The sequence below is a fragment of the Streptopelia decaocto genome, assembly GCF_964273445.1.
Source record: "Streptopelia decaocto genome assembly, chromosome: 5".
Lineage (NCBI taxonomy): Eukaryota > Metazoa > Chordata > Aves > Columbiformes > Columbidae > Streptopelia > Streptopelia decaocto.
The window spans coordinates 67,094,526-67,166,614 of record NC_138659.1 but is presented as its reverse complement, the minus strand read 5'-3'; the positions used below and the strand labels follow the sequence as shown (position 1 = coordinate 67,166,614).

The following is a 72,089-nucleotide window of genomic DNA, read 5'->3' as shown; positions in this document are numbered from 1 at the left end:
AAGCTTTGTGGCCAGCTACTCACTTGGTACTCAGATGTTCACAGGTAGGTGTAACCTCGGGCTGATGATGGTTCTGCTGTCCTCATTTGACCAAGTTCCATCCCGGCCATGACAATCTCAGCCATAAGCAATTTGCTGCCTCATACAAGGGGAGCAATAAAGGTTGCCTGTTTCTGAACATCATGCTAGGAGACTGTGCAGAAATGAAGAGCAAAATTATAGACATGAATTAAGCTTTTGTTTTAACCACTGATCCCCCTAATCAAAGAAAGAAAGAAAGAAAGGGAGGAAGGGAAGAAGGAAAGGAAAAGGGAAAGGAAGGGAGGGAAAGGAAGGGAGGGAAAGGAAGGGAGGGAGGGAGGGAGGAAAGGGAAGGGAGGGGAAGGGAGGGGAAGGGAGGGGAAGGGAGGGGAAGGGAGGGGAAGGGAGGGAGGGAGGGAGGAAAGAAGGGAGGAAGGAAAGGAGGGAGGAAGGAAAGGAGGGAGGAAGGAAAGGAGGAAAGAAGAAAAGGAGGGAGGGAAGGAGGGAAGGAGGGAAGGAGGGAAGGAGGGAAGGAGGGAAGGAGGGAAGGAGGGAAGGAGGGAAGGAGGGAAGGAGGGAAGGAAGGAAGGAAAAGGAGGAATCAAGCTATTATTTAAGCATAGAATTGTCACCAGAATGTGTCACTGAGGATGCACTAGACCAACCACTTTCTGTCAGTTAGCAGCATGGGAAATATTTTTTGTGTATCCATGTCTGGAATTTTCTGCTTTGGGTAGGTAACTTGCCTGATATTACAAAAGGCTGCTTGATGAAAGTCTTTGCTGAAGGAATCACTACTGCTGGGAGGTTCGGAACTGATTTTCAGAAACTGAAATCTGATCGCAATAAAATCTGCATTCAGCTCTCAGACAGACAGTGGTAAAATGATGCCTTCGTGAAAGCGCCACTAAGTGGGAAGGAGCTCAGCGAGCCATTTGGCAAAACTCACATGCAGTGTTTCAGCAGGGGTCTTAAAAAAAAAATAGAATAACTCCATTACACAAAGGCACCAGAAATGCTGAATTTCAGTGCGTGCATTGTCTTAGAAAACAGCCCTTTGTGCTTTGAAAAGAACTGTAGAAGACAATGATTAAACTGTGTAACCAGGGGGAGAGAGCAGTGAAAACCCTGGGGTGCGTCTACATCCCGCTGTGCCCCAAAATACAAGTGGGGACCTGGGTGACCCCAATGGTCCAACCCCACGTCTGGAGCCACCAGCCTTGTCAAGGGGGTCAGACCAGCTGCATCCAGCAGCTCTGCAGCTTTGACATACAGAAACATTCTCTGCTTGGCTTTGTGATGAACAGTTAAAAGCTGAAGCTGGACTAATTCAACCTGGAAATACAGTACACAGAAGCTTCAATTTTAAATGAGACATGAATCTAGAGTGGGCATCTGAGATGACCTCCTGCCTAACCAGTGACCGTGGGGAAGATGCAGAATTACGTGGCATCTTGGGAAACAAGCCGGCTCTTCTACCTTAAGAAGTCGTCTTTCTATTCATGCCTTTCAAATATGAACTTCATTTTTATCCTTTCCCACTGTCCAGAGATGTCAGAAATCAGTTTAATTGCATAAGCTGTCAAGACTCCCTGGGAATTATATGCATTTTCTGTTTCTCTTTCTGTCATACAGAATAGATCTTTGCTCTGAATAATTACTGCCAGAGCTGTATTGGAACCTGCCAAAGCTGCAGAAAAGAATCCAACCCTTTTCTACAAACTTTGAAAGCAAATATTCATTTGCTTTGCTCATATTTCTATTTTTTACGTGCACTGTCATTTCATTCTCTTTGAATATTTGAGCATGAATGAATTTAGTGAAGACGTGGTACATAAGAAATCTGTGGGCAGATCCTCAGCTGGTGCACAATTGGTTTCAGAAAAGCTACACTCAGTTACATCCTGAAGATGCATCGCAGGGAATTTGTAAAGCCCTCTTGGAGATTATTCACCTCATGCGAATACAACTGTTCCCATCACCTATCTCATTTTAAGGATTTTTAGCTATTGAGTCAGAGGGCAAACAATAGTATGGGACAGAGCCCAAGCAATTAATTCTTCACTTGGTTTTATTACTGAATCCTGAACTGGACTCCCACAGAGAAACTGTAACACTGTTAGTCAAAGAAAACAGAAAAAAATAATAAATTATTAAAAGTTTGGAAGACAAAATTTAACAGCAGCCCATGATTTGCACATAGAAAATAAAAAAAAACAAACAAACAAACAAAAAAACCAAGCACCATTAATTGAAACCTTTAACCCTAACAAATTATCCTTTCTGACATTACTGTCATAAAATCCTCTGCCACAGAGACACTGACAAGAAAACCATCTTCAAAAGTTACATATGTCAGCAGCATGGAACTCGAGACAAGATTTGTTGAGGATGAAACCCTACAGAGACGTGAAAAGAAGGAAAGACTCTGAAGGGAATCGAGCCTTTCAGCTTATGTCATTTCTCTGTGAAAACATGTTCTCATTTAGAAGAGTCTGCAGCAGGAAAAGGATGGTTAAGATTTACTAGCAGAAAGCCAGTTCCTCTTATAAATAAGAAATCAGTGGCTTAAAAGAAAAAAAGGAAAAAAGAAAAGAATAGTGAATAGCAATAAACTGGATCTTGAGAAACAGCTGAGTCAATAGTCAGCAAACTGAAATTATATCGTTGCTTGCTCGTGGTGAATGAAGTGCTATAATCTAAGGAAAAAGGAAAGGTCTTCTGCTAATGGGATTCCTCCGTTCTTCCCAGCCACAATAGTTTCTGAGACGCACGGTGTTAAAGCTGTCACTGTCCTTTGCTCCAGTCGTGCTTACTTTGGCACGTACCCAAGGATGACAGCAGCTCTTGGAGCAGAGCGATGTTCAGTCCCTGCCACAGTCGTGCTTCATAAATGTTGAGATTGGTTTGTATTAGTGGGAGAATGACACGTGCTTTTTAATATACACAAGGCCAGCCAAAATCTTAAGTCACTTGCTCAGTCTATATACCGGCTAAGGAGCTTTAGTCTGACCAATAAATACACTTGCAAAGTGCTTTTTTCCTCAACAGCAATATTGCTCCAAGCCTCTGGTACTCTATGCTGTGCCAACAGCTGCCCCAGGAAAATGCTCCAGTCCATTCTCTCTATTTCTTTCCTACTGATGACTTATTCCTATATAGATTCAGATAAAGATGGCTTTGCGATAAGTTTTTACTGAAAATTCCATATGCCAAAGGGCTATATTCATCATGGATAATTTTGTTAACAATTTAAAAAATGTTTTTAACAGTTGCATACCTAGTCAAACATCTCTATAAATGAACATCATTGATGAATTTTTTCCCTTTCTTGTCTAATTTCATACTTTGGAAGACAAATATTTACTTGACAGACAGACAGGTAACCCTCTGAAAGTTACGTTTAGTGACTAAGAAAAATATTCTTACCCTAGTAAGGCCAAAAATACATGCAATATATAAAATATTAGCAGATTATTGTGTTTTGTTGTTGTTTGGTAGGTTGGGGTGGTTTTTTTTGTTTGCTTGATTTTTCTGACTTTCTGTATTCTGAATATTCTGCCAGTTTATGTGGGTGGGTCCAGAATTTGGTAGCCCTTCCCATGAATTCAATGCAAAGCATCACATAGTTGCACTGCTAATTATAACAAAAAATTGCATGTACCTTACCTACGTAGACCCTTTCAGAAGCCCACCGAAAGAGACGAGATGTTCACCTACCAGCATTGCTCTGAATAACCATCATGATCAGAGCGGGAGAACAAAGACAAAAGCTACTTCAAGCCCTAGAGAAAATTGCTTCAGCCTCTTCTACCACAGGCTTAAAGACGCAGAGACTGAGCTGGTGAAATCAGGAAGCAAAACCATCCCCTAACTTGCATTTTTTCCTCCTACTGACGCTGGGAACTGCCCTGATTCCCACTCATGGGCAGTTCTGCTTCTGCTCCCCACAGTCCCCCAAGTGTTTCACTGTCCGGGATGTTCTGCAGAGACACAAGTCACAGCCCCGTCCAACGTGTGCGTGTATCAGACACAGTGTTCAAGCCACGCTCAAGTGTCCGTGTACCAAGCACTAGATATGGTGTTCAAGCTTGGTTTAATTAGCTTTGTGGAAGTCTCAGCAAACTGTTTTTTAAACAGGCTGCTTGCCTTCATCAGCCTACTGGCCTTTCCAGCAGTCAAGGATGAATGGTGGCATTTTACTTTTATACTATGAATTAATCTGCTGAAAGGCCTCTTTGGAAGACTTCACCAACAGAGCAAGAAGCCATTGGAATTATATATTTTTAAGAGAAACAAATATATATATTTAAGAGAAAATGAAACAGACCCTTTCAGAGCAGATATTCTTATTCATATAAGGCTAAATGACAAAACCCCAGAAAGAACCAAACCTGTACACAGAGATCAGGGGAACTGATGTCACCCTGATGGCAGAGCCCCAACTTTGCTGCTGGGCTGAGAGAGGGAAATCCATTTCTCAGATCCCTATAAGCAGGAGAGCTGAGCACAGGCTGCATCAGTGAACCCAGAAGTGCTTTTGGGAGGCAGTTCCCCTTACATCACCAGTGTTCACATCATCTTTATTTATGTGAGCAATTTATCACCTTCCTGGGGTGCAACTGCTGTCAGTCTGAGCTGGCTTCCAACTAGACCTGCAAGACTTGGTAACACTCATTATTGAGAGCATCTTACTACCTCCTCAAGCTCCTGGGTTAGCACAGCTCCAAAGAGCCAAGGTGAAGCAGCCCCCAAACTCAGAGGACAAGGGGACATCTTTCCCCCCTCCCCACACTGCGATGGGGCAGCTCCAGCCCAGATACCAGCCTCTCATTGACAATTGATGCTCTAACACGTTGCCGGCCCCTGCTCCCTCAAGCAGACACCAAACAGGACCCCAGAGTGAATTAAAAGCTGGGAGGAGGCCAATTCAATAATGACTATGAGCTCCGTATATATAATCATGTCTTAAATCCCTCAGTTCAGGGTGTGAGCATGAGCAGGTCTGTGCTTTAAAATAGAATTGCTTGCTTCATAAAATAAATTAACTCTATGCAAAGAAAGCATTAGCCAGTACTTACCTTCACGCTCATCACAAACCCTTCTTCTGTAAAGACATCACACAGTTCATGTCTTCAGGCTTTTGGGTGTGTTTTCTTCCTGGTAAGTTATACCTTTTTTTCCTGAGAAAATGTGTGTGAATGACATGCAAGGTACAAATATACCTTCCTTGGTTCCCAGCCCATATAATTAATGAGCCTGCAACACAACAATGGCAAGGAAATGAAGAGGTTCTGGAGAGGACAGGGGATGGGACAAGCTCCTCAAAGATGCTCTCAGACAAGGGTGAGAGTCCTTTCAACACCAAATTCATCCCTACCCTTGTTTTCCTACCACTTGTGACTGTGTTAACTGAAAAACCATATCCAGTAAGTGAGATGAAGCACAAGAGCAACCTCCCCATACCTGCGATCCACCAAAAGCTCCATGGGGATACACACAGTTCAAAAGAGACCATATCCTTTGTGGAGATGGGCCTTAATAATCAGCACCACCATGGACTCTCATCACTAGTTACAAATATTAGATACTTCTATCAAATAATAAACCTGTTCCTGTGTTGGTTTCCCAGCTGGGAATGCAGGGATTGCTTCCTGCTGAACTGAAACTGCTCTGGGCTCAGCATCATCTCATGCAGGGCTTTAAGCACCATAATAAACCTTCAGGATGAAAGATAAATATTTCAGTTTGGTTTCCCTTCAACAGGGATGCATGAAGCTGATAGGAGTGTTGGATATGTGATGCAAGAGTTAAAAATCTTTAATAACAATAATAAAAGATTATTTCAGCATATCTGTTGTCCAAAACACACTGGTGCCCCTGGTCAGTTACGCACCCACTACTTTCTAGTTTACTTAAAAATGCTAAAATCATACTAAAATTCACAGATAACAATTTGTTGCTCAGCCAAAGCACCCATACGAGCAAGTGCTGAGGTATATGTCTTTGAAAACCATCAGAAAGAACTTTTCCTGTCATAAATCATCTCTGATCCTTTCTTCTTCCTACACATACACACAAAAAATAAGCAATTGGGATCTCTGCTTGGTACACGGCAATGCTGCCAGCAATTTACAGTGGATTATTGGCACAAGCATCTTCTCATCCTCCAGGTGAATGCAGAAAGAGTTTCCTTTTGTCACTTGAGCACAGGATACACTTGCTGCAATTTCTGTGTGCATCAGATCTACTCTCAGTATTTTCTAGAAAGCGAATCTCCCCTTTATTGTAAATAATGAAGATGCAAGACTTCAACAGGGAAATAAACTGGACTAGACTTGGCCACAACCAAGTTTTAAAGCAAACCCTACCCTGCCTGCATTAGATGCCAAATAATGTTTTAAATTGTACTTATTAATGTATTTTCTTACTTGCCAAATCAAAACAGATTTCAAGTGAGGTCTGGCCTTGGGTTTAAAAACAACCCGAGCTCCTACTTCTTACTCTTTTATAAGAAAACTTCATACTCTTGATGTCCTTCTTTCCCTTCCAAACAGTCTGCAGTGATTTCTGAATGGCAATAAAATCCATAACTGAGATTGCTCCTCTTGGCTGGCGCCTTGGAGCTGCCACTCTTCGGGGACCGAATATAAGGAAAGGAAAATCCCAGCCCTTTGGACCAGTTATTTCACTGTGCAATTGCCGGTCCCCAGCCCCTCCATTTGCTGATCTCTGCTGCCCTCTCCTGCAGGAGCTGGAAACTCTCCTTGGAGGATTTTAATGAAATAACACGTTACTGAGTCTATTAATGTTGGGTGTTTAAAACTCGAGGGGATGGGGCAGGAGTTTTAGGATTAGGGAAAACTGAAGGTGAAAAGGGAAACTGCTCATGAATGGAGTAAGAAGCAAAACAAAGAAAAAACCCGTAAAATAATAATACTACTAATAATAAATGAGCAACTGCTCAGAAATTAAGCAGCCCAGCCTTCAGGTTGTCTTCAAGCAGTAAAAAGGAGCTCTGTCCATTTTATTCTGTATACAGAATCTGCATACAACTCTCTTCTCTCCCACAGGGTCTGATCTTTATTTCTCCCCCCAGTCTCAGCATTTCACCATTCACTGACTTTTACTCTATGTACTGGATGTGGTTTCTTTTTTAATTCTGTCTCTCTTTGCTGTTATTATTTAACACAATTTCTTCGAATAAAAGCTGAGGAATACTAAGAATTAGATTGCTTGGGATAGCAATTTTTAAGAACCTGATTTCGCACGACATCTTAGGTTTCAAAGCTGAAGTCGCGTAAGGTATCACAAAGCACCGGAATTCCACAGAAACACAAACATTTTTAAAAGTTCATCAAAAACGAAAATGCGGTAGAACGGGGAAAAGAAATATGTACTTTGCAAATAATTTTGCAGCTGAGGAATTTGCCTGCAAAGCAGTCAGAAAGGACAAACAGATGATTTCAGTTCAGTTCAAAGAACACGGCTTGGCTTTTTGATGATGGTTGTGGTATAAAATAATACTAAAACCCCTACACATTGGCTTATTCCTACTGGGAGAAAAAGCTGCTACCAGAAAACATCACATCCAGGACCAGGCGACCACTGACAAATTACCTGCCCGCTCTCCTTTCATATTAGTGAGGCTGCTTTTTCTTGCAATGCATTAATCTGCTTTTCGGCTTTTAATCTAAAACAGGCTTAACTTCGGAGAGTGGAAAAGAAAGCAGATGCTGAGGTAAACCACAGAATAGAACTGGAAGAAAGAGTCAGAAAGAAAAACCTCTTTGGCTTGATAAGTATTTCAGAACTGTTTTTCTAGAGAGAAGAGAAAAAAAAATACTCAATTTTGTTCCAGTTTGGAAAAAATTAGTTCTGCCTGCCTTCTTTTCACAAATGTAGCAAGAACGAGCTGGTTTGTACTGTATTGTGCATGTGGCAACTGCTATTTAGTTGTGTAACATACAAACAGCAAAATAACAACATGGATAATTTGCAAAACAGTCCTGTCAGGTTGTGGAAATAAAATTAACAATCAAGCAAACAAGTACTCCAAAATAATTAGTTGTTCTGTGTGCCAAAGAGGGATTGTATGCCAGCAACCTGAAGTCCAGACACAATACTTCAGTTACTATAGATAGCAGTTAAAACTTTAGATTCAATAAATGACTGAAATAACAACATGGTAAGGTAAAAGAAGGTAAAAGAGACTCAAATATTTGCAACTTTATACCTTTTTTTTTCTTTCTGTTTTTATTTGTTTGTTTTTCCTTTTAGTGATTTCCAGCTACTGATGGTAAACACCATAACATCTGATGTATGCTCTCTCTAGTGCGAATTGTTGTGGTGGTATCTTCAGATACAGATATTGTAAGTCAAATTTTGTAACTCACAATTAAAAAACAACAAAACCTCTCTCACGTATTTCTCTCTCCCCAGAGGTTTCAATCAAGAGCGTGGTTTTATGTCTGACCAGGGAACCTGAAGCCCAGCTACCCCAAACCCTCACATCTGCATTTGCCTCTCTGGGCCTCAGTGTTCTGTAAGCATCTACTGAACCAGGCCAGGGAACTGATCCAGCAAAATGTTAGTCTAAAATAAACCCATGAAGACCTTAAAACAAACAAACCCCATGATTTTCCAGCCAGTTCAACCTCAAGACATCTCTTGTGACTCTGCCACACAACATAAGCAAGAACACATGGAGTGTGGGTGTGAGGGATGTGAACACGGGCATGAGAGCTCAACATCTGCTGACCCAGCTCACAGGGACTGACATGGTGGATGGACAGTCCATGCTCCTTTATTCCTGAAAAAGACACTAGACACATCCAAAGTGCTCTAAAGATATGTCAGATTACCCAAAGAACAAAGAGCAGAACAGAAGAATCATTTGGGGTAATTCAAGGGGAAAAGAGTAATTAATATTATTTATATTCAAGAGAACTGGCTTATCTCAGTTCGCTCAGGAGAAACTGCAGAGTAATGACAGGGTGTTCTTGGCTCAGCAGAGATGTGGATGCTCAGAGAAACCTTTCTTCAGCACGTGGCTCTGGCTTTAGGTTTCCGACGAGGATGGTTCTGCCAAGTCTCCTCTGTCCAGCCAAACCCATGTGCTAACAGCAGAGCTCACAGCTCAGCCCTGCTTGTCTTCAGTCCCAAACCAACCAGCAGAGCAACAGATACATAACAAGAGAAGTGTCAGAAGCCACTCACCTCTTTAATTAGAAAAAGCTTGACTCGTTGTCCTGAGAAGCCAAGAAAAGCCTTTCTGATTTCATCTTCCATCATCAAAGGCCAGAAAGATGTAAGGGTGCCTCTCATCACAGGGAAAGATGATTCTTAAAATATGAGCTTATGTTCATTTGACTCTCAACATACATAATTCTCTGGTTTCAAAGATAATTCCCCTGACAGGACAAGGAGTGGAAATCCTGCGCAAAAGGACATGTAAAGCTGCCCTATTGATAACTGCGTACCAGTGCCCAGGATGCCCTTATCACCCAGAAGGGAATTTGAAACACATTCCTCACAAGTATTTCCTCAGGCAAATGGAATTCTGTTAAAGCAGATAAATAACTTATTATTTAATAAAACATACATTCCATCCCTAGTTGTTCTCCAAATGTTCCGACCATCACTTTAATACATGTCGTCTTGTTCCCAGGGCCATTTTCTTCTGCAACAGAAAGGTGGCTGGTCACCAAACCTCTAAGTAGAACACATGGAAAAAGTTCACCTAGGAGCCACATGGGAAGAAATTTGATCGAGGTTGCATAAAATCTGTTCTGACAAACACACAAAAAAAGGATGAAAATAGCTTCTTTTAGCCAAGATTATGAGTTTTACGAAAACTTGCAAATCTACAGCACAACGGACAGTGAGGAACTTACTGATGGAGTAAGTCAATGTCTTTTGAGAAGCTTTATATTTTATAGCTGGAGTCCTGAACCACCCCCGCTTGTATGTACAAAATTAAACACTGTGATAATGGTGGAGCAGCTTTTATTGTCTGGAGCTTTTATTGTCACAGCACCGTGCCAGAGATCCAGCTTGCTTGGTTTCATTTACTGCTGCCATTTCTGTGCGTCTGTAGCAGGAAAGAAAGCAAAAATGGGAGGGTAGCACGGAAGCCGAGTTGAGACAGAACAGCCTGTTCACAGGGTCATCTTGCTGCCATTCGTCTGTTCATAAATTCATACTCTGCGCTTCATCTGAAAAACAGCTGCTTTGTAAAAAAGGGGAGAAAACAAAAAGAAAGGAAACAAAAGAAAAAAGAACGAAAAAAAGCTTTCTCCCAAACATAAGAAAATAACATCAAACCCCACAAAAATCAAAACAAGTGTTCAGAGGTGGAGTCCTGAGAACCGAGGCTGGAAGGTAAGACCAACATTTGGACATGGTGAATAAGGACGACATGAGCTCGGTGATGTGATCAAAGATGTAGTGTTGGAAAATGGCACCTGCAGGAGTTATCTGCAGAAAATGCTAGAGAAAAAGAATTACACAGTAAATCCAGACAAGAGATACAGAGCCTGGAGAAGATTACGTGGAAACCACCAACAAAACCTTCTGACATAACTTGGATATAAGCAGTAGATACTAGTCCTGCAAGTAACATACAATACCAGATGAATTTACTGCTTATATAAAGCATTACTAGAGACAGAAACCGAAAAGTGGCAGATATAGAAACTCAGAAAAAAGAACATGGGTACTTGGCAATTGCTGTTATCTGGCATACAAAAAATAAACCTGTCTCTGTAGTAGAATACTCTGAGTATTTGGAAATGTGCTGCAATGAGTTAATATTTCGTTTGTATTTAAGAAGTAGGCCTCCAAACCTGCATGTGTTGTACTGCACTTTGCAGTAAAAATATGTCTGAAAACTTAATAGCCCAGTGTACTGGAACGACTGTGAAGACAATAACAAAAATATAGTCAGAAAAGACATGCATGTAGATATATGGTAAACTTTCTATTAGTGAGCCTCTAGATCCTGCAGTCAGCAGGGATGTGAGAGCATCGCTGTGCAAATGCTGGCAGCTTCACCAAGAGGGGACTGTGAATATTACATATTATATTGTGATCTATGAAGACATACGCTGTGTTTTTTTCTTCTTATTTTTTTGAGTCAAGATCTGTGAGTGCTTGTTACAAGCTACTGTAAAATTTGATTCACAAGCAGTGCTGGAAAAATACTTTCCAAGGGTCACCAAAATCCAGTATTATTCAGTCTCGGGCTGGATTAAAAATGCAGGGTTTACAGCAACGAAAGATTGACTCACTAGGGCCATAACTATGAACAAGTGTTTGAAACGAAATGACCGCTCACAAAAAAAGCACAAAGACGACCTTCTTTTTGCAACTGAACTATGTTGCCTATAGCTTTTTATTAGTTACAGCAGGTGAAATAGGAGCCAGAGATGTCTAATATAACTCCATTATCTCCTGCTACTGTAGGGTGAAAAGTAATGACAAAACACTGCCCTTTTTTTTTAAGGCACCTGTTGGCATCTGGTTTGAACACTATATAATGCTGTCACTCACTAATCCACTGGAAAGCAGCCACTGAAACAGTTTGCCGGTGGGAACCGCACTGAATGATGGTCAGTATTTGTTAAATGAAATAGTGGTGACAATGACATGGAAAAAGGTATTTTCAGCATATGGACCCGAATCCCAGGAAGAAAAACACTAGGTTGGGCCAATAAAGTTGATCTGAAGAAGTGTTATTAATATTATAATTACAATTTTGTTCTTGTTATATTTAATGTCAATAAATACATTAATATGGTGTTTGTTAATAAAATTGACATTATATTTTTAATATTATAATTATTAGTAGTATCACTCTACCCCCAGCATCTGACCATAAGCTGCTCCACAACATTGGCGATTGCAATTGGGGGAAGTTTAACCTGTGATAAGGGACCATTTCAATGAACACCGTGGAAATAAACCCAGTGTCATGCAACTGATTATCTCAGGTTTCCAAGCCTGAAATCAAACTCCAGCTTCCCTTCCTCTGGCAGGCATAGGGGGGCACCGCTTACCTTCTGTAATTGCATTTGGAATATCTTAGTTGGTTCCCTTCTCTCCGTAAATATGTTTTTCTTTTTCCTTTTCTTCCAGAATTATTGCGTCCAAGCTGGAAAGCCAACTAGCATAAACAGAGCAAATAATAACAAGTTTAACAGAAACAAATCTAGAATATGTAAAGAATTAAATATATACATATATAGAGAGAGAGATAGAGAGAGATGCTCTAATTCATATATACTTACAGGTTTTGTACTGTGATTCTGCCAGAGAAGATGAAATCAGGTGGATGAGCCATAATCCCTTACAAGGTGTACCTACAACCTACACCAACTCATGACATTTTACCCTTTTCAGTATTCCACATTCTGGCTGTCTGGTCATTCCATTCCCAATTCATTACAAGTTAATTTGTTCAGATGGACTGAGGAGACAGCAAGATAATAGAGAGCTCTGAAAAGGTCAGTGTTCTCTATTAGAGGAGGTTGGAGCTTTCTGGTAATTGATTCTTTAACACAGGCCGTATCTATGCAACTCCAGTCTCACTTCACTGTTTGTTATCATTAAAATTTACAGGAAGTAAATTAGTGTTTTCCATTTGAATTGTCAGTGTGCACTTTCACAGGATCACTTAATTCACTACACGTAATAAATACTTGTCGGAAACAAGGCGTTTTGAAAAAGGTAGACCTTGTCTTTTCATCGAAGGACAAAAGTACAATACTTTGCACATGGACGGCAAAGTTTAATTCTATGTATTGCCAACAGCTGCCCATTCTTTAGGGGAGGTTTCAGACTTGCAAAGAACATTTGTAGACTGGTTCCATGGAAAATAACTTCAGTATGTCCAAATCCACCAATGTTCAGGTCTTATAATGATCCCTCTTCTCTCATTGAATCAATACATGTGGACAAAATACATCTTGCATGTGGGATAACTTAAAACTTCTATGAGATCCCACCTATACAAAGCAACATAGGACATGCCAGCAACTTGTGCACGTAGGTATGAACTTGGAAAAGACTTTGAATTATTTTTGTAGCTTCTTTTTTGGAAATGAACACATACTGTCTTGGCTACTTACTTTTTATTACTACAATCTTTGGAGAGGTGAGAACACAGTTCTGCTGAATCTCTTCATGAATATTAGATCTGTCACTTTCAAGCAAAATTCTTATGCCTTAAGTATCTCCAAATATATCGGCAGCATCTATCCCCCGATTGTGTTTTGCCATGCTCCCACTCCTGCATTTAACAGGAGCCTTTTAAAATCCTTTTCCCCAGCCATTAACAAAAAGGATTTTCAAAAAGATCTTACCTTTCCCATTCAATTTAAGAATCGCCAAGTTCTCCTCCCTTCCCAAATTCTGTTAGTTTCTCCTCATTCGTCTTGAAAACTTCTGTTGAGCTTCGATACCTGTCACCACCTGCCTTAACTAAACAAGGAAATAGAGACTGTTCTTCCATCTCTGTGCAGTAAATTGCTGTGATATTCTCATGAACATAGGCTCCCCAGTTTAAGAAGGGTAAGGAATTACTGGAGGGAGTCCAGCAGCTACGAAGATAGAGGCCTGGAGCACATTTCTCATGAGGAGTGACTGAGAGAGCTGGGTCTGTTCAGCCTGGAGAAGAGAATCTGAGAGGGATCTCATCAGTGTTTGTAAATATCTCCAGGGTGGGTGCCAAGAGGATGGACCAGACTCCTTTCAGTGGTGCCCAATGACAGGATGAGGGGCAACGGGCACAGACTGAAGCACAGGAGGTTCCATCTGAACATGAGGAGAAACTTCTTTGCTGTGAGGTGCCAGAGCCTGGCCCAGGCTGCCCAGAGAGGCTGTGGAGTCTCCTTCTCTGAGACATTCAAACCCGCCTGGACACGACCCTGTGTGATCTGCTCTGGTGACCCTGTGTGAGCAGGTGGGTTGGACTGGGGGATCTCCAGAGGTCCCTTCAACCCCAGCCAGTCTGTGTGAAAAACTCTGATATGGCCTCAGCACAACCAATTCAAGACTATTTGTTTTCCTCCTCTCTGATTTTTCTGACTTAATACAGAAATTGTAGGAGCCAGCTTTCACTAGTCCTCCTACAGGGGAATGATGAACCAGTAAAGCTTAGCTCATTCCTTTTTAATTACGTTTAAAATTTCTGCCTTCCAGCAGAACCAGATGAGATCCTCAGAAACCATCACAGCTGTGGCTCCAGCCTTCAGCATTCAAGGAGAAACTGAACAACTATCAAGAAGTCTCAGTTCAAAACTACTGATGGGTCAGTATCAGACTCAGTAAAGAATTTATGTCATTACTTAGATCTACGGATACAAGTTTTTTACCCAGAGCTCATTAATGAATTATCTTACCAGGGTCACATTAATATCAGAGTTGTGCTGAATTCTTCTGAGAAAGTAATAAATAAAATATTAAAATAAAAAAGGCCTTGCTCTTTGCCAAGCTGTTATTATTGTACTGCTCGGCAGCAATTACATTTTTAGTTGAGCTTTTAGAATACAATTTTAGGCAGCAAGTGATCACCCAAACCAAATCCCTTTCCCATTAAAGAATCCGTGATCATCCTTGTTTTGTGTCTCCAGGGCCAACATCGTCTCTTAGATTATTTACTCAGACACCGAACGCATCAACATTCTGGAGCAGCTTTCCTTGATGTATAATACATGCCGCTATCTGGCTGCAAAGGCTCTCAATTGGCAGACTGTTTGCATTTTAATGAAAGTAAATTACAAATAATTTGCAGTATAGTACTAATCATTTTTTACGCTGCAATAAAATAATTCATTTTGTCATTTTCTGTAATTATTCCCTGAATCGAATATACGTATATGAGTGTATATGTGTGTATCTACATGCACACACACAATATATAACAATTTTTGGAGTACTTCAGAAACTGACCCAAGTTGGATATTTTTGACACTTAATCGATATGATTAATTTACAGAGACTGCCTTTATTACGAGGCACACCATGCTCCAATTAAAACTCTAATTAGGGCTTGCTTATACTGAAGCTAAGCTGCTAGACTATTTTCTAGACTTTTTAATTACAATTAGAACAAGTAAATCCATGATCCTAAAACTGAAATTATTTGGAGTTCCCTTCTTTAAGAATCACACCAGGAACTGAAAAAAAACAGCCTTGTTTTTAAAGTTAAGTACTACTGGTAGAGTCCCATGATAACATTTACCAGAAGCTTCTCTCAGGTTGTAGAACCACTCGTTGAGTGTGAACACACAGATCGAGAGAGAAAATGTCTGCAGGATGGAATGAGCTTCACACATATACATTTCAGAATATGTCACTGAGACTAAGACAACTTATGAATCCTTACAGACTCAACCATATGCCTGGTTTTCTGCTGGTCATACAAGTACAAAATGGTTCATATAATATAAAGAAAGGGGTCACCCTCACTAGTCAGGCTGTAAGGTGTTCTCCATCTACAACCAAAATAACCTTATTTATGGGGAAAGGTCCTGACCTTTTGCAATAGAATCTTAAAATAACTAGTGAATAATCTGCACTGATAATCAAACAACACACAAACAACAATCAATACAAGACTGATGGTCAAAGACGAATAATCTCTATACATTGGCTCGCAAACCCAATTCCTCTGTTGTTTCTTCCTTGCCAGGAAGGGTCAAACGCAGGTTCCAGAATTTTGGCTGCGTTAGAGACTTCGCTGTTGACAGAAGCTTCAAAGTGAAAACCTGGAAAAAGCAGATTATAAACTTCATCTGCTACTTGAATAGTTCGCAGTGGTTTGAGGAAGGAATTCTCAAATGCATTTGAAGGAGTTAAAGTCATATTTATTGGAAACTTTAAAAAAAAAAAAAATCATTCAGTTCACGTTCTTTCATGTTCCAAACTCTCAGAAAGTGCTGACAATGTCCTGCTCTAATTTAACCTGTACAAATGTCATGTTTGCTAGTTAAGTTTGTGGATTAATACTACTCAAAACCAACATTTCATTAGTACTAATATGGAAAATATGACTAATACATAGCACAGACAATCACCTCCTCTACTAAAACCAGTCCTGAGCATTGTCCCAGTCCAGAAGGCAAAATGACAACGACACAATCAACATTCAATCCCAGTACAACAGATTACTTTTTTGTATTAAATGAAGACACAAAGAGATTTTTAAAGTTTGTTTTTATTATTGTAGTGCAACCGCATTATTATCTAAATAAACTTTTCACTCACTTCTATACTCTATTTTCATCATAAAGGTTTCAGCTGGGAACATCGCGCAGTATTCCGCAACCTTCACACTTTAAAGTTTATAGAAACATTCAGAAGTTTATAGAAACATTCAGTATTTAAAGGCCTTTGCGATGTGTTGGTTTTTAAACATTACATTTTTAAATCCAAATGTATATTCAAGCAGAGACCCACTGACAAACAATTCTTCGTGATCCATGAAAGAACAAGTTTGCATGTACTCACATTAACTCTGCAGTAGCCTTGGCCATGAGTACTGCTACCAAAATCAAAGAGGAGGAACTGAGGAGTGATGTAGTAGTCAATGAGAGCCAGAAATTAGCTTTTTGTTAATTACAATTAATTATGCTCAACTCTGTTGCCCACCAAATGAAGGCAAATTTCAGTGTCCTTACTTTCCCCAAGCTAAACTAACTATATAAGCCTTGTCGAAAATACATTGAACAGAAAGTACATTGTAGCGTATGTAAGATGTCAAAAGAATAAGATACATTGCAGTTAAAACACTTTTTTGTTTAGAACAATGAAACTCACATTTTCAATTTGTATGAAAACATCATTATTGAAAAGCCCAACCATTCAAATTTTATCAGAAACGCTATTTTAGATTTGAATTAAAAGGTTTATGGAGTTAAAGAGACGTCCTGAAAGTGGTGCTCGTCTAGGAAGGCATGGAAAATACTATCCACAAATACTTGAACACAAGGAGAATCCAATACAGTATTACTTTAAGTAGACAAGCCATTAATTATAATAAAACGAGAGACCTTTTTACACAATATGATTCTTTTCATTGTTTTGTATTGAACTTTAGTATCTCCAGCAACTTGGTATAAAGAATACTTATATTTTTTAGCCAAGACCACTTTTCACATGCCACAGTCTTCAGTTTGCAAGGGCAATTTAGCATCAGCATCCACTGTAAAATTTCCTCAGTCAATCAGAAATAAATAGAAAGGATACATCTGGCACAAGAAACAATAATGAAAACGAGTACTTAAATACTGAAATACTGGCCAAAAATGAGAAAAGATGTTTTTGGTGGCATCCTTAAGTATCTGGACCATAAGAAGTGTTACCACAAAAAGCACCTAATTAGACAGCCAACATTTTGGATTTGCACAATGTGTTTTCTACCTGTTGTTAATCACGCATCGAATAACAAACACAGCAATGACTGAATATTCTGCAGGAGTCTACCTGGCTGCTTTTGAGGTAGGATCTGCGCCCATCCTTCCATCCCATGAACCAGCACAATTTAGTCCCTAAGGTGTGCAAGGAGTGCACACTTTGGAATAACATGAACTATAACAATACCTTAATTGAAAAACAGGACGTTTCACGGAGTTTTGGAATGTTAGGAGACTTTCGTAAGTAAACCTGTTAAAGGTTCCATTCAAACAGTTATCAAAATGACAAGAGAGTGAGTGAAGTGATTTAAAACAAGAGGACTTTTGAACAGAAAAATCGGATTGAGAAAACAATGTTCCAGGAAAGAATGGTGTGTTTTGTGATCTGTATTTATTCTTTAAATATATTTATATTTTTATAGTACAGATTGAATCATTTATACATACAAATACAACAGCAGTAAGGAACTATAAAGATTTGATTTTTAGAAGTAAACGGAGTAGACTTTTACACAGGTATAGAACCTGTTCAGCAAATTTTTGACTTCTGCTATAGTTCAAAAAGTTGGAAATAGTATTGTTTAATTTTATCATAGGCTTCTTTCCCCTCTCATGAAAACAATTTTAACAAAAAAACAAACATAAATCCGTTCTTAATCGTGCATCCACACACATTTAACAACATTTGCTCAAATCACAGATATCAGCTATTACAGTGATTCAAGAAGAAGTATTTTCACGCAGTGGAATCTTAGTCCGAGAGAGAACCCAAATCTCATCAACAAGAAATTCTTACTCTTGTGTCAGATCCTCTTTAGGCTGTTTGAGCTCAATGAGTAACTCTTTCCCAGCTTCTCCTGCTTTTGAGGCAAAGAGAACAGCTCCCTGCTTAAAGCCCAGGAGCTTCAAGCTTCTGGCATAATCTGCGTATACAGCATGGATCAATTTATGTAAATGAAGCATTAAGGAAAACATAAATCCATAGAAAAATGGAAAAAAATGAGAATTTTTTTTTTCCTCCTCACTCTTAGTTTTCCCAAGCTGAAATTGCTGAACGTTGCTGCCAATCGTGCTAACCCAATATTTCTCAGCACAGATAAAGGCAAAACCGTTGCTTTAAATTCTGCTACTGAATGCACATTAGCATTTACCAGGCAAAATGCAGAGTGCTATAAATGAAACCAGGTACTTATGGTTACATGAAATGTATCTACCATAATGCTATATCACAACTCGCAAAAAAAATTAAGAAATGGTAAGTATTTACACACTTATTACTGACTTTTGTACAAGTTGAAATCAGTGATGACTCCATAAAACACCATCAGGTATTATTTACATATGCATTATTATTTGTTGAATGTACCTAAACACAAAATTTAGATCAACTGTTCAGAATTTCCAGAACACCAGGTTAGATGTGCAGACTGTAGTAAGCAAAATTTTAGATACCTTTTAAAATACTTACTGCATTTTCAGCTCATCTGATCTTGACCTTTAATTTTGTTTTCACTGTCGCAGAACCGACTCCTTCATAAAAGATTTCAATCACTAAAATGCTATGTTGGTGTACAGCGGGGTTCAACATGTGGGGATTTTTTTTCCTGAGGTACAGTGTTTAGAAGATACCTGAGCCACCGATTTCACTACACAGTCGGGAATAATCATTTCCAAATTCTGCAAAGAACATAGTAACGTATTTATTTTTTTCACTTTTAGTTTGTTTTGCAGTGCCACAGGCCTCACAGAGCACAGGAGGTAACTATGGATTTATGCAAATGACACTTTTTCTCTTGTTTCCTTACACTTCCTTCAAACTAAACAACCAGGAAAATACAAACAGGAACTGCTGTTCCTGTGCAGCTTCATTCACCTAACACTGGCTCATGTATACTCACTGTGTATAAGTATACAGATGCAAAAACAGGATTGCAGAAAAAGGATATTTGTATCATCATTAACTTCAATCGCCCCATACTTCAGACAAGCTTCAACAAATAAAGCTGCTCTATCGAAGTACCTCATACTGTTAAATGGAAAAAGAATGAGAATCATTTGTTAGGGTAGGTAAGAAAAGTATTCCAGGACCTTGCATCAAAACACTTGCACACAGGCTTCCTAAAATTTTACAGCGAGTGCATGGCAGAGAACAGCGGTACCCTGCTCCTGAGCAGGACGTAGGAACAGGTCACACTGTCCCACGTCCCACCTTGTGCTCCCCTCGCACCTGTTCACCTGGCATTGCCGTCTCCCCAAGTTTCTCACACTTCCCCAGCCTCCTTGAAAGGAAGGAACTGACATTTGATGGAAAATTTTTGAGAGCTCAGATTACTCAGAAATAATCGTAGCTATTATAAACTGTTACTGCTTTGTCAATGGGTGTTATCGATCTTAAAGCGTGTAGCAAATTAAATGCCAGGACATCTACTGAAACTGCAACAGAATCATCAGTTCCAGCATACAGAAACGATGTGCTGCTGAGATTAAAGTTAGTTAAAGTAAAACAAAATCCTAGAATTGTTTGGTTGGAAAAGACCTTTCAGATCACTGAGTCCAAACATTAACCCAGCACTGCCAAGTCCACCACTACCCCATGTCCCCAAGAATCTCATCTACATGTCTTTTAAACTCCTTCAGGGATGGTGACTCCACCACTGCCCTGGGCAGCCTGTTCCAATGCTTGACAACCCTTTTCAGGAAGAACTTTTTCCTAATATCCAACCTAAACCTCCCCTGGTACAACTTGAGGCCATTTCCTCTCATCCTATCACTTGTTACTTGGGAGAAGAGACCAACACCCTCCACGCTCCAACCTCCTTTCAGGCAGTTGTAGACAGTGACAATGACAAAATAGAAACAAAAGTCAGAAATCAAACTGCAGAACCCTCCCTCCCCCTGGGCAACAAATGCTTAAATAACCATTTTAGACAAGACAAAATACAGATTGTGCTCTTTCATCTTTACCTGTGCAACATCTCTGCAACTTTTGTAAAGCACCCAAGTGACAAGAGGACCAGAATGGCTTTGGACTTCTGGTTGACTTGTGGAGAGCAAAGGTGATCCACCCAACGCTTCAACACGTCAGCACACTCCTCCGAGTTCAAACGAACCTGTGAGAGATGGGAAAACCAGTTATGAATTTGCAGCTACTAACTAAAGACAGTACTCTACTTCTGGGTTTGTGTGTGTGTTTTGCCTTTTCAGCGAAATACTTTATGCAGAAGTAAAAGCATCTGAAACTACCAGTTTTAATATAAAAAGTACACATGCCTTGAGTGAATACAACACAAAGAAAAACTAGAAATATAAGGTACAAAAATACTCCCCTCAGGTCACTCCACATTACATGTGATTAACATGATTTTTAACACAAGGCTTTTCTAAACCCTCAAATATCAAGAAATTAGAAATCTTTCTCCTTTACTGAACATCTTTATTTTTCTTAACACTTAGAAAACCTGAGTATGAAATTTTCTATACTTTTTGCATGAAACATAAATTTTAATTAGAGACACTGAAAGACGATCCTTAATGAGTCCTGTCCGTTATAATTTGGAGAATTAATTCTGTATTTAGGTACTTTTACTGTTATTGCATCTGCATAGCAAAACAGAAGTCAATGCAAATCTAATGTAGTTGATGCTAACTTTAAAATCAGCACCCATGCTACATGGAGCTCAGCACAAAGTCACAGCCTAATTACTTATCCACTTCAGGAATGTTTTTCTGTAGTTTATTATGAACTCAGTACTCTAAAGGTACATGCAACTTCACGAACCACTGCTCAAATATTAGAAAATTGAGTATTCCAAACATTTTCAGGTCCCAATCTCGTCACTCGGATGACAAGGGCAGACCTCTGCAGTCAAAAGGCTGAAGAAGAATACGTCAACACTGACTGAATACACTGGCTTGTTATAGCTTACTACATGGAAAGAACTCCTGATGATATTTCAAATCAATGCTCCAGTTTTTTAAACTCTGGAGAACTTAAGCACTGTCATCAGCCTTCATACCTACATACACTAAGTAGGTCATTTATGTTAGCAAACTGAAAATTGAGAAATTACATACCTTTGCAAGCCATGCCGCGCGATTCCATTCACCGTAAGTTTGCAAGTAGCGACAGGCATCAGCAGCCTTATCGATCAGACACAGCAACTGCACACCCTCTGGAAAATGAAAAGCACACTGTATAATACAAGTGTTAATTGTCCACCGAGTAGAAAGTATTTTTTCCAGGCAAGTACAGACATTTGCAGTTTCTCTGCATGTCTTTGAATATTTTGGTCAATCATCATACAGTGAACATCTCTTGCATTAAGCAAAACTAACCTGTACATGTCAGAAAACACATTTTGAAACAAGTTCTGAACTGGAAAGGAAACCAAGTCTGTATCTGTCTATATGACACCAGTTCTTAATTAATTCTTTAATTAGGGAAGTGAAAATATGTAGCTTAATGTGCTCAGCCTCAGCAAACAAGTGCTAAGAGAATTACTGTAGAAATATGTTTTCCAATGAAAAGAAATAAAACCAAGTTGAACTTTATAACTGAGTTACTGATAATTTTTGTGTTAACTACTTTAGGTAGTGCACACTATACCATATGCAAGACATAAGATCTATTACAATGGGACTTTCTCCTCTTCCATCTCCATCAGTAGCCTTAATAAGATCAGAATTACTAGATGATAAGCAAACAGAAAATTCAATCCTTGTTTTACCTGCAAGCTTTCCATTGGCGATCATGTTGGTTGCTACCAGTTTAATGGTACTTTGAGATGGACCTGATGAGGTGACAGTTGTGACCAAGCAAGCTTTGAGTGAATCGCAGTAATAATGTGCATTCTCTGAACTTGTTTCTAACAACAGTTGTACTGCTCTGTCAGTCTGGCATGAGAACAAAAAAATATAACTTTGACCACAACATAGTGACTTTTATTTAAAAGTCTTTATATTTGTACCCTTTTTAAACATAGAACAAATAATAATGAAAGTTACTCTAAAAGAGACTATAAAAATATCTGGCAGCATAATAATAACTAAGATTCTATTTCAATAAGGCATCTTTAATCTCGAACTAACATTTCTAGAAGAGGTCTAAGAAAAATGTAATTAAAAATATTTATTTCCTTGTTTGCATAAACTTTTGCAGAGCTATAAAAGGAACAGAAGCGTTTAAAATACACAGAGAGAAGTGAAATTGTAAAGATGCAGCAACTGGCCAGGATCTCAAGGAATGATTCAATACCTGATATTTTAAAACAGAGGTAGATTCCATCAATTTAAAATGTTAGCTACAGCTGAGCACCTAATCAGGGGGGCTCATTACACTGGCTGCAGACACCTGTCCCCAAGTGGAATGAATCACTGCAGGAACAATATCTCTGCCTATTACTAAAAATGATGTGCCTAACTTCTAGAGAGGTCGATTTGGTGAGATTAGTCAAGCTGATGGCTTAGATAACTACAGAAATAATAAAAAGCCACATTAAATCCATATTAAAATCCAGCAGAGTGATTTAATAAACTGGCATTTTAAAATTTCAAGAAATCGGCATTTTAAACAGACTATCTACAGACTAAATATTTCTGGCGTGTTTTACGGGTAACATTCGTTGACAGGCTCTAATGCACCGTGGCATAGAAATCATTAAAGTTCAAGCTAGTTGTTTCAAGGCTGTTTTTTGGAAATGGATGCAGCACAACTGCATTAGCAGGGAACAGCTCATGATATAAACTGCAACAATATTCTTATCAGGGTCTCAGTGAGCAGCTCTGTACAGTGTCTCACTGCTCACTGCAGATCTGCCAAAAGCTTAGTACATCCTTTCCTACCTAAAATGAGAGTACTGAGCGCAGGCTGAGTTATCCCAAAGATGTTAAGTTTTAGCTTTTTCTGAGAAACTCCAAATGTAATTTTTCTTTTCTAGTGACAAAATGGAAATAAAGTTTTTTACAGGGTTCCCATGAAAATGAAATAGTCTGAAGAAGATAACACCCAATGTTACCTTATACAATGTCATTACAGAGATTCTGCTGTGCAAAAACTACGTACTGGATGAATAAAGGTATGAAACAACACATATGAGTTAGACAAAACTTTACTCGAAGAGGATAAGTACATAAAATGGACAGAGAAGAAGAATAAAAAATTCAAATATTACCCACAAACCTGGCCCAAGAGAAGAAGCTGATCAGCACATTTCCTGGTATGATCATATGTCGATCTCTTCACTTCCTGGAGATTTACCCTTTCAAGTTGGAATTTCTGCACAAAGAAAGATAAATACTTCAAATGTAAGACTACCACAAGAAATAAAAATGAGCATTTAAAAGGTACAGAAGTATTTTGAGAGTTTCTGGAACACTCCCTATTTTTAAATAATAGGGAGTGACTTAATCCAGAGCAGTATGTTCCTAATAAAATTGAGATATGCATAGCGAAAAGCTGTAAGGTAAGAAGGTTAAAACGCTGAGCGTTCGTTGTGTTGATGACATTCTTATTAATTATATTTTTGAACTCCTTGAAATACCTGGAAGTAATAATTTTCACACAGTATGTCATAGCAGATATCCAAGGGATTAACCAACTGCTCTGGAAGGACACCTGTGTCCGCTGGTTTTTCCGGCTTTTCCTGGGATAAGCTGTGCAAATAGTGGGCAGCCATGGTCCAGAAATGCAGTTCTGATTCATCCCCATAGAGTCTGAGAAAACACAAATCAGGCCATGAAATATGTTTGTGTTTCTTCGTATGCCACGTAAAAATATTAGACATTTAAAATATCTTCTTACAAAGACCATGCTTTCCTGCGGGCACCACAAGTACTTTGCATTGTGAATGGGACAAACTACATGAAAAGCAGCAGCAATTACATTCAGCAAGTAGATAAGTAGGAGATTGGGCAGAAAACTCACAATAGGAATTAAGCCTAGTGAGTATTCAGCATATAAATAGGTGGATATTTATATTTTATTATAATTCTACTTATTTTATTTTTACACTTAATCACTACTATCTTCTTTCAACTACACAAAAGTTACTAAGTTTGAAAACATTTCTGAATATAGACAGACTAAAATTAGCTACAGTTTAGTCAGAAGAACAACACAGAACAAATCCATTTAAAATAAAAAACAGGCTTTCCCTGTTTGCATACAAACCATTGTGTGCTGTGAAGTTCTGAGTCACGTTTTTGGACATTGTACAACTCAATGTAATGAAGTTATCAAACTGCATTTATGAAAGTACCACCAAAACTGAAGGAAGTTCTCTGCATCCAGCAAGCAAATAAAACTGTTTCTGCAGGGTAACATTTCCATTCTCCGTCTTGAAACCACTTGAATATGTCAGTAACAAAGTACTTCAGGAATGGCACCCAGCTAAAGGAGAATTAGTTGAGTACTTAAACTTCAGCACATGCATATGCATTAACAGGATCAAGCTTTTATTAGGAAACAATCACTATAGTTATCTGAATCTCTCCTACCTGGCAACCAGGAGACATCTCTGCAAGAGAGTAAAATCCGGATCAAGCAAAAGTTTCTTTATGTCACTGCAAAAGGAGAAAGCCAGAAATAAACTGTAAAATGCCCTGCAACTTGTTTTGTTTGGTCGCTTTTGAACACAAATAGGATATATCGCCTACAAACTGAAAAACAAAACAAAACCAAAAATACACAATCTCTTTTCTGAAATGAAAAAAAGCATCTATCAAAACAACTACAACAGGAAGTTGACATAATTTGAAATATAATTGATGTCAAGGAGCACATCACTCTACCAGTTTAAATACAAACAGTGAGTTTGTCAGGAACATCTTATTCTTGTAATAAAAGGAACCACCACAAGGGTGTACACAAAGCCATAAATTAGTCTGCAGTGATTCTACCAACTACAAGATTAATTCTATTACAAATACCTTTGCAACTGTGTAGTGCCATAGCATGTGAGATCCACATGCAGAAATTTAGGTTTTCTACATATGTTTCAGACTGGACAAAGATACGCTCAGTTAAAATAAAAATACGCTCAGGAAAATGGAAAAACTTCTGCTTACTGGCTTTATGTATAATTTTCATTGTTCAAGTGGAATGACAAAATCTCTTTTCTTTGTAAGAAGAGCAACATGCATGAACATTACTCTGGAAGTGTATCTTAGAATTGTTCATCTTCCTCAGAGCTTAAATATCTCAACAAAACTTGGAGTATTTAAGTATCAGTGTCCAATACGGTCTGGACCAACATCGAAGAACCAGATATCCCTGAGAAGTACTGCCTAAAAATTCACGGGTGCTCACTGGTCAGCTACAAATCACACACTAACCCTAATCGCAACTTCAACTGTTGTTGTCAGCTACTGCTATGATAAGTCAATGTTAAAAATTCAATACTGACTTCCATCACACTTTATACATTCAGAATAGGACATCTGGACTGTTTGGTCAATAATTAACAAACCACTTTGAGATACTTTCCTAATTTGAAAAAAATATATTGGAGATTGTATTATGGTTTATTTTTAATTAGAAAAAATAGAAATGAAAATTTAAAAACTTTACTAAAGCACTACCTTTAAGATTAGATTAATAAAAATTAACCGTGTTTAAAATAAAAGCTGTCGTTACTCGAGCTTTTCTTCAGAGAGGCAATAAGCATTCTTTCTTCATTCAGTTGTGAATCGCCACAAATTTCAGGTTTTTGCGTTCTCTGAATTCCCTGACTTATTCAAATATTACTAGGGAAAATTCTTACTTGGACAATGAATTCAACTGCTCCTGAAGAAGGTTTTTAATATTTTCATTCTCTGGGTAATCACTGTATTTAAAAAAAGAAAAAAGAAACGAAAACGTCAGAATTATCCGAAATGGAAAAGTGTTACTGGTAGTAGAAAAACAGAGGAACATATATAGAAAAAATCTTTCATGTTCTTATGGTGAGCCATTCATGCAAGATTCTTTGTCTAGTTACTAGCTCCAAAATAGTAACGAGTGACTGGTTTCGCTTTCTCTCAACCTCAGAGTCAGTGCCATCAATCTTTCTTTTCCCACTTTCATTCATTAACCTTGAAATGAATGAAAATGACAATGCCTGGCCCAGTATTACGTGACAAACACAATAAAAGACACCGAGAGTTGCTCCTACTATGAGGTGAAGCGCAGCTAAGAGTAAAGACGGACCCATCAGTGAGACTTTCAATTATACTGCAAGAACCAACTCTGACTATTCTTAGTTAACTTCTTGAACAAAGAGAACACACAGTTGTTCTCTAAAGTAATATAACCTGTAAATGACATTAAAATATTGCCAGTACCCTAAAGGAGACAGCAGTTTTCAACAGCCAAGGGCTACTGAAAGTCAAAAGAAATAAAACACTTGCCCTTAAAGCCTTTTCTATTCATGACTTTTAGTAATAAATAGTGAAGCTATTATCATTTTACTGTCCCAAAGAGTGAGGAAACTTAAAGGTCTAACAGCTATTTGAACAGAAAGACTACTAAAAGATGTAGGATTTAAAACAATAATAATATTTTGTATAAAGACACATATTTCTTCTTACATATTCATAATATCTAGAGAGTACTTCTCATTCCATGGCTGATGCAACAAGAATGCTTTTAAAGCTAATGAAGCCCTTGGAACAAGCAGATAGGGACACCATGCAGGTTCTGAAACAAAAGGGAAAAGATTAATTGTTGAGTGGCTAATGTGCAATAACACCCTGTTCTGTAACCATAAAATGTACCACCTTCTTCACAAGCACCAGAAGAAAATCACAAATCACAGGCTTTTCATATACACAGCAGAGGTTACTAAACATAAAGGCTTATCTTGAAACACAGGGAAAAACATTTCATGGAAGGTACAGCATTAGCAACCACACTCAAATGAGAATTTCAGGACATTCCGTATTGACTTTAACCACAGAGTCCTGGAATATATCATATTGGCATTAATTAGAGCTGTATACGATGATTATTGCTACTTCAAGGACATACTGGAAAGTAAGTACAGCTATACCAAAATGTAACATAATACATGTTTTAGTTTTGCTTTGCAACCACAGTTTCTACAGTATAATACAAGGATTAATACCCATTATCTGAAAAGGATGGGCTAAGGTTTAATACATGTCTATATTAGCAAAGAAATATGATGAAAATTACAGTTCTAGCTCTTGTCATGCAAATCAGAAGTTAGTAAGTCTGTATTCAGTACAAGGTTTGGATGATACTCAGGAAATGTTACCCAATGACTTAGGAGAAAAACAAGTACCAAGCAGCTACATTATTAAATATTCAGTGATTCTCTGTACTTCATATGCACTGAATGATGTAGGAATCTTGTAAATGTGATTTTGTAATTAAAAGATTATCACAGCGCATAGGCAGGACGGTTAACTCACAGGGAACCTTAACCCTGGCATATCCTAATTTCAGTGTGCTTGGTTTTAGAACATTAATTTTTATAGCTTAACATTACAGAACATTCATTTGATGGTAAAAATAGCTGTGATAAATGATGTGTTTTCTCAAATATCCCATATCACAGCTCCCCACATCCCAATTTTGTTTATTACATATGTCTTAGTCAGAATCTACATGTTTTAAGGAAGTATTACGAGTAAAGGCAGGATTGACCAAAAAGACCAAAACAAAAGCAGTTATTTGGAGCACCAATAGCAAAAAATAGGAAAATGTAGCTTAGTTAACTATTTAAATAGTTAAATATTTTCATTCCGTTCTTAAACATGTGGCAAAAAAGTCAAACAGCACTGGTTTTGCTAGTCTAGAGTTCAGTGGGAACATCTATTCTGAAAAGCCACAATTCAGTCTACAAACTGGAAATATCAGAAAAGACATTTTCACACTTTAACAAATGTTTCAAAATCATGCAAAGAATATCAATTACATCGGTAGTGATACCCAGTTGACGTACTGAGGCTTTTTTAGTCATCTTGCTAGACACCTGTACAAAACGCTCTTATTTTGTTAATTTATGTTCCAATTAAGATATTTTAAAATGTTGTTTATTTAGGAGATTAAACGTGCACCAAAAAAATACCATTCATCCCTAAGCCTACCAAATTTACCTGTATAAGCCTACCAAATTCATCTGTATCTATGAGAACAACTATAGGGACACCTAATCATCTACATATGACAATTCTGTGTTCTAACAGAAGCACTGAATATTTTTGTGGTCCACCTTCAAAATGAAATATCCAGCAGTCACAGAGTCACAGAACCACAGAATCGACGGGGTTGGAAAAGACCTCAGAGATCACCAGGTCCAACCCTTGGTCCAACTCCAGTCCATTTACTAGATCATGGCACTAAGTGCCATGTCCAACCTCAGTTTAAAAACCTCCAGGGCTGGTGATTCCAGCACCTCCCTGGGCAGCCATTCCAATGCCTGACCCCTCTCACTGGAAAGAATTTCTTTCTAATATCCAGCCTAAATTTCCCCTAGCAGAGCTTAAGCCCATGCCCCCTTGTCCTATTGCTGACTGCCTGGGAGAAGAGACCAATCCCCACCTGGCTATAACTTCCCTTCAGGTAGTTCTAGAGAGTGCTGAGCTCACCTCTAAGCCTCCTCTTCTCCAGACTAAACAAGCCCAGCTCCCTCAGCCTGTCCCCATAGGTCTTGTGTTCAAGTCCCTTCCCCAGTCTTGTTGCTCTGCTCTGGACCTGCTCCAGCACTTCAATCTCTTTCCTGAACTGAGGGGCCCAGAACTGAACACAATACTCCAGGTGTGGCCTCATCAATGCAGAGTACAGGGGAAGGATCACTGCCCTTGTCCTGCTGACCACGCTATTTTTGATACAGGACAGGATACCATTGGACTTCTTGGCCACCTGGGCACATTGTTGTCAATAGCAAAAAAGAAAATCAACATACCTATTAAGTCCTGCTCATCCATTCTAAAAGACGATGGTTTCATGGACAAGTCTAGAACTCGGATGCACCCATCGTCGGACGCCAGGACCACTTTGTCTGAAGTGCACCAGTCCACATCCAGAATTCGGAAATTCACGTTTCTTCCACTTCTCAAACTGCTCACCATTTGTACCTGGAAAAGTTATTTTTCATTTATAGCAGGCTCTCTATCACACAGCGTAAAACTCTGTCACATGCCCACGAGGCAGAGCACCGAATTTGCAATAAAAGGTGAAGTTAGCCATAAATCATTTTAATAATGGTCTCTTCTGGAGAGTACAGAATTTAGAAACCTTGGAGCAGGGCACATCGTTGCCCTGAAACTATATTTTTTCCCTACTTGAGAGCTAAGAAAAGATCCTTTTGAGCACAGCTGTAGAGATGCCTTTTTGTCTTATTTTCTGACAAAAAATTTCCATGGTAAACAAGTGTAAATTTACACCCCTCTTGAATTCCAGTCCCTGATCTAGCACACATGCATCAGGGTGGAAGTGACCTTCTTATTAATTAACCCATGTTCTTCATAAACATATACTATCTTGATAAATACTGAACTTGTCTAGAAATTCATTTGAGCATACTATTAACATAATATTATGGGAATAGGATGATTTCTTGTCCACAAAAGTGATAAACAAAACCTTCTAAACTTCACTTAAACCATGGGTCAGTAGTTTCCCTTGTTCTAGAGCAGAGCATGGAGGTAGAGAGATACGAGGTACAACAGCTCCAGAGCACAATTACTCACAGAACTGAGAAAATTAAGAGGAAAATATGGAAATATCACACAACTGGTTGTAGGCAAAAGCGAAGTTCCAAGGAGAGGATTATATGGATAATAGGACTGAGACTGCAAAATATTTTTACAGATATTCTGAAAGATATATGGCTGAAAATGTGAATTAATTTTAAATGCTTTAATGTAGGAAACTCTTTGCCTTGTCGCAGAAAAAGAGAGGGAACAGCAACACAAGGAGTATCCCGTGACATCAAAACTATTTAAACATTATTCAAGGAGAGACTCATGGGTTAGTATTCTACTCTGCCTACATAATCCACAGTTGTTGGTCATATCTGCTGGCCAACTCTTCTCGTCAATGGAAGGTTACATGTTGTTCAAATTAAGTGTCTGAGTGAGCTGGCGATGACTACAAAGTGAACACAAAAAATTCCAATTCCCATTTCATACCCTCATACTCTGAACTTACTCCAGGGCGCTAAGTTATAACAGTACAATTATCTTTCCTTCCCCATGGTGCTCTAATCCCCTGAATGACCTTTAGAGCAAACCCCGGAAGATGTGTGAACATTACTAAATAGAATTTTTTAATAAGATGAGAAACTAGACAATGTTAATTAACAAGTGTCTAACTATCAGGCATTCTCTAACAAATTAAACCCATACTCTCGAATATGCAAAGAAGTTAAGAAACCTGCAATAAAAAAAATACCTTGTCCACAGATTAAATTTTAAGATTGAGGACTCCCCTTTATATTTTCAATGTCTGCCTCAAAAACATTACAAAAGAATAACAAAGAGTATCTCAGAGACTTTGTCAGCTTTATGCATGAAAGGTACTTTCCATTGATGACACCTTAAAAATGCTTTATAGGAACTAAAAGTCTTCCGAGAAAAGCCATAAAACTTTATTACACAACTGTCAGCAAGAAATCATGACCAAGTAAAACTTAATCCCCAACGTCCTGATTTTCAGAACGAATATGTGTATTTTGCAAAGAAGTATATATCAAAACAACAAACACCTCCTTTGAATCCCAAATTTCTGCTCCATCGTTGTACATGGCAAGAAGTTTATGATTTCCTTTCCCTGGAGCAAATCGTATCTTTTTCACCCAGCTTCGGTGTGTAGGAATGCCCCTAAGAAAATGACAAGAATAGTATCAATAATTCTATACCTAATATTGTGGGTAGTTAAATGCTTTCCACTAATGTTGCAGATCCTGACACTGTACAGACTGAGAAGGAGAACTATACATATATACATATATAAATGGCTATCCACATTATAATGAAAACTAAAAAGATTAAACACCTGAAATAAAAACTACACTACTTAATGTTTTATCAGACGCATTGCAGATTTAACATATGGATATTTAGCTGTTTGAAAAACTGGGATAAAATGTTACTCCATCTGAAAATATGGAAGATGAATGCAGAGTATTGTAACACAGTAGGCATTTTCTGAAATTTTATTTCAAAATACTTGCATTTTTCACTTCAAACAGACAGGAGACCTCCTACAGCAAACAACAAAAATGAAGGGGGAAAAAAAATTCTAACACTCATTATCTCATGTTTATCAGACTCTATCTGTATTCATACCTGGATACTCTGGCTTTCAAATCCCAGAAGTTTAAGTTCCCATCAACATCTCCAAGAACCAGGATATCCCCTTTCCAGGCGATGCATGTGATGCTGCCCATGCTTCCCTGGAAATATTTAAGAAGTAGAATAAAATCTTGAGATTAACAGAGCTAAACACAGAAACAAACATCTCAACATTAGTCTTCTTTTAATTTTTTTTTTAGTATTATATGACACGATAGATCAAATTCCACTCAGTTAAACCAGAAACAATTCTACTGAATATAAGCATTTATCAAGTCAGTCATATTTGCTTCAATCTGCTTTAAAAGACACTTTCTTGTAAGAAATGTTGGGTTCTCTGGCTCTTGTTGCAAGGGAGCACTAACACCAAAAAGACCTCATTACACACAACACTAGTGTACACTAAAGTAGGAAACAAAAATAAAATAATTCCTATCTGTAAGTTAAATTTACCAAAGCCTTCAAGAATGACCAAAAAAAGCAAGATTGTGCTTCAGAGTAACTGGAAAAAAACCCAAGTAATACATTTCAATAACACCCTCTTTGCTATTGAAGCTTTTTCTATATGCTTTACTGTGTTTCTTAAAAATATGTCACGTTATTTATTCAGAAAACAAGTCAGGGCCTATGAAGATTCCAACCTTTAAACAAAATCATTTATTTCAACAGCGTTTTCAACAGTAAAACTATAAGAATGTTAAAAGAGAATTGCTATAGTTTTTGATGTTGGAACTTTCATATTTCAAACTGCTGCATTAATGACCACTTGCCATTACAATTCATATCACAGTATCACAGTATGTTTGTTTTTCTGGCAACTGTAACGAAGAAAAAATTAAAGCCTGAACAATACAGAAAACTGGAACTCACATCAGGAGGAATTCTTGCACTGTCTTTTACTGAGTTTCCTTCCACTGTGAGATGATAAACCTGCCCATCAGCAGCTGTAAACACAAAGTGCTCTCTGGCAGAAATGTTGTGGCTTAGCTCCGATTTGCTTTCAGCTTCCTGTAACAAGCTTTAAAGAGAACACAATGAGACACAAAGTATTTCTTTCTTGAAATAAGAACTGCAAGGCAAATTCTCCCTAACTAATGCACAAAAATTAGTATTTCCTTCAAAACAATTCACCAAAGGCAACAGATAAATCATTTATACACTTGTGGAAATGTTTGGGGGCAAATAAGAGTTTTGCTTCAAGAACCAGGTCACTAGACTGCTACAGACACACATGAGCCAGGGACACTGCTGCTCTGACCCAGCAGTAAATCCAAGTTCTGCATCTAAAGGTTAAAGGGAGGCCCATAGAGTTGCTTTGCCTGGTATGTACTCAAGAATCAGTTTCCAAAATATTCTGCCCTATAGAACAATGGCACACAGTGGAAAACAATAACTGATGGAGAAGAGAATGAGAAATACCTGATAACAGAAGATTCGACGCTGCTGACTTCAGTGTCTGACGCAACCGTCTGTCGGGCCATGGCCTCTCGAGCTGCCAACTGCTTCTTCCTCAGGCTCTTTAAGTTATGAGAAGGTGACCACTCCTGGGAAAAAGCATCCAGGAAAAACAGAAAAGACAAAGGTTTACTCCCTGAATTCACTGGGGACTTTCCTGTTAATTCAAATTATTTCAATGAAGATTGCTCTCTGTGATATCTCCCCCACCATCCAAGCAGCAGACCAGATTTTTGTATCAGTACCTCCTTTCTTCTTGCCTCTATTTGATGACAGATGAAAATGCAACAGTCAAAGCACTTATCTGTATGCTACAGATACAGTAACATTTTGCTGCAAAACTGCTTATGGATTTTTATACTAACCCAACATATTTAATAAAGAGTAAGTAACATATTTTATTCCTTACCAAAGCTGTTGCTATAGGGAAGTTTTTAGACATTTCTCTGAGCAGAGTGCATGTTCTGACATCCCAGATCTCCAGTGGTTTGTCTTTAAATACTACAGCTAGGTACTGCCTAAAATAAATAAGAATTTACTACATCAAAATTAACCATTCCATTTTAATTTGAGCATTGTTCTTCACACATATTGTTCACATCAGCACTCTGAAAACCCTCAAGAACTAAGAGAAGGCAGAGTAAATTAACCTGGCTCAAAACCCTGAATCTTGTGATTTCCTTGAGCTACTGAAGTGCAATAGAGTGTGTGAAAAAGAATCTTCCTTCACAGTGACAAGAATTAGAAATTTCTGTCAGCTGATACTGCTCAATTACTGTAAAGGAGACAAAGGAAGGAATTCAGAGGAAGCAGCAGCACCTCTAATCCAGCCATATTCAGCCAGAATTGAGGACTGCACAAAAGATCAGAAAGACATATCAAGACTTCAGGCTGGATAGATGTTTTTCTTTACTCCAGGCACATGAAACTTCCCTAATCCAGTGATAAATGAAAATAGAATCCTCTTACACTAAACCACTTGTCAGTCATGTCTTCAGACCTTTTAGCTGTGGAGCCAGATAAGTAAAACACTATCAATCCACCACTTTTGACATGCAAATTGAAAATACAGAGAGGCTCTGCAGCTGTATGTATTGTCAACTGTAATAATCTCTATTCAAACGAACTATCCTTCCTTGTTCTCGCTTATAACCTCTTCATCTAAGCCCACGGCTGTTCTTAATTTTTAATGTATTAATAAAACCATTATATGGTTGAACTCTTCCAAATTCTTTGGAACACATACATCTGAAAATATTCCTATGCAAGCTACAGAATTATTTTTTTCTTCTGCTGTAAAGAAAAAAAGTCTAAAATTTAGAGACAACACCTTATTAAATTCAATACTACTTTATTTTACACAAGCAAGTAATCTCAGAGAATACTACTGTTATTATTTTTTTATGCTATAAAGACCAGGGCCTCCTGTCACAGGCCTGATCTCAAAATAAGCAGCATTTGATGGTAAATGATATAGTCATTTTCCAGCTGACCTCCAAAACAACTATACCTCACATCTGTTTTTCCAGTAAACAATTACTATAAAGGTGTGAAGTACGTACATGGAAAAATTATTAACGTGAAATATCATTCCACCTTTAATGCCAACCTTCTTAAGTGAGTTATAGAAAAGGGAATTAACTTCTAACATAATCAAAGTTGACAAAAACTGTTCAGCGCTTTTATTCTCCCTAATATTAACAAAAATGTGCATTCAGTGAACACAATTCTTAAGAGAACTAAAATATTAACAATTTATCTTGCAATGTGATGGGATCTTGAAGTGACAAAGTCAACCTCAGAAACAACGACAGCTTTCGCACTTTGAACTCATATTCTAAAATATTTTTCCCTTGATGGCTGCTGCACACTTTCCTACACTCTCTGGAATTTCTATTATTCCTGTTAATTCATGACGGTCTTCATGCAATACAGTAAAATTTATAAACTTCACAAGGTTAATCTACTTACTTCAAATGAGACACCTTTATCATTTCAATAGCTGGTTCATCATTGCCTCGCTCCCCGCGGAATGCGACGCTCCTGCCTGGATAGGGGAAACCAGAAATAGTTATGAAACTAAATATAAATACAGAAATAGTTTATAAACCATTCTGTTGTAAACAATAATAATTTACAAACCACACTAGAATATCTCCAAGTAACCTGCCATATCTAACATTACTCTTGTAACTGTCAGTTTTACTGCGTTTCAAAGGGCTAAGTATGATGTAAACTGTATTGTCTAATAAAATACCTGACTCACTCCCAGAGCACAGCTACTGAAATCGATGCATCATCAGCATTACAGCGAGTTCAAGGAGTTATTATTTTCCACTCAAAGACAATGAGATACAGACTCAGTTCCTCAAGGAGGAAATTCATGAGTAGATTACAAGTTTTGTAAGAGAAATTAACTCTGCCATAAACTAATTCTGAAAGTATTTCCAAGTACTGACTCATTCGACACTTAGCGGAACCATTCTCTCTTTCCAGCTAAAAGAATAAACCCTCAGAATTTACACTCCCATCCTTAACAAAATTTTCACCCACCTGTACAAAGTGCTGTAGAATTAAAGGTGTTACACATATCACTAAAATAAATAACGATCTACAAACACCGGAGTATCGCAGCATCTCCTGTGCAAGTTTCATCCCCTTAGCTTTCAAGGACAATGCAAGTTTTCAAACTTCAGCCACTCTTGTTGCTACTTGTAGCTAAATTATTTATCTTATGCCACTTAGTGAATAATTCTAGTTATCAACAATACTAGGTAGAGCCCTCATGACAGAGGTGCCTCCAAGAGACCTTCTAGTTCTATTTTCTTCATGAGTGATCAAACACCTTAGGAATTTTCTTCCTTAATGTTGTTCAGAAACATAAAACACGTAGAGTTTTCCTAACCCTAAAAATGGAACGTTGGGCTAATTAGTGACAAAAGAACCAGCAATCAAACAGTTAAGTAGCTAAGCCTTTCTTCTAAGTGTTAAAAAAAAGGAAATGTAACATTTTTTTAGGCAAACCATAAGCTAAGCTTTCAGATATTCAAACTTACTTGAAACTTGGTTGCCTGCAGAAATACTGAGCATTTTATCACTTGTATTCATAAATGTTTCAATACCCATTAACAAGCTGAGTGAAAAAATCAAAATCCCATTTTACATTAAATGTGTTTTACAAAGTACATACATTTTCTGGTTTGATTTTAAACAAATTCACAATCTGGAAAAAAACTCCAGTATTGTCACATGAAAAGAACAGCCTCTTTGTGCAGCTCCCTGGAAAATACAAAAACTGAGGCTTTTGCAGAAGCTTAAAAAACAATTTAAAAACATCTCTTTATACTATATAGAGCAATCCAGAGTTAGCCATGTGTAACTAGACTCAAGCTCTTCAGTTATTGTAGAAATTAAATGGCTCTAGGATTTCACATTCACAAAGAATTGGAAATTATTGAAGTGCTTCCTACTTTTGGCCATATAATCTCTCAAATTATATTGGACTCAATCGCAAATATCCTTGTCATCCATTATAAGGCCGGAGTAGTTGAAAAGCACACATAATCTGCTGTTAGTTTTGCTATCAATTGTATCTTCTAAAGAGCTTTTTAATTCTTCTGATTCTTATAAAGGCTTCCATTTTATTACTATTACATTCATAAACACAATCAAAATCTGGCGATGCACCTGGCCCACCTTGAAAAATTATCTGTTGCTGCTACAAACCACAATAAATGGTTCAACACTATTTGAGCTGCACACAAAACAATGGGTGTAGACTGTGACAAAACACATATGGAAATATATGCCTTTTTTGAACAAGATACACCACTAACACCCATGCTGTGTGCCTGCTCCTGAGTCTCCTCTATATTCATTCTTTTAGTAAGTTCAAGTCACCGACATCTTTGCAAAGGTGTTTCAAGACTGTAGAGCACCAGACAGAAAACATTATGCGGCTTCATAAAGACAGAAGAGCAGAACGAGTTAAAAATTCTCTTTATTATTTTATTTTATCATGACAAAATAATTTTTAAAAAGTAAGAACTTCTGTTTGTCACTTGACAGTAAATTTGTCGGTCTCCTGGACAGATTGTTCAGGAAATACTGACCTGTTGGCAGGTCCACCAGCTGCAGCTCATTCCTTACCAGCCCCAGATTGTTCGGTGTTGATGTGGCAAAGGAAATAAACCCAGTCAAGCTGATCCACTCAATTCCCCTGTCATCACAAGAGAGCACATGGAGCACGTTAGCCTAAATATCCAATTGACTAGAAAATAACCTGGAGTGCAGCATTTTTTAATGCATATTCTTCAATATGATAACAGCACAGAAGAAATTTTCTACATTTTATGGAAACGCTATGTTTAAGCATAAAACTACGTATTTATGACATAAATATAAAGTTACCAAATGAAAGATGTGCTTTCTTTTCGGACGACATTGCTTTTTGTGTCATTAAACAAAAATTTCAGTTGGAAACACTATGAAAATCCCTCACTGGTATTTAGCACTAGAGTGGCTAAAAGCACCACTCTTGTTAAATCAGTGATTTACCAAATGGGAAGAACTATCAAATAATTCAGATTTGCCAGTATATAGTAAGGGGAAAACATTAACATGGACAGCAGGGTGGAAGATGGGATTCCTTCAGCCCAGAGACTTAGGAGGAACAAAGATGACAGAATAAGGGAGGCCCTGAGCAGATTTCAAAGACTATCACGAAAGAACTGAAAACCTGATTTCTTATTTATTTTGTTGTTCTCTTTTAGATCATGCCAAGGTAACCACAAACTAAATTACCTTGAAATCTTGCAAGGACATAAAGTTACACTATATATAACATATTGTCAGCACATATGGATTCTAAGCAAATTCCGGAGATAAACCACATGCCACAAAAGGACAGACAGAGGCACTTGGGTGACTCTGTTCCAAACACGAGCCAGACCTCTCCAGCCCCATTTCCCACACACATTTTGTGCCAGCACAAATAGTTAGGTGCTTTATCTATAAATAAATTGAGGAACTAATCCAGAAGAAAATTGAGACTGTTCTAACACATACATATGCCCAAGTTCACTTTAACACCGATAAAAGGATTTAGGTTTTCCTCAAATCTTTCAAACATATTATTTAAGAACTGTTTCCAGGACAACTATATCTCCTGTTACATCAATTGTAAAACCATAGTCCGTTTTGCAAGAATATACATGAAATATGAGAAAGATACATAATATTTATAATTTCCTGTCAGTAAATCCAAGTCTCATTGTATCAAGTAGAAGTTTCCTAAATGCAATGGAGATGGGTGAAAACACACTGCTGTAATATTTTGCACATACAAGTTAAAATCATATTTATTTTATTATTATTTATTCAAGCTTTAAAAAAATGTGAAGATTTATTCCTAAGTCTTCAGGTAAAGTTAAAAATTTAGGAACCGGACCTTTTCCCACCAGGACTTACAAAAGTTCTACCAATAATTTCAATCAAAATGAGTAGTATTCAATTATTAATTGAACCATTACAGGAACGATTGAATAGAAATCTACAATTGCAATAATGTGTGACATCACAAGTCTCTGAAGGGTTGTAAAAATAACAGAGTGTTCTGAAATGGAAGAAATATGAATTCTGACACCTCCCTAATTTTTATGTATGATTCTACTATGTTTTTAGGGAAGAGCACAGAATACTCATTATGCATTGTTATCTCCAGTAGTTTTTGACCAGACCTGAGGCATTTTCTAAACTTCTTTCATCAGCTCAGATTTAAGAGAAGCCCTTTTTCTTTGCCGCCATCTGTCAATACTGATAAAGATCTACAGAAACCCAAGACACTCATAATCAAATAGAAACCTTAGCTTAGCTCACTGCTTGCACCTGAAACAATACGATTTTTGTTATTGTTGTACATATAAATTGAGAATCTGAAGATGGTGGTTCAAGTTTTAATGAAGGAAACAAATAATGACTCTGCTATTGAAATATTTCCATTGCAAGAGACATCTTTGTCTACTAGAATTAAGGGTTACATTCAGCTATCAACTATTTCTCACTCTTAATATATGAAATTCAGGGATTCTATACATTCAAATTGTTTCAGTTACTACAGTTACTGAAAGATTCAGTTGTTTTGATTAACGTTTCCAACACAAACAAATGACAGAGTGTACTGAAGTGGCTAAAATCACAAATGACTTTTCTAGTTGGGAATGGACTGTTGTGATTTGATGGCAAGGCAGCTGCTACTCAAATGAAGAGTTACACAAAAAAGGCAAAATTGGAAGTAAACCCGTATCTTAAAGAAAACTATTAAAATCTCAAGCACATTATCAGAAAACACTCTTAGACCCAAATTTTATTATTTAAAGAGAATTTTCCTTGTATTTCAGGGTATTTGCATGGTCGACATGTCCAAAAGTGAACATCAGCAATGGAAGAAGTTTTTTCATTTTAAGAAGAGGAAGGTTAAGAAATTCCCACTAAGTGCTGAACATTGTACATCTGAGATAATTGTTCATCTTGAAATGGAGACTTCAGAATTCAATTCTGAATACACAGGATTTCATTGCAACGCTGCTTACGCTTGTCAGGCAACGTGCATATACTAATGCACAGCAATAAATCTAGCACAGCAACATCTGGATGACAGAAGCGGTAGCTGATTTTCATTCATCTTTCTCTATGTGAGGAAAGCTTTTTTTTTAAGGAGGTGATGAATGTCTGCAAAGCAGTTTCCCAAAGGGGAGCCAGCTTAACTTCAACTGCTAAAACTTGGATGGAATTCAGTCATTTTCAAGTTTTGCTTTCAAGCCTTACGCATTCTTGTTCCAGTCAGTGATATTTAATTTGAAAAATTAAAGCTATTGAAACTTTGAACTTGTTGAACTTCAGCAGGCATTTTATTTCCCCCATCTCAAATATATTCTCCTCTGAACTGAAGATGTATAATGATCTCTTATCTTACCACAATAGCTTATATTGCTCCACTTAGAAGACAGAATAGGTACCAGATTTAAGTTATTTCATGGTTCTCCTACTTGCAAATTATTTGCATTTCTTCCTGAAGGAAGAAAGACTGGCCTTCTGCTCACAGCTTCCCTCAGCCAAATTAAACTCAAAGGAAAAGTACTTACATAATTCGAACCAAATAGTGAAATAGCTAAGTAAGAATCATGGACAAAATATATATTCAATATTACGCATGAGCATCACAGAATCACAGAATGTCAGGGATTGGAAGGGACTTGGAAAGCTCATCCAGTGCAATCCCCCCATGGAGCAGGAACACCCAGATGAGGTTACACAGGAAGGTGTCCAGGCGGGTTTGAATGTCCCCAGAGTAGGAGACTCCACAATCCCCCTGGGCAGCCTGGGCCAGTGTCTGTCACCCTCACTGAGAAGAAGTTTCTTCTCAAATTTAAGCGAAACCTTTTGTGTTCCAGTTTGAACCCATTACCCCTTGTCCTACCATTGTTTGTCACCGAGAAGAGCCTGGCTCCATCCTCCTGACACTCACCCTTTATATATCTGTAAACATTAATGAGGTCACCCCTCAGTCTCCTCCAAGCTAAAGACCCCCAGCTCCCTCAGCCTTTCCTCATAAAGGAGATGCTCCACTCCCTTAATAATCTTTGTTGCCCTGTGCTGGACTCTCTCCAGCAGTTCTCTGTCCTGCTGGAACTGAGGGGCCCAGAACTGGACACAATATTCCAAATGGGGTCTCACCAGGGCAGAGTAGAGGGGAAAGAGAACCTCTCTCCGACCTACTGACCAACCCCCTTCTAATCCACCCCAGGTACCATTGGCCTTCTTGGCCACAAGGCCCAGTGCTGGCTCATGGTCACCCTGCTGTCCGTCAGGACCCCCAGGTCCCTTTCCCCTGCGCTGCTCTCTAATAGGTCATTCCCCAACTTATACTGGAACCTTACTCCTAATCACTAATTCACTTTACTCCTAATCACAATACAGAACTGCAAAGTTTAAAAAGACTTGAAAAAAATCACCATGTGACTACAATAAGTAGCTTCTATAAAATAACAATTTAACATCAAAAAAAGTCAGTTGCTAGCACCTAGACAACTCAGTGGCCATTATTTTAGCACAGCTGACATGTAAAGGACAGTTACTGGTTTATTACATACTCTTCTTAAACTACAAGGCACTGAAAACTCTGCTGGCCTTGAGTTATAACTTCAGGGTATTCTCAATTACATACTAAAATAATGATGTTCCCTGAAGGTGTATTTTCAGTTAAAACTGAAATAGAGTCATTAGCCAAACTATCTGCATTTTAGAGGTAAAATAAGAATTCCCACTGAGAGAAAAACTGTTGCACTCCCTGAATATTAACTAAAAACAAAAAAATTACTGTGCCTTATTCTACATCGCTTAAAGCACTTCCTTGAACTTGTAAAAACTGTGTAGATAGCCACTCAGATCATTAAGAGTGGGACCGAGGAAATTAAAACAAATATTTAAAAGACTTACTCAGGTAACAGCTTATGATTAAACAAAATTCACAACAATTTAAATTTTGTTCTAAAAATGCCATTTGTGCAAGAACAGTTCCTAGAGGCACAATGGATTCTGAAGTTGCAAAATCTCTGCAAGGTGACAAGCCCAAACTAACAATACTTCCAATAATACATGAAGCCTAAATAAAAGATATATTTTTTTTACAAAGCATATTTCCTCCTGTCTCCCCATCTTCATTTTTTTGTTGTTTCTTTCATCTGTGAAATGTTAGTAGTGGTTTTAACTTTGAATTCTATAATCACCTTAATCAGAAAAAAGCAGTATAACACGAAAAATAAAATGAAAATAATTTTGAAAGTAGTTAATGGGATGAAACAAAAAATTCAAATTGTTTAGAACAGAAAGGGAAATTCTATTCTTATGGTGCCAACTAAGAACACTACAAATGTAAATATATTATATCGGTGGTAGATTCAAAGCAGGTTTCCACAATGAACTCTTAGAGCTACCTGCTCTTGGTCACCTGTACCCTTCTTATCTTTTTGTAGAATGAACAGTAAAAAGACCTTAACCTCATGGTGGCTTCATGTCACAACTATGACACAAATTTTTACTCATATTCCTACTAAAGATAAACATTTTATTTTACACGCTTAAATTTGTCTTGAAATACGTATCCAGCAAGCCTCACCTTGAATATCTTTGCCATTAGTTATCAAACAAGTTATGCCATTGTGTACACACAAACAGTACAACAGCTTGAAAACTTACTCTGTTCCTTACTTAGGATGGATAAATACTGAGTCGTCTTTGATCTTTAAAATCTTTTAAAGATAAAACTATTTTTACATCAGTTAGGGCTAGAAGTGTCTCAGTAGCAGCTTCAACCCCAAGAGAGCAAAGGAAATAAAACCTTGGCATACAAAACAGAATTATTTCAAAGGACACAATCTGTGAGTCATGACAGTTATATAAATAAGACACCGTAACAAAGGTTCTTGTGCTAAAAGGACTTTTGTACCACAATATCATAAAAAAACTGGAAGCAGCCGATATGCATCCTTGATCAGCAAGCACAGATAGATACAGTTCAAATATTCAGTTCAAAGCAATTTTCACCCCAATTTCATCAGTGTGTTACTGCTTATCCATAGCAAAGATACTGTGAGCGTAGATTACTCAGCAGGCAGCTTTCTTAAGCATCATTAACAACGAAACAAGACACCAACATTGCTTGGTACAACGTCTCCTAGAAGGATTATAGTAGGAATTAAAATCTTACTTGACTTCACAGGAATGGATGCTTAACTCTTTGTGTGTAAGAGTCCACTTGTCAGATGGAACACCAGGACAGAGCCATTACTTGTACCTATAAAAGTGATTTTAAAAAAATATAATATGTATAGACCTGTTTTAATCTTCTCTTACATACTTCAATGAAAATATGTGATTTACAGCTTTTTCTCTTTTTTATTTTTTTTCCACCTGCAACTATTTTATTTTACAATTTTAGAAAAAGTATTTTGATTTCTAGTGCTTAAATCCCAAATACTAAACCTTCCAAAGTTTCACTGCAGCCACTGAAATCCATTTGAATCAAGACATTTTCCTGACCCTATTTGTAGAGCCTGCAGAGAATCCTTTCATTCCTTTTGCATTCCCACAAGACTCCCCGTTGCAGGAGAAATTAATGTTTCTTTTTGTTTTGATTATTCAAGAAGAGTAAATGCCTCAAGGAAGAGCATTAATTGTCATCCACCAATAATCCCAGGGGAGAATCATGGGTAGACTTTACCAAATCATTAAAGCAATTCTGCTTTCTCATCCCTGAAATAACAGCCTCTTGCAAATTACAAATCAATAACTTAGCAGCTATTAGCTTCAATTACATCAAAATCCTTCTGAAACACTCAAAGTTACTATTTTCTATAAGATACTGGGAAGACTTAATTGATCTTTTTTCTTTTTACTCATGTCACCTTTATTAAATGCAATAGTGGATACCTAAGGAGCCACTCAGGTGTGCTAAGTCTAGAACACTGCAGACCTTTCTGTACGTGCACTTTATAGCTACCTATTAATTTCCTAATCTTTATATTTCACCTGTTTGAGCAGCTACAGCTTATATAAACTGAAAAGCTACATTTTAGTAGCATCACATCATGTAATGATAGCTTGCCTAGGTTTTACAGCACAAATATTGATGATACTTTTAGGTCAGTAATAACAGAAGCATTAGGAGAACTGCACACAAACACGCATCATTACTGCAATGAAATGTTCTTTTTAAGCTCCTACGTAAAATTCACCTCTGCATTAGCCCCTGCCCATCCAGAAACCTGAGAAGGTTCTACAGCACAGGCAACCTTAAAAATAACAAAAATCTCCCAAGTCTGATGGGCACAGTTTTGACTGGGCAGCCCAGAACCGAGGGATATCTTAAATATACCAAGAGGACATTTGAACAATTAAAATCTGGAGGTCTGATTTTACAACCTCCTACAATCTCTACATTACAGCATCTCTGTGTGTACCATCCCAGTGCACTGACTGCACTGACTGTACGGATACTCCGTGAAATCCCTGCTGTGGGCTGAAAGATCAGGCTGGAAAAATCAGATTTAAAAAGGGAGAACTCAGAGTTAATAAATCAGGTGCTCAGAGGTAACTATTCCAATATCTAGATGAGTTTAATTATATTTGTAGTAAGACAGAATAGATTTATTCAGAAAAAATAAAGCAGTTTAAGTGTATTTTTAGGTACTTACAGCAGAACAAAGGTACAGACATTTATTTATTCTAGGAATGCAATGCTGCCGACGTCCGTATTTATTTATGTTTAGAATTACGTGAGAGCAGCATGTAAAACACTAAGTGTATCAACAGACCAATATCATAATAAATGAAATGATAAATACAAACTTGCCAATATATTTCAATTGTTTGGGTAGCATTACTTAAACCCAACACAGGAAAAAGAGAATCCAAAGACTACCATGGACGTAAACTAATACAAGCTCACTATTTGTGATTAGTTACACAGTGTCAAAAAATAGAATTTTTATCTGTATTAGTAACTATATTTGTATTAAATCTAGAATACATTATTTTCAGAGCAACGAATAAACTATTCAAGACACTTACCAACAGCAAGGATGGGCTCATACTGTTTAATATTTTTTGTTGTAAGAGGTGGGCACATGCGGATGGCAAACGGAGGCAAAGGAAGGCCTGAAAGGAGCCCAGTCAGCAGAAATTTGAGGTGCACTTCTTGCAGAAAAGAACCTCTTAATTGTTCTTCTCCAGCAACTGTGCCTTGCCCTGCTTAAAAATTAAAGCTCTTGTTAGCATTCGGTTTTCATCTGAGGTGTTAGGGAAAGTTATCAGACACAGGAGTTTAAAAAATAAAGCACATAAATTACCTACCATTTCTATTAGCAATGTTTATCTAAAGAGGCACTGCCTCCAGTTCAACTCTGTATGTTAAAACTTTTTAGAAGACTGCACTTCACATAATTTCTCCAATACAAACTTTCTTTTCTGACACTACAAAGGCAAAAAAACAAACAAAGGAAGGAAGAGGAAGAAAAAGTGCAACCATTTAATTATTCTTCCAGAATTCAGGGGTAGTTTAATTTGTGTTCATCTGTTTAAGATTACTTTTAGAAAATGAAGGCAACTTGGCCAAATTCCATTTAAAATTACTTTTTTCCCTCAAAGACAATGAGCTTCTAACACTGGTCCTCAATATCAAATTAATCTTTGTGAGAATTTGATAATTTCTTTAGCAAACGGGAATTCTCTTCTTTCAGAATTACTACTTAAGCTGCACAGAAAACAATTCTAACATATGTAGTTCCCAAGGAAGCTGAGATGTAGAATGATTCAAAAATTCTAGAAATGAGTAGCAGTAACACTAGTGAAAGAAATTCTTACCAATCATGTTGTCTAACGAGAGGTCTGGAAGTTTATTTTGGAATGTTCCTACAGGAATTCCACAGAATGAGACAGGGGAATACAGAGGTGATGCACTTGAACTGCTGTAAAAGAAATGAAAACAAGTTCCTAACACAAACTGGATCACCTGTTGACTTAGGTCTTCACATTTGTATTTCCCCCAGGTTGTTCTTTCAGTATTCCTACCATTTATTATTTGCAAAATATTTTGAGAAGATTATTCCCAACATCAACTTCACAAACAACTCAACCAGCTGATAATGCACACAAAACTGTACACAATTTAAAATAACTTTCAGCCTCTTTACAGAGATATTTGTACAAAACAGACAGATGTAGCCCTTGTTCTGAAGTGTACCTAAGCATTGGACAGAAGCTTGTAAATATATTGCATATTAATATGTAGAACTATGGTAATGTATACAGCTAAGGAACCAACATAGATATTCTGACATTTAAGAACAGATTTCCAAATTAGGGGATTGTTTTTTGTTCACCTATACAAATTTTTTATATAGGTGCCAGATAACAAAACCCGTAACTGAAGCAAAGCCTTTCACTAAACACATGAAACATGATTGTCTCTGCATACACAAAGCCACAATAGAAACTTTCAGCATTACCAGTGTTCACAGTCTTGTGAAATATCTACACATCAGGTTTTTGTGTTGGTTTTTTGACATCTAAAAGGGACTAAAAGGGACTCAAACAGCCCCACAGCCTTGGTAACCAAGTCTTGCTGGGCTGAGGACAGGGCTGTGCTATAAGCAAAGACCACAAATCCAGGAAGACCAAGAGCTAATGGAGGAAGACTCCTTCAAAATCCATTAAAGACTCTGTGCCAACTAGAAACAGGCTTTACTTTTCAGTACAATCCAACCATATCCAGAATCCCCTGCGCTCAGTGGTTCTTATATTATTACAGTTTTCCCGGTTATATAATCATGATAAAATTCAATGTTTTAGAAGTGAACCTAAGAATCCAAGAAGTAAAACCCAGTAACATATGGATCATGAACAGCTCTCTTGGATACACATCACAAAGAATCCACCTAACAATATTTTTGAGAAGAATAAAAACATTATATCCCTGATTAACAACAAAAGCATCTATGTTGAAAATCTGGTACTTTTGACATATCAAAGTGTACTAAGCATTCCGTACTTCTTTTCTGGCAGTAATTTATTTTATTCAATAGTACTTTAAAGGTTTATTGCAGCAGAATGGCCTTAACACACTGAATGTTTCAAGAACTATATTACTTTATGCAGTGCTTTCAGAGACTGCTCAAAACCTAAAACTCTGAAGGCTTTGTATATAAAAATATTGTTCATACCACCTGCTGTGCAGCTTTATATTGCTGTGTCAAATTCACACAATCTAGCAGAAAACTTTTCCCCTACTAAAAGCAAAAAGTAAAGTCCATTCCAGATTCATTTTGAAGTCCTTTCAGGCGACTGAAAGTGAAGGATTCATTCCTGAGGAAAATGCTATAGCCTGAAGAAAGCCAAAAGAATATCAAGTTTTCTCTCAAAATAATGTAAATATTCACTCCTCTCTTGTGTTTCCTTATTCCAAGCATTTAGTATGGAATTATTTTTTTAAATACAGTAAATACGGTTCCTCCACCTCCCCAAAGCAAGAGAACCAATCTATTTGGATGATATATTTTGTTCCTCTTCCTTTGATTCATACACTACCATACACACAAAGGACATCACTGTTGCTTTTAGAATATAATAAAATACCACACGCCACTTGTAAATGTAACAGATGGAATTTTTGATAAGAAAAATAAATCCCATTACCTGTTACGCACATTTCTGCCAGAAATGCTGGATTTTAATTCCCAGATCATTACCCTGCCATCACTGACTATGAGAGCTGCAGAGTTCTCATTCACCGGGCAACACACCATGCTGAAGGGTCGAACGGTTTTTGTGACTCTGATGGCATCACACTGACTTCTTAAATCATAAATCAGCTCCTGAACTGGGTCTGGATCTGTAACATCAATGTCCCACAGAGAAAAAAATAATTAGCATGGAACACATACAATGTGATCTGTCAACAGAGGTAAATTTGCAGAATGGCTGAGCCCTTTGGCTGAAATCCATATCTTTTCTGTGCAACATTAGGAAAAATAATGGGAAAAATATATACTGCTGATCTTGCTGTATGCAATGCAGCTTTGAAAAGTTCTTCAAAATATCTTATTCTACATGAATCTTGCAAAATCTAAAAAAAATATTGTGTCATTTCTGGGCAGAAAGTGCATCTGCTCCCTGCAATCCAAAACCCATTTGGTTTACTGGTAAACCTGAAACATGTAGCTCACTAGAAGCTACCAAACTGCCAAAATCAAAGTAAACAAAACAAATTCCAAGAACAACACGTATTGACATTTACAGAACAATGTTTTCCCTTTTTTTTTCTAGTCTCCACCATTATATTTAAAAGGCTATTCTTAGTAACATTTCATTTAAAAGGCTTAATAATTTAGATTTTAATCTAAATTTAAACCCATGCCTTAGTTCTAACATCACTTCTTCTAACTGAACAAATGATTTCCAATACCTTGTGTTTCCTGAAAAAGATGTTTCTTCTTGAAGATAAAAAGAGCAAACTAAAAATCTTTTACCTAAAACTTTCTTGTATATGTGACTGTTGAAATACTTCATAATTTAAGTATTATTTAGTGATGAAAGGATCTTCAGGATATTTTGTTTTGCACTAAATTTCAGGGAAGTTAAAAACAATTTGGGGAGAATTTAGCTTATATTTAAATTTAACTATAACATAAAAGAAAAACAACCTAGAAGGCCTGTTATTCATATTCCTGTATGGTTAATATTGGTACCAAAGTATTAATTAAATGCCTCAAAGTTCATTTCTGGACATTTTTGACACAAAACTTACCTGGCTCTTCATTTGGAGTTCCAGTTATACTGCAGTTAGATCTGCGAACTCTTAAAGTTATACAACCATTTTCATGGAGACAAAATAACCCATCACGCTGAAAACAAGGAATTACCTAGGTAAAGAGATACCATGTTATATTGTGTTATCAAAATATTACCCTTTGCAAATGAACGTATAATTTCTAATGTATAAGAAAGTCACTAAAAATGTTACTATTTATGCAACACTTCAGTGAATTCTTTAGCTACAGTACTTGACTAAAGAAGTCGATCAGTTTGAGAAATTCATTGAAAGTTTTTAACTGATGGTTTTTTAAAACATTGATGTATTCATAGATATTCTTTTTAGCTTTTACTTTTTAATTAAAAAAAAAAAAAAACAAAACCAAAAATGAAGTACACACACAACACCACCACCACACTTTCTTTTTTGGTTTCAGAATTCACGACTCCAAGAGAATAAAGTTGCTTCAATAAGATGTCGGACTAGACTTAGGTGTCTAATTAAGCAGACAAGTATTAAACTTGTGTGTAAGCAGCTTAACCACCAGAGAACAAAATGTCCTTTTTCCACAGCACTTTTTGCACACCGGTAACTTCTGCAACACCACAAAATGAAGCAGGTTTCCTGCAGACTTCAGAAAACTGAATTAAACAGGGATTCACGGGTCACTTTTCCCCCTGGTGAGCTAAATGTCTTTTCATCCTCTAGAACTCATCAAAACACAACTATCAGTGGGTCAAGAACGTACATACGATCTTCATAAACTGTGGCAAGGATAGAAACCAATCGAATTTTCCTTACCTGTAGGAAAGGCACCCCTGTTCTCTCAATTGCAATCACACCCACTGTCTGATTCACTTCCAAGTCAAGAATCAAAATTTCTCTGGGATACAATAACAGCATGTAGTTTCTTTTGGAAGGCAAATATGACAACTGAAGACAGTCGTTGAGTGTCACAGATTCAGCACTGCGAAAACATCAGATATAAACTTTAATCAAGTTCGGTATCAACAAATACTTCAAGTTCAAGATAAAATTAACGGCACAAATTTTCTCGCAGCTGCATTTTTTTTGAGTATTCCCTATTTTCATCACTGGGGAACTGTAAATTTCCATTTAATTGCTACAGCAGCGCAAAGCATCACTGACCTTTAAAAGACACGCAGACTGTTGACTACTATCTAAATCAGATTATAGAGTAATTTCTAAAATAATATGTAATTCAAATGGAACAAGGGGTGATTCTTGCACATCTCAAATACAAAGCAATTCAGTTATGAACAGTGCTAGCTGTCATGGCATTTACTGGTATTCATGGGAAATTACCCTTGGTATTCATGGGAAATTACCCTTAAACATACTGCTTACTTCACTATTTAGTTTATTATGTATTATTACTTTACTTTGAAATGAACAGAACTAGCCTATCAAATATACCAGTCTATAAAGTCCAAGAAAGTAGCAAAGACCAGGAATGTTCATCATTTTGTTGATTGTTAACAGGAGACTGGCTGCAATGTAACGAGGTTCATTAGGTACATGCAATTCAATTAACCGTATTTAAGCCACATTGAAGAAAATCAGCCTCATACTCTGTCCAGAAATCTCTGAACTGATTTAATGTATCATCCTTTTGAGGGGTTTTGTTTAGTTTTATCTACCACACACTAATCTCCCCTCACACTCATTCCTTGCCTCAGGTAAATTATTCACCTTTTCCCTGCAATTACTCACCTGACAATCTCCTCTTTCCTCAAAATTTCCCTAAACTAATATAAACTAATAGAAAACTGCTCTATTTTTTTCTTCTCCTTTTCCCATTCTACTCTTTTTGGATGGAAAAGGAGGAAGAGAAAACTTTCATACTCTTAGTGATATTCATATACAACTTAAAATACAAACAGGAGAACGCAGAAAAATGGTATTTCTGCTGATCTGCTGGCATTACAGAGCATACATGAAGCTGCAGTAGCCAATGTACTCTCTCAGTGTTCACAAATCCAGAGTTCTGTCCAATGCAGCACAAATGAGGCATTATGGAACACAAAATTACAAAATCATGCCTTTTAAGTTCATACAAAAATCACGATTTCTTAAATGATTACCAGAGGAAGCGTCATCAAGTCTGCTCCCCAGATTGCTATTTAAACACCTTATTTAAACAGAGTGCGAATCTCATATCTGCACTGAATTCTGGTGTCAAGTGCTACCTGATAATACAGTCTGATTAGTTTGTTCTCAAATTCGCCGGACATTCAAGAATATTTTTACTATTTAAACAGGAAGTAGAAAACGAAAAAAAAAAAGTGACATCACACAAAAGAATGTGGTGCAGAGAATTTCCAAATAAAAAGAAAAAAAATCTCAAAATGCAACAACTTTAGTTTTAAAAGGTCAGAAAATAGCCAAATGTATAAATTCTAATTTTATTCACACACTATTAACTTAAAGTATGCCTCCTACTGTACTATCACATCCAACATCAGAATGACAACTGTTCTCAGGTCTCAGTACTTCCAGAATTTCTACTCTCTTATTACATCCCTTCTCATTCCACAATTGAATTGAATGACCTTAGCTCATTTTCTCTTTTTGTTGTTGCTTCTGAATTAACACCTGCATGAGAACACTATGTCATTAACTTCTATAAAACCTGCTGGGATGATAACGCTGTTTTTATGAACAGAACAGGATGAATGACTGTTGGTGTTACATCCCTACACACTCTCCTCATACAGGACACCCAACCACCTGCTTACCACAATGAATTGTCTTTTTTAAAACTAATTACCTTACAGACTTTAATTATATCTATAAAATATACAGGTATACAAAACATTATCTGAGAATAAATATTTGCAACTTGCCTTGGTTTTTCATTGCTGATTAAGATTTTAACTTTATCAAGGGCCTTTTTGGCCCCTGTAGCAGCAGCCAACTTGTTGTGAGAAGGACTGGAATGGGGACTAGAGATGTAAACTTTCTTCCCTGAGCTGGCAGGAGCTTTGGAAGGAGAGAAGTCGGAGATGAACACTATTCCTTCACTGGTGAGCACTGCACCAAGAAAAACAACTTTCATTAGAGCAAAATACAAACTGAGATTTGACTGGGGTATTCCCTTTTAATGACATTTTGGTGAGGAGAAAGGCTAACAACTTTATTAATACTTTACTAGGTAAAAAACTCATAATTCTAGACAACAGGCACCTTCTACTGAAAAAGCCACAGATGGTCCCTTACAATTAATTATATCCACAAAACTGAATTTTTCAAAATTAAGTCAATACTAAGAAAATACTGTGGGAATCACTGGCAGAAACCTCTTGTTTCTTCAGTATAGTTATTCTCTCTCATCAACTATTTTTCTTTAAGCTTCACAATGCAAATAGAATATGCAGAGTCACCCAGGTTGGCTATATCACCATTTTTTGTTCTCATGCAGAGCATGGCTCAAAGAATCATTAACTCACATTATTTATGTTGCAGCATAAAGGTTCAGCTAAGCTGTAAAGATGTAGCTAAGACTTCACGAAAAAAGTTATTTTCTTAGTTTGAATGATATGGAAACTGCACTGTCTCATTATAGATCAGGAGTAATAAAGCTAAATTAAAGACTAAAATGGTGACTCTCCTATTTCTCTCAGTTTCTTTCTGATAAAATGTCAATAAATCTGCACTACATCCCCCTTGACATTTGAATTACTTCTGAAACTGACGCTCACACTCCATTCTTTTAAAAAAATCCTTTCTGTCAAAAATACCATTTATTCTTGTTCTACTCATTTCACTGGATTCTCCCTCAGCATTCATCCTTTTATAGCTTTTTATGTCAGTTTAACAGGGCTCTCTATGCTTGGTTTCCTCCAGCTCCCTACCTGCTGTCTCAACCATCTATTTTCAGATCTCGAACTTTGCTACTCATGCCTACTTTTCCCCTCCCCTCACACAATGGCATCTTATTTTAGAAAATTCCACATTGACCAAAGACCCTCTTGTCTTTATGTTGAGACTTCTTGGCATTAACAACATCATTGTTTTCAATCCATTACTTTAATCTCAATTTCAACATTCATGCCACACAATTTTATACATGCAAACTTACGAGCTAAGCGTGATGGATCAAAGGGGTCAAATGAAAAAGACAGAATATTTTCAGCGTAACTTTTCTTCCAAAGTTTGGTGCCTGTGTCTGCATTCCACAGTACAATATAGTTGGGCGGATGAACAGCAAGCAGCAAATCTCTAGAAGCATCTTGATTCCACAACCACTGCATGTCTGTCAAAAGAAAAAGAGAAGAATAAACAGTGAAATTAATTTTCAGAAAAAGTTTGTTCTGTTTTAAAGCTATTTTGCTTCTGTAATATGGCACCTTCTTGGTAACAACATGTTTCTAAAGAGTTCTAAAAATTCAGTTTCTCTTACAATCCGAATTTATGTCTTTAACAAGCAGCAATACACTGGGTTACATGTGTCCACACAGGTGCACACAACCCACATCGGATCTGAACAAGCCAAATCTTTTCATCCAGTGAATTCCTACCCGAAACAACTGCCCGTTTTGTACAGAACAACTGCAGAATCCAAATGAAAAGAACCATACAACATCTCAATCAGTATCTGAGATGACACCAATACAGAATCCCAAATTAAAATTTGAGAGAGTTATCAATATGGGCCCTGGAAACCGATGTCTTCTCCACTTCAAATACTTTTTAACACAAGTCTGAAGTTTAAGAGTAAAATGAAACTGACTGTAACACACAATCAAGAAGACAATTTCAGTACTTATATGCTCCAGTCAGTCTGAAGAGTTACAGCTGCTAACCATAACAACTGGGCATCATTTAAACATTCCAGATAAATGGACACAGAAGACTATGTTTTCTGTCCATAGGAACAGAGAGACGCCTCAGTCAGTAGGAAGGAGCTGTATTAGAGCCACCAATGTGCTTCATGGGGCAGGTTGAAAAAACAGAATGGGTCAGGCAGTGGGTGAAATGTCCCCAGTCCAGCTCCTGGTGCTTGCTGCATGACCTCACCAAACCACAGCTTCTCTACAGCGTGTTTATATGTATCAAGATGTCAAAAAAACTTCCTTCCTCAGCCATTCGTGTGTTTTACCCATTCAGCCTTTTCAGAGCCGATAAGTGCTACTCACTGGATTTCAGAGGGAAAAAAATCCAGCCATGTATATCCTAATTAGTTACACTGTAAGTTAACAAATGGTTAATTCCTTCCCAGAACATAGCAGAGTTTAGATCCTAAACTGTTATCCTACAAAGCTCTTGCAGTAACACCCAGAGAACCGGCAGCTCACCCTGGTGCTCCATGTCTGTATTCACACCATTTTCTACAGGCTTGTAAAGAACAGCCAGAGGCCTCAGGAACAGATGGAAAGGAGAAGAAACTGCTTTTGTCAGAGGTTATTGCTGAATCAAATCAGGGACTGAGGACGGAACAGGATTTTAATTGTTGCTTATTAACTGGTTTTCTTGCCCAGCAGACCGAAAAAACTCCATTAGGTCTGAAAACCTGGAGAAATCTTCAAATGGCATGGTCAAAACCCCACCAAACATTCAGTGAATCAGTGTCAGGAGTAAATAAAATGCAATTTACAACACACACACAAAAAAGGAAATGAAACTAATAAAATTAACTGCAGCCAATAGAACAAATTTTCAGTGTCCCACTGTCAGACTTATTGTATCTACTTTTGCAGGCTTTGCAAAAAATAATAATAAAAACCAAACAACCCAATATGGCCTTTCATATAATAGAATTCAAAATAAGAAATAGGTATAACGCAAGCCTCATCACAAGTTTTTACAAAATAGTACAAATAAAGTATAAATTATTTGTAGACACTCATTATGGCAGTTTCTTGGCGCGGGGTTAGGGGGGAGCGATCTAAATTTTACTTCAGAAATAATGCGTAGACACATTGCTAGTGTGGACAGCAGTAACAATTAACAGAAGTCCAGAACACGCAGCAGCAGATGTAGATGCTGCTGTACTTGCAGCGTTATCCCTCCCAGCTGATTCTGAAAGACCAGTCAGATGCTGGACGCAGCCTCCTGGCCCCAACAGCCCTGCAAGCAGAGCAGCCCCTGGTCAGCAGGGGTTCCACCAGACACAAAAGTGCCTACCATATGTAATTAGAACCCAAAAAAAACGAGTTTCACAACAGTAGGAGATACTACTATCAACCACAAACTGCACCAATCAAAGCAATAGTAAAAATCATATTGAGCGTGTGATATAACAAGGACAAGACTCCATCTTTTGATTCCCTGTTCTGAGTTGGAAGCACTATCTTAACTTTTTCATTGATGAAGTACAAGTTGCTAACTAATGAAAGGGAGCATTTGATAGATGACACCTTACTAACTGATGAGCATATAAAGAAGCAGGGAAAATGACATTTAATTATTCCTTTCCAATCTATTCTCTTAATTGTGTTATACCTGGCCAGTGGCTAGGTTTTCCATTCTCTATCCTTCATCAGACCAATTAGGACAGCACTTACCTCTGTGCCAGGCTTCTAGACATTTCTGCCTCCAGCACAAGCAAACATAAATCCTCTATAGCTTACAACACCATAAATCCATAGCTCATTTCTCCAGGCTTGCTTGTTTATTTGTTTGGTGGGGTGTTGGTTGGTTAATTTTTGTTTTTGTTTTTTCGTTTAGTTGGTTTGTTTCAGGCACTTTTATTTGGTTTTGTATGTTTGTTTGGGTTTTGGTTTGTTGGTTGGTTTTCTGTTATTGTTTGTTTTTCTTGTTTTTATTACCCCCAGGGGTTTGTGAAATGAATGAATGAGACCAAGATTTTTCTTTTTCTGGTAATGGGATAAAGAATCTTCAAACAACCAGCTGCCCAGAACTGTTTGGGTAGTTTTGGGGGTATTTTTCAGACCTTCCCAGTGGCACTGGGCCACCACCCACAGAACAAAATCAAAAGCAGCAAACACCACCACTAAACTATCTTCTCAAATGACAGCTAAAAGCAGTTAGTTATGTCATCTCAAAACCTCCTATTTCTCTTGGCTATTAGTGTTAATCCTTGCCATTTACATCTACTTAGTTATACTAGAAACCTAAATCAAATGTGTCATACGCAGTTTCAAGACTTCACATTACTAACTCCAACTATATGCAAAACCTACTTAATTTACAGCTGTCTTTTACGCTAAAATTTCCACAAGCACTTTTCACTTCTTAATGGAAGTACTATAACACTACAGATGGCATTATCACTCAAGTGCAAGGCAAACTGCACTACTCCACCAATTCAAAAGCAGGAGGACGTACTTGACACTGTAAATATTACTACTTCAATCAATCACATAAATAAAAAGAGATTGTAACTTTTTGGCAGTTACCATAATAAATTAAATCTCACAGCATTCACTGGGAGACAGCAAGTCATACTTACACAGAAAGCTAGTAGATAAACACAGAGAAGGCTACTAAAATCCAACAGTGGAAATGACTTTGCAAAACCTAGACGATGGATTTGTAATGATGCTCCACATAGTAACTTCCATGCACTACCATTACCTTGAATTGGTTTTGCATGTTCTTGTATTTCACAACGAGCTGTTCCTGTTGCCACATCCCACACAATTATTTTTCCAGTAGCATCAGCAGAAGCTAAACGCAAAGAATATGGAGAGCCAATATTGTGATGGTAATTTTCTTTGGCCCATTTAACCTGAAGATACAGAAGAAAGTGGTCAAAGGAGGCAAACATAGGGCAACACAATTCATATCTTTCAGTAGGATAAACAAATAATAACTAACTCAAAAAAAAGCATATTAATAGTTAATATTAATGGGATCTGTGCAACCATACATTCAAGCTAACATCAGTTGTGCAAATTTAAAGTATGTTGCAACTGTGCTGCATAACTGTATGGCTGATATTTTCAAATTACTTAAATCAACAATCCTTGTTGCTAAAAGTAACTATAACTATAAATATATGCTATGTATATAAAACTTTTACTCAGATATTTAGAAGAAACTAAATGGCAATGTTTAAGCTTCTGTAGGCAACCACAAACCTATAACCACTGATTTCCAAACAAATGGAAGTTGAAAATATACCATCCAACTTTCAAATACATCCTAAACCATGTCATTTCCCTAATCTGTCAAATATATTGTGGTACTGGGAAGGAAGGTTAGTTTCATCTATGTGTTGTCTCATATCGAGCTATTCTTGGCATTTGTTATCTTTTTCATCCTTTTCAGCATGTTGTCACCACTGATTCCCACACTTTCTGGGATTTCAAGCTGCAGAGTCTTGTAAATCAGCAATACTTAGAATAATTCTGTGTCTCGAAATTTGAAACATTCTGCCTACACGTCTCCAAAGATTATAAAGAGATAATACCGACTCCTTATCTATTCAATATGGACTTGTTTTGCTATCTGCTTTACAGGTAAACTCCTTCTCCTAAGAGAGATTGAAGACACTAACACAATAAAGAAACCTCAATGGTAAGCTAATGGGAATTTACGCACTACAAAAATGACGCTGTAGCTGTGCCCTGTCCCAGGACCTGGCAGGGAAGGGGTGAGGCCAAAGACACTTTTTGCAGATATTGAAAGCGAGACATTTAAAAAATAGAAATACAATTAACATTAGGCACGACTAACTTTGCAACACCAATTCATTTATAGCAGCATTCAGAGGACTGCAGCCACCTTTTGTGCTGCCCCTCTCAGAGGTGTGACCAGATGCATCTCAAAAGCCCAGCTGAATAAATTAAACAAATATTACATGCACAGCAAGCAAGCTTCAAAGAGCTCTAGCTATAAAGCCAAAGTGTGTTTCTAACTGAATAACGAAGAATTCTTGCGAGACACTCCTCTACCTGCAAATTTCAGTGTTGCAATTCCTGCTTCCCTGCTGTTCATAAAAAATTACCCATTAGGATACCTGCAGGTAGCTACATCGCTATTAAAAAAAAGTAATTATAGAAATCTGCAAAGCTGTTTCTTCCTCAGTTAAATATGTATTGCTCTGAAGCAAATTCCAAGTCTGGAAAGCATCACTTCCCAAGGGAGGAGCTGTCAGCAAGTCATGAACAACAGAAAGGCGGCCTTTACACCATCACTCTCAACCAGAGCTCCTGAGGGTCTTTAACACCCATTGTAGTCACACCACTCCAACAAAGTCCCTACACACAAACTCATCCTCTGCTAAAATAATTCTTACTGTACTGGTCGCTGCCTCTCTATGAACAAGAAGTGTAGTTTGTGGGTTTTTTTGTTTGGTTGGTTTGGTTTTTAATTTTCACAACCTATCTTACCTGATTAAAAGAATTTTATTATCACTGTTTATTAACATACCAGAATAGACACAAATCTAACTTCAATCCTCTCATTCAAAGAATTGTTCCTGGAATTAGATTTTCTTTCATAAAAGTACTCTTTCTATTCCTCTTTGTAGAGGTAATCAGATATAATCCACTCCATGCAAAGTTATCAGACTCCCACAAACACCATATGAACATACGTACAGCTCCACACTCAAAGAAATGATGTATCAAAGAAATACATCTTGTTCCACACTTGACCCAAAGTCAAACTCTCTGCAATTTCAAGTCAATGACCTTCAAAGGAAAGTACAGGTACCTTACACTTAAGTTTAAATTTTAGCCATTTTTTACCACTAAAATAAAAGTTTGTTTTTGTCTGCTGTTGTTCCTTTTCTATAGGTAAGAACAGAAGGAAAAACTTAAAAGTAACTTCTTAGTTGAGTGGTGCACTGGTTACCACCACAACGGGAAAGATCAGCAAGGGCATCAGCAAAAGGATTCATTTGATGTTTTGTAATGTTCCTTTGAAATTATGTCACACCAAGAGCCTTCTCAGAAACATTTTTGTGTGTTCTATAACACTACCAAATGTTTCTATATATCTAAAGGTATAACTATCAACCACAACTCAAATTTCAGCATGTATAGTTTGACTTAGCTGTAAAAGAGATCAAGTAAATTATGGGTATTTTACAACAGATTTTACAAGAAAATCAAGTGCAATATAATTTCAAGTATTTAGTGATTTAGAAAAATAATATATACACCAGAATTGAGTAATATACCTTAAAACGCACACAACTCACCTTGACAACACTAGCTTTGTGTCTTTCCAAAACCTGTAAAGTCTGAGCAGTATTGGCATCAACTATCAGCACAAGAGAATGACATCCATATGCAATCAAACCTTGCCAGCCCCTAGAAAAGCATATATTTTCATTTAAAAAACCCACTTTACATCAAGAATTAGGCTTTTTTTTTGGTAAATTGAATGCACGCTACAAGACACAAACATCAAATAGCAAAAATAACTTAATAACATAAAATGCAAAAGCATTATGAAGTGCCATTGCTGTATTGTCTGCTGAACCACCTGCTGATGGAACTCTAAGCCACTGCAAAGTACCTCTGTGTCTGTCTATAAAAATCATCATCTCTGAATTTAAGACATCACATAAGAATTTATGAAGAACATTCCCAAATTTTATACATAAGCATGCAGGTAAGCAATATATTTGCAATTATATAACTAACTGCATTTTTGGAGACAAAAAGGGAGGATGTGAACAATTATTAGCACTGAAAATCTGCTGAGGCCTGTCTGACTTCAGAAGAGGTTAACGTGGCCGCCAATGACAATTATAAAGCTATGGTGAACACCAAGCAAGCGAGAATAGTCAAAGGAGAAAAACTAAGTTTCAAATTAAGAACTTCAGAGAACTTCAGTGTTCACTGCTTTGCAAGCTGGCAAACCTAAATGCCATGGTTTTACAAAATGACTTGGTTCAGTTCATTCATTTTCTCTCCCTAAGATTTAGCAGTGTTAGGGTAACACTGTAGAGCACAGCTGGGCGAACTCATTGTTCAGAGCAACGAATACAAAACCAAGTAAACATACCAGCTTTGTACATCAAGTCTCAAAAATAACAGAAATAGAAGCCAGAAGAAGCTGCTCTGATCCCTACAGCTGGTTGCACCACCAAGATCTCTGCCCAGAGATCAAACCTCACTGCCAGGAGGGCCCGTCACATGCTTATCTCTGGACATGGCTCTGTTCTTGCTGGAGAGCAGCAACCACAGCAGGACCCTGCTGTTGGGACATTTAAAACCCGCCTGGACACGATCCTGCATGATCTGCTGTGGTGACCCTGCGTTATCAGGTGGGTTGGACTGGGTGATCTCCAGAGGTCACTTCAACCCCAGCCGCTCTGTGGTTCTATTAAGAAAGGGGAGAGGACGAGGGCTCCAGCAGCCTGCACACTGCCCAGCACAGGAGGGTTTGTTTGCCTCGGACACACCATCACAGCGTGTCCATGTGCAGGAACCCCAGGAGGTGCAGCTGCCAAACTCTTCTCTTCAGTGACCAACAACAGAACCCGAGGGAATAGCAGGAAGATGTGCCAGGGGAAGTTTAGGTTGGACAAGAGGAAAAGCTTCTTCACCCAGAGGGTGCTGAACACTGGAACAGGCTCCCCAGGGAGGTGTCACGGCCCCAACCTGACAGTGTTCAAGAACAGACTGGACAACGTCCACAGACACATGGCGTGAATTTTGGGGTTGTCTGTGCAGAGACAGGAGTTGGACTCGATGATCCTTGTGGGTCCCTTCCAACCCAGCACATTCTGGGATTCCATGAAAAACACAGGAGCCCGGAGCGGGAGGAGCCAGACCCGGGGAGAGAAGCTTCAACCCGCGGCTGAGGCGAAGGAGCCGCGGGGCTGGCCGGGGGACACCGCGCCGAGCAGCCCGGGACCCCTCAGCCGCCCCCTTCCCTCCCGAACCCGGCAGCCGCCCCGCTGTCCCGCCGCCCGGCCCCTCACCAGTCCGCCGCCCCCTTGTTCGGCGCGCTCAGGGCGCCCGTCAGGGTCCGCGCCGGCAGCTTGATGTTCACGGTGAAGCGCTGCATGGCGAGGCGGGGAGCGCCGGGCCCGGCGGGGCGACCCGAGCAGCCGCTGCCCGATCGCGTCCCGGCCCTGCCCAGTGCCGCCGCGCAGGAAATGCCGCCTCGGCGGTGCCGCCGGTCCGTCCCGCCGGGCTCCGCCGGGGCCCCGCGGCTCGGGAACGGCAGTTCCGGGGGCGGCCACGCCCGCCGCCGCCCCAGGGGCTGCGCTGAGCCGGGGCGGCCGCCCTGCCCTGGGCTGGGGCTGTCAGTGCTGTGTCTGCCCGCTTCCAACACCTCAGGCACCGGGCCACGGTCCTTCCGCCAACCCCAGAACAGGCCCCCGGGCCCGGGGACACGGGTTGTGCCTCGCTGGCTTGGAATCACACAGTCTGTAGGGGAAGCACGCCGTGGGGGTGCCGGAGTCCTCCCTGCCGGGGTGCTCAGCTCCAGGGAAACGTGTCTGTCACCAGTGACTGGGGTACCTGAAGTCACCTCAGCACACAAAGGGCTCCCTGGCAGATCGCCAGGTGTGTGGATCGTAGAATCAGAGAATCAAAGAATCATAGAATCATTTTCATTGGAAGAAACCCTCAGGATCATCGAGTCCAAGCATAACCTAACTCTGGCACTAAACAATGTCCCTAAGAACCTCATGTAAATGCCTTTTAAACCCCTGCGGGGATGGTGACTCCACCACTGCCCTGGGCAGCCTGTTCCAATGCCTGACAACCCTTTTCCTGACGTCCAGTCTAAACCTCCCCCGGCACAACTTGAGGCTGCAGGACTCACTGCCAGATCCTGCAGGTTCCTTTCGCCACAGTCATTTCTACTCCAAAGTTACCTCATAAATGGCAAAATGCAACGGTGACAGCCCTCTTGCCGTAACCACCATGCTGCTGCTCCATCATGAAGCACTTGCCTTGCACCACAAGGCACCAAGTCCTACCTAACACAACCTGTCCTCCCTCCTGTCCCCAAGCTGTTTGTCACTCGTGCTTGGCAAAGCCACCCAGGCTGACACACATTGAGCATTGGCACTGGATCACACCAGGCTGCAGAGCTTTGAAACACCCAGAGCATTTTTCCGTCCCGCAGCATCAATAAGATGGCCAGAAACATGTCGCTCCAGGCATGTTACTTGACATACGTGCACTATCTGGGGGTTTGTTTCCCTTCGAAATAGACGGCTAGTAATTCTCTGTTAATTTTTGTAGTGAAAAGTATGTCACTAGATGGCCAAAGTTGGCAGGATCGTAATGACAACCACGTGTTTTTGCAATGCCTCAATTGTCACTTCATCACAGAAGATGCAATAATACTGTTCCTCCTTTTATTAAATTGTTTTTCTTCTGCTTTTAGTGACAATTGAATTTGTGCAAGTGGGAACTCAAGAAACAACCTGCAGCTGATGTCTTTTCCAACTCTATTCGGAAGGAATCTGCTTGTGAAACATAGCACAATGCTCAATACCATTTTCAGGTCACTTTAATATTGGAACTTATTTCTCAAAACCTCCTTCTTCCAAATATGTCTCTTTGCCCTTAAAAGCTAAAAAATAATTTTTTTCAAGAAGTGGAGGAACTTTTTTGTTCGTTTTTATTTGCTGCCTTTTGAAGACAACATGATCTACAACTCTAGAGATCAATTTTGCAGGAGCCTGAACAGCCACTAACCTCATTAATTTTAGGGTTTTTTTTTGCTAATTCTGCTTGGGTTTGGGTTTTTTTTGTGTCTTTCTCTGTGTCCTTGGGCATCCTGCTGCTAGTCATTTTTTTCAAGAGGTTTTGTTGTTTGCTTGGTTTGTTAGATTCGGGTTTTGTGGAACTTTTTTTTGCAAAACAGCGACAGAGGCTCTTCTTGACAATTTTCCATCCATTTTCTTGACATCAGAAAACCAAGTGATAAATGAAATACTTAAAAGAAATAGATACTTCAAGGTAGTTGAAGATAAGAACATGGGTACCAGAAGAAGGGAAAAAAAGGAGGAAGCAGGGGCTGTGTCACCAAATGGTTGAATAAATAAGAATCTAAGAGTGGTTTTCAGGGGCAGATAGTGGGGTGAAAATCGGGATGCATCAGACAGATGAACATGTACTGAAGATTTGTCAGAGGAATAGTGGAGGAAGAGGTTTGTGAGCAGTGATAAGGATCATTGGATTAGCTAAAAGGAATAGGAATGTTTTGAGGTGTCAGACAGGAAGAAAAACTGCACTGAATTAACTATTACATGTAATTCCTGGGGTCCGTCTGTAGCTACCAGCACAGAGACTGATGCACAGAAAATAGATGTGAACTAAAACCAGAGATGCTACATTTGTCCTTGAGGTGGCTAACAGCATGCACTCTTTTATATCTTATTTTTCATTTAAATCATTGTTAAGCAAGAATGCAAAATATTCACATCAAGGGACTTACTTTTCTCGTTCATCTGTAAATACAATGGTACACTTTTGAATGCTATACAAACAATAAATATCAAACTTTAAGCTGTTTAACCGCATAGTCAATAATTCTATTAGACCTACTAAAACCTCTGGGACTAGCAGATGTCCAAGATATGATACTCAGTGGGAGAAACTTCATTCTAGATTGTTTGTGCTCCCATCATCCTCAACAAAGTACATACAGAGAATGAGGTTGTAGGGGATCATAAAAACAATACAGCAAAAAAAACCCAAACAAACTGGTTAAATATATAATGAGCGCTATGGTTTTATGTCACTTTCAGCTCATAATGCTGAACAATTTTTCTGTGCGTTTGAACATGAAAAGGTGGGACCAAGGTAGAGATTTGTGCAGAGTCTTCGTCTTTTAGGTTTCTCTTTTATATAATAATTACTGCAGGAATAATCCTGTGAAAGCTTCTGAGACTTCTTTAATTTCCACAGCCTGAAGGTAGCGCTCCAGGAGCTTCTGGGATCCTCCAATGAACCGCCACAATTCAAGAATATGCGCTGTTGCACAGTTTGACATCAGGATATGTAGCTAATTCAGACATGCTATCGGGCAGAGTTATATTTACCTTACAAATTATGTTGTTATTGCCTTAATGTTACTCGTTCTACTCCATGCAATTAAGGGCTCTTAAGTTCTTTCTTAGTTAAGTGTCCCTTGTTGAAGGAGGACCAACAGTGAAGCCTGTACACAGAACTGATGCTGTTCTCTCTCCCAGGACTCCAGCACAGAGCATGAGACTTGCACAGTTTGTCCTTTGCCTTCTACAGCTTCACACTGTGTGTAACCCTTACACATCGCTACCTCCGTGCCGTGTCCTCTGAAACAAGCTGTCCCTCTGCACCTGCAGCTTGAGATCATGGCGTGTAAAGGCAGATGTTGTGCAGCCGTGTCACGTCACAGACTCTGTCTACCAGGAAGGGAGTTCCCTGGAGAAGACGTGTTCCCCGTCACTTGACCTAACATCACATTGTCTTTTTCAAGAAGACAGCTGAGAGGTCTGTGTTCAGAATCTACAGAGAATTAGGTCCTCTTGCAGCAAAGCGCTCCTAGTCAACAAAGGAGCGTGAGCAATCGCATCCTTCTTCAGCAAAGCATTCCGTGCAATGAAACACTTCAGGTATTTCTAAAGCTGTGCTAAAGAAAGGAGATGGAAACGTCTCGACATCCCAGAATACCAGTGGAATTCAGTATGCCCTTCCTTGCTTTCAGTGTTAGGGTGGATAACTTTGTTATTAAAAATCAAGCTTTTATTTTTTTTCTCTTTTCCAGAGGGAATGCGTCTGAAGTCAAGATCACAGCCTAGCTCTATAACCTTAACAGGGATCTTTGTGTTTCATTTTGTATTTATTTTCAGAAATAAATAAATAAATAAATAAATAAAAAATAAATAAAAGGTATTGCTGAAATCATTTCTATTTCTTGGACTTCAGAGTTCTGCTAAAATTAAAATAAAAACAATATTTAGCACCTAGGACCCTATAAGCTTTATGCAAAACTCAGTGTTTTTGACCAAAGACTCATATTATTGTGTCCCTTCTCAAAAGCTTTCAGCTCGTAAATTATCCAGAAACTGTCCTCCAAGTGAACATGTGTGGTCTAATCCAGTTCCACTGAACTTGCTGGACATAAAAACTCCCAAAACTATTAAGAGAGCTCTAATGAGTGCCTGCAGTCCCACTGTGTTTTGACTAAGTGTCATCAAAGGAAAACCTTATCAAGTAGTCCACTGTTTTTCCCAAAATTATTTTCCTTAGCCTAAAGCATTTATCTTTTTTTTTTTTTCATGGTGATGATGAAATATAGAACAAATTATTATTTTATTCACAAATTAAACTTGATTTCTATGGTGGCAGTTTTGTCCTGTTCCTTTCTGATTTCATCCTAGCCTCAAGCATCTGTGACTGCTCTAACACTCTGGTGTTATGAGGACTCTGGTCCTTACGTTTCCTTTTGTGTCCTTTTTTTGAATACTGCTGATGAGCATTCACCCACCTCTCTGCAATATATTGCTATAACTGAGTTCACAGCTGGGCTAGATTTGCAGTCTGCCATTGTTAAAGAGAATATTCCTTAAATTTAACTGTTTGGGTTTCAGGTGTGATTTCAGGAAATCTCATTTAGGGACAATGACAATCCTCTGATCAGCGATGCTCTTGTGTCTGGTAAGAGTGATGCAGCCTCTTCTGCAACAGCAACAAATTGTGTCCTTTATCTTTTTTAAATGTGGACACGTGTATTTTCCTCTTCTATATGGCTTCGGTAGACTTTGTGAAGGGAAATTCAAAAACTATTTAGGAGTTGGAACCATTCAGTGTAATGGTGCTGGACCACAATATTGGGGTGGCTTAATTCTCTGAGTGAGGGATGAAACAAATAGTAAAATATTTACAGCTTTTATAAAAAGAAGAGAGGATTATTCTGTTACCCAGGCAACATCTTTATCACATATTGGTGCCATGAAACAATTAACTGGAACAATCTTGAATAGGTAAATTGATCAGCATCAGTGCCTTTTACTCTAAGATGCAGGATAAAAGTAACAGTGCCTGTGATGTGAAGCTGGGATTTGAAATCCATGTGAAACAATGCAGTATGCACAAGACTGATAAATCAGTCGGTATTTCTGACAACCTGATGTTCCATGACATCAATATTTTAAAAAGAAGAAATCTCTAAGACCTACTGCATGAAAAAAATCATGGAAAATAAAGACTGATTTTAAGAGCCATTTACCACTCCATGAGTACAGCTAATGCAAATGTAGTAATTTATTGAATTTGACAAAGTATATATTGAGAAATAACTGTTCTCATGTATATTGCATATTAAAATGGGTGGAAAAAAAGTTTTAATCCATGTTATTAATGTTTTGGGTTGTGCAAGATTTTTAAACTAAATTCAGAAATTCAAATATCCAGAAACCACAATAACCATGTATATCCAGTTAAGCATTATTAATTGCTGCATCTAATATATCCTGCACATCAAGTTGGATTGAGCCTGTAAATAATTCTGATGAGAGCATAAACCTTCAGTTATTCCATAATGTATAACATTTTTGTTAAATGGTTTTCACATTCCCTGAAAAATTGTATATTAGGACTTAAAATAACTTTAGTAGTGTTACACAATGTTTTGCTATGGGATTAGAGTTCTTTGGTGAACCTTGCTGCTCTATTTTGAAAAGCATCCTGGAAAATGCTCTGATCTCTTTGATATATATTATCTAGAGGACCAAAGCCTTGCAGGTAAACAGAAGCAAAGAAAACTTTGGAAATATGATGCACAGAGTTTGCTTTTCTTATTATTTGGCACAGTGACAACCTGTGACTTCTCTCTAGCTGTGCCATGATTTCTTTTTCCTATGGAGTAATTATAAATTGATCACAGGCAGGAAGAAAATATGTGGTTTTGGGAACAGAAGGTATAAGTGCACCAGAGTCCCTGGTCATTTTGATTTGGGATTTGTCACCTTTCCAGTTTAAATAAAGAATGCTCGCCTAGGAACCAGTCTAAGAATCAGAAAATCATGCAGCAGATTGGCAGAATTATAAGTTATGCAACCTGTATGTTGGCAGCAGAACAAAATATGCAGATTTGTGACAGCCAGAGAGACAGTAATGCTGCACAGCTGCTGGAATCCAAATATTAAATAAAAATGTTTCAAAAAATCAACTTCTGAAGTCGTTTCGCTGATGATGCTTCACAGGTTGTGAATCTTGGGCGTACAAGGGAAGGACACGCGTGTGCCCTGGAGAAAGGAACAGCAAATGGAGGCTGAGGTTTGCTTAAAGGATGAATGAAAACTCTGGGAAAAGCTCTGAAATCAAACCACTGTGGTGACCAGAGCAGAAGCGTAGGCAATGGGCAGCTGTGGGGTTTGGGTGGGCACCCCATCAGAAGGAACCACGTCTGTCTGGGACAGACTGGCCAGAGAAGGCAGCTCTGCAGAAACCTCACACATGTGAGAAGCAGAAAGACATGGGAGTCAATAGCAATTGGGTTAGAGTCTGGGAAGCAGAGGAAAGGGAAAAAAATATGTGGTCAGTGGAGTGAAGGCAGGTCTTGAGGGCTTTTTCTTCAGTAAGGCTGACTTTTCATCAGGCTTTTTCTTCAGGCTGACTCCTGCCCTGGTTGTTTTTCACACTTTAAGCTGCTTTCTCACGTGGCATTAAGTTGCTGGAAGATATCAAGTGATTCTTAGTACTTTTTTCATGGTGCTGTGTTGCTGCTCAGATTTCAGATTTTAAAGAGCTTATGTAAATGTTTCCCGTAAGTACAGTAATGATTTGATCTGACTTTGAAATAGTGCTGAAAAAGCAAGTTTTATGATCACTGATAAGGGTAATGTAGAGGTAAAAAGCCTCACAAGACCCATCATGTTTGACATATAAAGTGTCCTGTTCTTCTAAATGACTGCAGGGCAGGAAATGACTTGGCTGAAATATCCTGTCTATTAATAGACAAATATCATGTATCCATATATATGAAAATCAGCCTCTGAAGAGTCCATTTAAAAAAAATACTGTCATTGTAGTAGAGATCAGACCCCTGGCTCACCAGCTATGAATAAGAAATATATTCCTTCCCAATCCTGCTTAAGCGAACATGTTGGCTTATATTCTGTGGCATCAGCAGTATTCATCTGTTTTCCCCTTCAGTGAAAGTTGTGTCTTTGCTTTATTGCTGATTTTCTAAAATGTTCACATCCTCTTCTTTAAAGAGGGTTCTTGGAAATGTAAAATTTTTCTCCCAGAATGCAGCGGATGCCAGAGAAATAATACTATCTGTTGTTTTAGTTCATTCTCATATATGCAAGGGGCAGTTTGGCTTCAGCCATGTGATAAATCAACTTTAAGGCCCTTCACACTGTGGCAATATTCCCATGCTTGATTTTATTTACCTTTCCATCTCTTAACTTTTGTCTATTTGGCACAGAAGAAAAACAAAGGCAAATTTAAAAAAAAAGAAAATACCACACAAAACCCCAGACCTTCAGGCATGAAATTCTTTGTAGGAGTTTCATCAGTGAAAGGCATCTCATGCCTCAGAAGTATGATCTCTGGTCAAATGGGAATTAGGATGAAATGCAGGACTAAGAAACCTCTGAAATCTAGGACTTCTATGAGAATACACAGTGCTCTATGCCTCATTAAGCTTGCCTGAAATGACCCAATCAGTGTTGAAAAAGTTCAGAAAAGATAAACTACTTGAGAATTTTATGGTTTTTTTTAACTTCACTCGCTGTAGCGTCATAGAGCCGAGCCATAAGAAATGCATGTGGGAACTTAAATTTACAGGCCAATTTATACAGGTAGTGTGTTTTTTCCACACAAGTAATATTTGGAAGCGTCTAACAACTGCTGTTTCAGGACACGTTCATGTGGAAATAAACTTTAAAAGCAACACTTCATAAGGTAAGTTAAGAAGTCAGATTTTTCTAGAGTGAAATATGGCTGGGGAATCTAAAATCTATGGCATTAAGCGGGGTTTTGTTACTCATGAAAATGTACCTCAGTCTCTTTCTTGCAAAACATTTTCAGATTGCTGGCTTGAAACTCTGCTATGGAGGAGTCACTGTATTCCTGTCCTGCAAATACTGGGGATGATTTCACATTTCCATTGTTTCACCTCTCCAAAGCAGGACTCCCGTGAGATTAGGAAAGAAGGAATATATTCAGTTTGAAGCAAGTTCTTTCAGGCCATATTTATGATAATATCATTGAAGACTGACACTCTTAGTGGAACATCAATTGGGAGAATAAGAAACCTTTATTTCCAAATATTATTATAGGTAATCATTTCACTTTTTCTCCTATAAAGCAAGTTTCATTCTAAACCAAATCTTCAATTCTAACAGTGCTGAGTGGTAACAAAAGTACTTCTTTCTGTTAAAATTGCAGCTGAACTTTTGCTTCTCTATTGATAATTTCTGCATCTACATCCCAGAGAAAGTTCTCTTTGTGCCAGCCCAAGTGTGCGGCACCAAGAATGATTCTGCTCCTGGGATCCCTATCACTGGACCCTGCCCATCCAGCTTCCAGTTGGTTTTCCTAAATTATTAAAGTGCTGACCGTAGGTTGAAAACAAAGCAAAACTATTTATCTTTCTCTATGGAGTAAGGGGATATTTTCCCTAATTCAACAAATACACATTTCACTTATGTCAGTTTTCATCTCAATTTCTGATGAACTTTTCCTCAAACTTTAGCAGACCTGGCAAGTTTAAATAAAATATTTCTATGCTTCATCATGCTAAAACCCCCCAGATCCCTTATAACAGGATTTCCACAATATCTGCAATACGGAAAGCAAGAATATTCTTTTACGAGGGACATGACATATATTCATCTTCCCCTGAGAAGGAAGTAATTGAAAATAACTACTGGCAAAATTGGTGTAGTTTAAGGAATATTTATTCCTTAATTCTTAGTGGGTATATTTTTATAAGTATACGTGTTGATGACCATGTGGCACTATTATACTTGAGGCCTTAATGTATTTTCTAAGACTGTTTGTGCTATTGATGGTTGTAGGAAGAGTAATATTTCTTGAACTCACTTTGGGAAGAACAGTGAGTTTCAAGGCTTACATGTCACTATTAAAGCACAGTATCTTATGTCACCACAGTTCCCATCTTCAAAACTTCAAGGTACAGCAGATGTAAACCAGGTGGCTGCTTGTGGGAGAGCATTACATTTCTGCATGCTGCCTGGGATGCAAGGGTTAACACATGAAGCATTTCTCACGTCCTTTTAAGAGCAGAGACCACCTCAATACCTTCTCCTCTTTGGCAAGGTCTACAAAGCATGACAAGAAGGAAGCTCGGTGGATTTGAGAAGCACCATCTGCAGAGCATTCAAATGAAAAAAAAATCTGCTCATGTTTTATCACACATTCTGTTATCGGTTATCAACAATCTAAGCAATGTTTGATCCACTAAAATAAATGACACGTGCATCAGAATGTTAGTGCCTCCTACACACCATGGAAAAATGGCCATTTGTCTTCAGTCCTGGGGTGATGTTTCTTCACATTAAGTTCAGGATTCACAGAGTGCCCTGACTCTTCAAAGTCAATAGCCATGTTTCTCTCTGGATTTACTCCTAGCCACACAAATGGCATCAACCCTGTTTTAAGCAAAGATCAATTGTATGATTTTTTTTTTGACAAAGTAAAAACCACATTATTGCAGCATCAAGGTAAGGATATGATTTCCTAGTTCATGCTCTTCCTCTGCCGAGGAAGCTATAATTCTTATTTCAATAGGGAGCTAGCCTAACATTTCCCTTCAATGATCATTTTGTGACCAAAAGAGACTGATGTCATGGGCCATGGTTAGAACTTTGTACTTGGAGCTCAACAAGCCAAGTTCCACAACCCAGGCTCCTAAGAAGTTACTGATGTACAGGGTGTTTCAAAAAGATGGACCCAATTTCAAAGATATAGTGATTTCAAATCACTTTTTGAAACAGCCTCTATTAGACAAGAGACAGCAGGGAAGCTCAAAAGACAGAAGAATACAAGATGACAATGAAGCAAATGTGATCAACATGACTAAGATTTCCGCTGCTTCCAAAAGGGGGGAAACACATGGTAAACATAATTTTACGGGCTAAGTCTTCAGCTGCTTTCAAAGGCTTCCTTAATTTTATTTCCTATTCCCCTGCAAACTGTTTCTTCCAGCAATTTTGGAATTTATGCTATGAGAAGATCTGATATTCAGTTGTAATACAGATTAAACTCTCACTTTTGAGACCAACAAATCTAACACTGTGAGCCCAAAGCACCCTTTCCCTGCTTATCAATTCTGTTCCATCTCCATCCTTGCATTTTCATGTGCCTTCTTTTTGTCTCTTTTTGCTACTTTTTTCACATACTGGGGAATACAGATGTTTTTCATATAGTGGATTACTTCAGATGAGATTTCCATGATAAAACAGTCCTTTAGCTCCCTATACTCCACAGAAGTTTAAATAAAATATGCCCGATTTGAAGACAGAAATTTCAATCTGAATCACATCCCAGACACGCAAACGTCAGAGCAGAATATATAGGAAAAAATATCAATATTTAGCACAAGTTAGACAACATTGAAACCCAAGGAGATTTGAAGTCAGAGTGGCAATATTTACCAAGCATTAGAAAGAAACGTTTGTGCATACCATACATGCAATTTGTTGAGTAGGCAAGGTGTGCTGTAGAAATTAGGGAGACATAAATCCATGAGGTTTTGTATGTGTCAAAATTGTTTTAAGCATGAAGTCTTAAATTCCAGAAGATTTTAAGTCCCCTGACTTTCCAGGGTGTAGAAATGCTGGTTGGCATGTAAAAGTCAACAAACTGGATAGATGCAGATGATTTGCATGGCCAACAGTCATGATTTCTTACACAACTTCAAGGAAGAAAGCCAGTTTTGAAACATCATCTTCTATTTTGTAGCCCTTTGTAAAGTAATTTAAAGACAAGTAATCTCAAGGGCTTGATTTTCACATGGTATCGACAAGCATGTCTAATCCATTGTGTTACAATTTACTAAGGGATAATTGCTCATTTACAGAGAAGAAAAAAAAAGCCTTTTTTCCCTTCTAAATTATGTCACATCTCTTCAATTTTGGCTTTATTTTCCATGTTTTTAAAAATGGGAAAGACTAGTTATATGACTCAAGAAAGTATTTATGGTGGCACTGAATAGTTACACTGTTCTAGCCCTCCCCATACCCTTATTTATGCACTAAATGCTGGGCAGTAATTTAACAATTATTTTAGCAAGACTAGAAATTCCACAAGGATGGTGGTAGGGAGGAATAAGATGACAAGCAAATAGAAATCTGATTATTAATATTTCAGATATCATTAGAATCATATAATTAAGCACATGCCTTATTTCATTACAAAGTTCAATGTAAGGAACTGCATTATTCTTAACACTCAGCAACCATTGTTCTTTTAAATTTTCAGGTTGATCTCAGTCCTCAGAAGGGCTACTTGGCAGAATGAATTCTTGTATCTCTGATTGGGTTGAAAACAATCGGGTTTGCAATTTTTCAATATCTCTTCTATTCAGTCGAGTCACTGAGATGCCTTCGTGTACAATAAGATTTAGTAACAGGTGACACTGTCAGACTGCAGATATTTCACAGT

The 72,089-nt window shown here is 38.1% G+C and overlaps 1 protein-coding gene across 1 annotated transcript; it reads right to left on the bottom strand.

Annotated features, from left to right (window-relative positions):
* Positions 1-17,810: 17,810 nt before the first annotated feature.
* WDR11 (WD repeat domain 11) lies at positions 17,811-60,622 on the bottom strand. Its single transcript, XM_082052654.1, is given in 30 exon segments — positions 17,811-18,388; positions 19,385-19,464; positions 20,403-20,548; positions 21,513-21,610; positions 22,166-22,331; positions 23,617-23,712; positions 23,978-24,149; positions 24,933-24,998; positions 26,198-26,260; positions 27,003-27,111; positions 29,345-29,516; positions 31,148-31,262; positions 31,731-31,837; positions 32,607-32,754; positions 33,156-33,280; positions 33,601-33,709; positions 35,163-35,238; positions 37,304-37,410; positions 42,958-42,992; positions 42,995-43,044; positions 44,820-44,996; positions 45,612-45,715; positions 47,442-47,637; positions 48,553-48,667; positions 49,360-49,525; positions 51,426-51,612; positions 52,661-52,834; positions 56,119-56,272; positions 58,694-58,805; positions 60,428-60,622. Coding segments are annotated over 30 exon segments (3,669 nt in total). The 5' UTR covers positions 60,514-60,622; the 3' UTR covers positions 17,811-18,230.
* Positions 60,623-72,089: the final 11,467 nt, after the last annotated feature.